This window comes from Capsicum annuum, chromosome 5 (assembly GCF_002878395.1).
Source record: "Capsicum annuum cultivar UCD-10X-F1 chromosome 5, UCD10Xv1.1, whole genome shotgun sequence".
Classification (NCBI taxonomy): domain Eukaryota; kingdom Viridiplantae; phylum Streptophyta; class Magnoliopsida; order Solanales; family Solanaceae; genus Capsicum; species Capsicum annuum.
Window position 1 is genome coordinate 69,342,868 of NC_061115.1, and position 70,665 is coordinate 69,413,532.

General features: G+C 35.1%; 2 protein-coding genes across 7 annotated transcripts in view; both read right to left on the bottom strand.

Annotated features, from left to right (window-relative positions):
* Positions 1–43,625: 43,625 nt before the first annotated feature.
* On the bottom strand, positions 43,626–53,097 carry LOC107870688. Its single transcript, XM_047412149.1, has 7 exons — positions 53,086–53,097; positions 48,707–48,736; positions 46,882–47,011; positions 46,622–46,799; positions 46,206–46,312; positions 45,432–45,589; positions 43,626–43,954 (listed from the first exon to the last, which is right to left on the bottom strand). The coding sequence occupies exons 1-7, from the start codon at positions 53,095–53,097 to the stop codon at positions 43,847–43,849; spliced, it is 723 nt and encodes a 240-aa protein (XP_047268105.1). The 3' UTR covers positions 43,626–43,846.
* A 4,959-nt stretch (positions 53,098–58,056) lies between these two features.
* LOC107870685 (alpha-ketoglutarate-dependent dioxygenase alkB) overlaps positions 58,057–70,665 on the bottom strand; it is a 21,930-nt gene continuing 9,321 nt past the window's right edge. For 2 of the 6 annotated variants that reach the window (XM_016717286.2, XM_047413048.1), the window contains one exon: positions 58,057–58,307. In XM_016717286.2, coding sequence (XP_016572772.1) covers positions 58,168–58,307 — 140 coding nt within the window. In that variant the 3' untranslated portion in view covers positions 58,057–58,167. The other 4 variants (XR_007055764.1, XM_047413050.1, XM_047413049.1 and 1 more) reach the window with 4 other exon arrangements.

Sequence of the window (70,665 nt, forward strand, 5' to 3'; positions counted from 1 at the left end):
ACTATTAAGTCATAAAAGCATGGATTCTATCATTCTTGGCATTTTATCAAACACCTTACATGCACAACTTTGGGCATAGGTGTACTTATCAATTTGACATTCTTAATCGATCCAAAATTCATGGGTTTTAACTAACCTACTCACATGCTTTATGAAAAACACATCAAGATACAACCTTGAATCCAAACAACAATCATCAAATGAATATAGTCAAAACACAACAAGGAAATCATAATATATAATTTAAAACATGATTCTTGAGCTCCATGGATGAAAGGGATCCCTGGATGAACACTACGCATACCTTAGAAATGAAACTTTGATGAGTTGCTGGAGATTTCTTGGATTGGGAAACTTAATTCTTGATTATCTTGGAAAAAGGGGTTAAATCCTTCTTTTGGGAGATGATTTTAATAAAAATCCTAATCTTATTGTTGAAAGTGTAAGAAGGGGTTTTTGAGATGTTTAACTAAAGAAAAATAGGATAAAGTTACTTCCCTTGAGGGTTTAAGTCGTGGGAGGTCAAGGAGAAGACCAAAATACCCTTACAAAACCACTTCCCAATTGCTGAAAATCTTAGTTGACGACCAAGGCTAAAATGTCATCAGATTTGTGATAAGTCGTCACAAATGTCATTACTTGGGATCTGGTTTCTGCCTAAGGTTGATGACATTCATGATAAGTCATCACACGTGTGATAACTTATTAGAAATGTCATCACCGGGGGCTGGATTCTGCCTAAGGCTGACGACGGTTGTGATAAGTCGTCACACTTATGATAAGTTATCACGAATGTCGTCACTCAGTTTTCTAGGCTGACATGCTAAAGTAAAATGGGTATAACTTTTTGCTCCGGTATCAGATTTTAGCAAAATTGATATCATTGGAAAGATAATTCAAAGATATTTCATTAGACATATAGTAGGTCCTTTAATTATATATATACAAGGAGTTATGGTGGATTGAAGTTGACCTAAGTTTTGACGGTCACTAAAACTTGAACGATAGGAAAGCTTTCAACTTTTCCTTGAGTTAGGGGACCTCTATGATCTTAATTCATGCTCAAAATGATTCATAGACTACATAATTGATTAACACACTAAATTTACATAGGATTCGAAGCTTTTGGAACATCTACACATATGAATAATGGATTTTCATTTTAGTCCAATATGTGGGGTGTTACATTATCTCCCCCTTAGAATCATTCGTCCTCAAATGTCAATTGGTAAGTTATGAGTACTGATCAAATGAACTTACTTAAGGGATATGAATATCTAAAACATGACTATAAGACAAAAATTACTGACATATTAAATTTTCCACTAGAGTATGTATGCATAGCTGATGGATAGGATACCCGGATGAGACATTGATAAGCTAAATCCTCATGACAGACTTGCATATCTGATGCATGGATACTTGACTGAGTTCTTCCCATAAACATATGACTGAATACACTGATAATCTAAAAATTTTCTACTGAACATGCATATCTAATGCATGGAGGTCTGCCTGAACTTACTCTTGAAAGCATGACTTACTGTGCAATGATAACTGATGCTAGCTCATAATAGGAATCTATGTATGAAACTGAATGGGTTTACCGAATTGATAACTTCAGGGATTTATAGAGCATCTCCCCTTTGGGACACTATGTCCCTTTAAAAACACTTACATCAGTTGAATACTTGAGGACTACTGAGGTGGTGCACAAGGCATCTATGAATTGGATCATATCTAAACATCTGAGAGCTGAAGATAAGGCATGATGCATGAACTAAGTTATAATCGCAACTACTAAGTTACTCTGTCTTGGAATAGTTACCTTACTGAGATTTCTGATAGTTTGACTAGATGGAAAGATGTGAAAACAAACCATACGAATCTGATTGTTCGACTGCTAAACTAAACTGTTGTTTTTACTGACTAACTCATGCTGAAAACTTAAGCTTAAATGAAGCACTGCTTCTGCATTACTTCAACTAAACCTTCCACCTTAGCCTCAAGTCATCATCATAAGTCTGGGAGCACTTCACTAAACTCTGAACTGAACTACAATCAATCTACTCTAGGGTTTGTAATACAATAATGTGCCTAAGTGATAACTCATCCTGCAAGACTGCTCCTAAAAGTATAAAGCTCACTGCTAATACTATCCTTTAGGGTACAACACTTAACTTCCTTTAGTCTCCATAATCATCAAACTTAAATTCTTACATGCACTGTTCAAGCGTACTAAAATCCCTAGAAAATGTCTATCCACTAATACATAAACAAAACACCCGCTACAGTCATGGGCTACTAATATCACATCTTTTAACTTACATCCACACCTTCATACTTAGTCTAAAATCCACAAACTTAAATTCTTCAAAGATTCAAGCTTAGTCTCTAAATCATAATGTGAATATCCATAATTCTTTAATAAATATGCTACTCTCATCCTAGCCTTCAAATATTACCTCTCTAAAACTTATATTTTCCCCATACCATGAGGATTACCGCTATGCTCACATCAACGACACATATAAATCCGGATCACTAAACTTAAACTCTTGCATACATTGTTTCAAGCCTACCGATTCACCTTTTATACAACTAACTGCCATTAAACATACTCTGCCCAACTTTAGATAACACTATCCCAAACTATTTGTGAGGACAGTCTGAGAAAGCTCTATCTGTAGGACTCTGGGCCTCACTACTTCTGCTACCTTAAGAGAAAGGTAAATCTGACATTAATGGAACATAATGAGAATCCACATAAGTTTCTTAGAGAACCCTTTTATAGCACGATCTGAGAGATGAAAGAAAGAAAACTTTTCCTAAAACATCTTATAGCCTCCTTCACAAAAATATGGCATGCAACAAACCCATGTACAAGACTCTACTAGATGCGGCTTTCAGACTTCCTAGGACACTAACCTTAGGCTCTGATACCAAGTTTGTAACACCCTAATTTTTTTAAACTAGAATGCTACACAGTGCTTATGACCCCAAGGGATCACAAGCTAACTCATGACTGATATCTGTACCTATACATTGCATAATATATGAATATAAATATGGAAACATGAACTGAAAAACCATAGGGTTAAATACTGAACATAATCTGAATAATAACAATGTTTGAATAAAGTGGTATCACAGTACTAAAATAAAACCAAAATACTGAAGTCTGAATCTTGTTTGTAATCTAGTCTGCATTTAGTCTGAAAGCCTCTACTGTTGGAATAATCTGAATAAGGAGATGATGGGACATGTCCCCAACTAACTCTTACTAATGAACTAATCAATAAGAAGATAGAGAAATAATCATGTCCTCAAAGGATGAGGACTCACTTCTAACTTTGACTGTTGAAATCTACAATTCTATTACTGCTCTGGAACTCATGCCTCTGAACCTATGGCATAAAATAAAACACCATAGCATGAATGCATCAGTACGTCTGAATGTACTGAGTATAAAAGTGAGGTAGGCTAAATGCAAAGGATTTATATGCATGAACAATGATGACTGATATGAACGTGAGAATACATACATGCATAAGTAACTATAACTAAACTCGTGATGATACTAACTACGGACAACATGAGTTTACTAATACTGAGATCTGAATAGATAAATGACTATGCCTGACAATTCAAATTATAAAGAACTGGTCTGATTAACTATGTCTAACAGTCCCAAACTGAATACTGATAACGTAAGCTATGACGACTGATATAACTGATATATCTATGATGACCGGCCTAATCAATGTAACTAATACGGAGTAACTATATCTGACAGTCTAAATCTTCTAATAATGATTAAGAGTGACTAAGCTTGAGATCAGGCCTAACTAATGGGTTATCTCTAGAACTAACATTGAGAATACTCAACTGAATCTGAGACTGAGATCAAGCCTATCTGATGGGTGACCTCTGTAAGTACTGATAATTAATAACTTTATGTTAGACCTATCCTATCTAGCGGGTGGTCTATGAATCTGTGGAACTATCTCAGTTCCTTACTGAGATTGATGACTGTATCTGATAGTCTTGATTTCTGAGTTCTCCTCTGAAGACTGGTACTAAAACTGTAACTGTGGGAGTTCTCACTTAACTGACATGCCTCGATTCTGAACTAGTAGGTTCCAACCTGTAACCCCAGCTGAAAGGGTGTTAATACCATGCCATGGTTAAATACCTCTCTGGTCAAGCCTATCTGACGGGTGACCCTTGTAGGAAGTCAAGCCTAAGGCAGAATAATAGTCAAGCCTCTCTGACGGGTGACAAGCCTTTTTGTGACGGGTGACTCCTACATCCTGTGCTGGCTACGCAGTTCTGGAGTTTAGGGATTGCTCCTAATAACTCTGCCTCTCTGATGGGGAGCTTCCATCCCTGTACTTGCTCGGTGCTACCTCCTACTCCCAACTTAAAGACTCTAAACTGATTCTTAGAACTTGTACTTGATTTGAACTGAAGCTGTTACTGAGTTTCTACTTGACTGAGCGAGCTGAGTTTACTTAGTTCTATTATCTGATGGAATACTATTGAATTTATTATCTGACTGAATAATACTAAGTTTTGAATTGATTTCTTGAATACTACTGAGATCTGAGCTGAGTACTGAACTGAAGCTGGAATAATAATGATACTTAGATTACTGAGATTTCTTAAGTTCAACAACTGTCTGAGAGTTCTGAATTTTGTAATTGACTGAGTTTTACTGATCATAGCAAGACTGAGATTATCTTGAGACTGACTCAGCTCTAGGCACATAATTATATTTTTCGGGTACAAGTACCCCCAGGACTCGATAGAAGGAAACTGACACACATGATACTTCTTTATCATTGGAATAACATCCACAATTCATAATACCATAAGTAGGGGATTTCATACTACACATGGTTCTCAACACCTTATACATAAAAAGGAATACATAGAACATGGGTGTACTTGGATACCTCAATATCATGGACATTCCATAGCACAACAACATTTCATTGCAACAACAGATATAAATAATATGGAATTCATGTGGAAACATAAGGAATAGAACATGGACTTGTCATTTAAGCACTATTAAGTCATAAAAGCATGGATTCTATCATTCTTGGCATTTTATTAAATACCTTACATGCACAACTTTGGGCACAGGTGTGCTTATTAATTCGACAATGTTAATCCATCCAAAATTCATGGGTTTCAACTAACGTACTCACACGCTTCATGAAAAACACATCAAGATACAACCTTGAATCCAAACAACAATCATCAACATGAATATAGTCATAACACAATAAGGAAATCATAATTTATAATTTAAAATATGATTCTTGAGCTCCATGGATGAAAGGGATCCATGGATGAACACTACGCATACTTTAGAAATGAAACTTTGATGAGTTGTTGGAGATTTCTTGGATTGGGAAACTTAATTCTTGATTATCTTGGAAAAAGGTCTTGAATCCTTCTTTTGGGAGATGATTTTAATAAAAACCCTAATCTTATGGTTGAAAGCATAAGAAAGGGTTTTAAAGATGTTTAACTAAAGAAAAATAGGAGAAAGTTACGTCCCTTGAGGGTTTAAAGTCGTGGGAGGTCAAGGAGAAGACCAAAATACCCTTACAAAATCACTTCCCAATTGCTGAAAATCTTAGCTAACGACCAAGGCTAAAATATCATCAGATTTGTGATAAGTCATCACAAATATCGTCACTTGGGAGTTGGTTTTTGCCTAAGGTTGACGACGTTGGTGATAAGTCATCACACTTGTGATAACTTATCAGAAATGTCATCACCGGGGGCTGGATTCTGCCTAAGGATGATGATGGTTGTGATAAGTCATCACACTTATGATAAGTTATCACGAATGTCGTCACTCAGTTTTTCAAGCTGACATGCTGCAGTAAAATGGGTATAAATTTTTTCTCCGGTATTGGATTTTGGCAAAAATTAGTTTCATTGGACAGATAATTCAAAGATATTTCATTAGACATATAGTAGGTCCTCTAATTATATATATAAAAGGAGTTATGGTGGATTGAAGTTGACCTAAGTTTTGACGGTCACTAAAACTTGAACGATAGGAAAGCTTTCAACTTGTCCTTGAGTTAGGGGACCTCTATGATCTTAATTCATGCTCAAATAGATTCGCAGACTACATAATTAATTAACACACTAAATTTACATAGGATTTGAAGATTTTGGGACATCTACGAATATGAATAGTGGATTTTCATTTTAGTCCGATATGTAGGGTGTTACATATTTCCTACCCAAAGCCATCTTGTGATAAACATTTTCAAAATAATGATAACTATAGTGCATAGGGTGCCTAATCTCAGGCTAGTTGGGCCCAATCAGCTCCATCATATCCTCCCTATAGATTTTGTGGTCGATTGCATCGGGCTTACTATGATGAAGAAAAGGACAATTGAAAAATAAAACGACAAGTCAAAGGCAATAAAATATGAAAAATATATTTATTTTTCATAGTGCTTCAACTGTAGTCAGCTAGGGCATATGGTTAAAAGCTGTCATGTCTGTAAGATTGCCTCTGGGGAAAACAAGGTTCCTATTGCATCTTCCTCAGCTCTATCACCAAGGGGTGCCCCATCTAGTTTTAGCACTATTCGAAACTGACTCTATTCTCTTACTACTTGTCAGGAGTCTGAGGCATCGCCTGATATCGTTAATAAAATGTTGAAACTATTTTCCCGTGATATGTACTATTTACTTAATTTGGGGTCCGCTATTTCTTATGTGACCCCATTTGTGGCTGCATATTTTGATTTAGGTCCTAAGTGTATTCCAGACCCTTTTACTATTTCTACCCTGGTGGGTGGCTCTGTAGTTGCCAGGAGTGTCTATAGGGGTTGTATGGTATCTATGGGTGGTTGGGAGACCTTGGTAGATCTATTTGAATTAGACATAGATGGATTGGCTCTACTCATGCTTTTCTTCAATAGACTGTCGAACCCATAAGGCCATCATTAAATTCCCTAATGTTTCGGTTATTGAATGGGAGAGTGGTTCCCTAGCTCCTAAGAAAAGGTTCATGTCATATCTTAGAGCTCAGAAATTAATCTCCAAGGGGTGTATGTATCATCTGGTCCTGGTTAATGATTCTAACTCAGAGGGTCCTTCTTTACATTCTGTCTCGGTGGTGGACGTATTCCCTGAGGTTAGTGTTCCTCCCAATAGGGAGATTGATTTTGGGATTGATCTTGTTCTGGACACTCGTCCTATCTCTATTCCCCCATATAGAATGGCTCCGACTAAGTTGAAAGAGCTTAATGAGCAGCGAAAGGATCTTTTAGACAAGGTTTTCATCCATCCTAGTATGTCTCCATATGGTGCACTAGTTTTATTCATGCATAAGAAGGATGGTGTATTGATTACTGACAATTGAATAAGGTGATGGTAACGAATAAGTACCCTCTTCCAAGGATCTATGATTTGTTTGATCAACTTCAGGGTGCTAGGTTTTTCTACAAGATTGATCTTTAGTCTGGGTGACAGCACCCAAGCGCACACGCAAGTGTAGGTGGTCTACCAAGTAATATTGTGGCCTTCAAGAAAGCCGAATATTGATCCCATAGGGACTAGTTCCAACAACTATTCAATTCTAGTTTAACTTTTAAGATTAATTTGATGCAAAGTAACCAAAAAGAGTTTTGATCAGTAACTAAAATAATGTAAAAAGTATATAAAATAAAGGCTTTGAACAATCAATAGAGGAAAACCCAGGGTTAAAGCACTTTGAACAATCATACTACCTAAGAACCTCATTCGTTAACTCGCTTATCTTGGTTGTTGATTTGTAGGGTTTATCACATGACCATGGTCTCCCGACCTCTAATCATTTACATAACTTGAATGCTACAACTACATCATTGAGCCGGGATGTAATAATCCTATTAGGTGCTTAAAGATATCATCCTATATGTGAATCAAGTAAGGCTTCTAGGTACATCACTATCCCAGGGGTTTAGCTTGTATTTCATCAATATATCACCATAATAAACAAGAGCTAAGACTAGGCTAGACCACATCAATCTTCAACTTATTGTTCTGACTCTTGACTTAATACAATAGAACTTATCCCATTAAAAACAATTTTTTCCACATATAATTATACATTTAAACCACTAAAAATTCATTCAATACATTAGAATCCATCACAATAGACTAGAACAACACCTAGCTCAAGCTAGTCAAACTAGTTTTCTCGATTGAACTCTAAATGACTCAATTAAGCACAAAATTATTTGGAAACACCTTTAAACATTGTAATACATACTTGAAAACTTATATGATCATTTATATCATCATGAACACATAAAGTACACGAATTGTCCTCAAAACAAAGCTAAATAGGCTAGGATAACAACACTAGAGTGCATAAATACACCCAACATCACCACCCCACAGTTAAAGCCTTGTTCGTCCTCGAACAACTCTTTACTCTAAGAATCATAAGATGTAGAGTATCTAAACTTTTACTACATGATAGACACCCAAGCTAGTACTATAATGACTACACAGACTTCATGTTTCTACACGAAGCATATTATGTAGATAGTTGATAGTTCAAGAACCCTACTTCAACACATCCTATCCTCAAGAATTGACTCACTAAGTTGTCAAACTCATGCGTATTTCTTTAATACAAGAAATCATCCAAATAACCCACATTCATCAAATATGTGCCTTTACTACAAGAGAGTTACCCATAATCTCTCACATAAAAGTATTTTATAATATAACGGGTACAAGAATCAAATTTTGCTCACTCTCACAAGGAATTCACAAGTTCCACATAATGAACCATAACCTTTCCCTTAGTGTAGTATTCCACTAATATTAGAATGCTAAACTTAGGATCAAATAGGTCTTTTCGGGTTGTAATGCAGGCTAAGGGATGGGTAGGAACTATTTTGGAAATAATGACTATCTTCCCTAAGCGCTTTAATACACTACATTATGCAGTTAAATCAAATCTCCAACAACCAAATTACACCACTTTTGCCTACCCTATTTATTTTTCACCCTATCTTATTAAGCTCATTCCCAATACTATGGTGGGAGTATTCTATGCACAACTCAATTTTACCCTTCTTCACACCCATTTTATGTTATGCACCCCTATGACAGCCACCTTTAACTTAAGAATTTGCCTTAGTTGAGGTGCACATTGTCTAAGTAGGACCAGGGACAAAATAGGTTCATTGTAACACAATTGGGCTAAAAATGGGAATTTTTCAAGCATAAATTTCTCTAACTCCCCACCACAACACAACAATTTTTTTTACACACCAGTAGCCATCATTTTGAGACTTCACTTTACCTTTTTATTCTTTAATTTTACACTTCTTAACACACTAATTTTCCACTAAAGCTCTTAGGAGCTTTGGATCAAATGAAGGTCTATCAAGAAAGGTGATTAGGCTACATATCAAGCTGCCAAAGAAAAATCTAAAGGTTTAACGGGGATTAACTAGGATTATGCACAAGGGTAGGTCAAAACGAAGGTATAAAACAAGTTTATCAAAGAAATACCTATATCATCTCCAAAACCCACACTCTTTATTTCACTTTGCGCACATAACAGGAAAGTTCTAGATATCACATGCAACAAAGAATACACAAATACCTCACACACACATGGCACATGCTCAACTTCAAGTAGGATCCTCATAGACTCTCAAAAAAACAATCACATGAATTCAACTTTAAGCCAATAGGTACAATAGTCATAATCCTGAGCCTAGGAGTCTAAAAAGTAGTAATTCACACAATCAACATGCTTTTACAGCCAAAAAACTTGCATTATGCAATCAAATATAGAACCAAGAAGAATATCTCACTTATTTCTAGCATAAAAAATTTAAATTTACCTTAAATATGGGAATTTCCCCACCCCACACTTAAAAATCTACTTTTTCCCTAAAGTATACTTAAAAGTAGAGCTAGAAATAATCCCTGAGGCCTCTAGGCATATCTTGTAGCATTTTTATATATCAAGAGGGTCTAGGGAGCCCACACTTAGTCTTCACCATGCTCCTTAGCTCAGGTTTTCTGGTACTCATACTTCTCATAAACCTGTGACTCAACAAAAACAAAAAATATGTGAAGTAAGAACTACAAAAAAACTAAAAATAAAACATACCTACTTCACATAGGTTACCTCCCAAGCAGTTCTTGATTTAGTGTCATGGCATGAACCATGATTAACTAAATTCCTTTATCCTTTTCCTCACACTTGGAGGCCATCTTCTTATTCATTTCTGACCTCTTGAGTGTGAACTCTCATGTCAGGCTTAGGTGGTTGTGGCTTAGGGTGCTCAATAAGGGTTTCTGAAGAGGTCTTTGTGGAACATCCTCCACTACCCCACACTTATGCCCTTCATCACAGTAATTATGCACAAATATTTATAGTGGGATAATGTTTCAAGCGGTTTGTATACTTTAAAAATTGCCTCTTCATCCTCTAACCTTATTGTTAGTGTACCCTCTCTCATATCAGTTTAAGCTCCTCCCTTTGCTAAAAATGGATATCCCAAGCAAACTAGTACCTATTTTTATAATTGAAAATCTAAAATAATAAAGTCAGTAGGAATAATAACTTTACCAGCCTTTATGAGAACATCCTTTGTCACTCCTTCAGGATGGCCTATGGTCCCATTTGCCAGCTGCAGTAGTACAGAGCTCGGTCTAGGATTTCCCAAGCCTAATGTGTTAAACAAAGATAGGGGAATCAAGTTGATACTTGCCCCTAAATCACTAAGTTCCTGAACTACCTCATTGTTGCTAATTTGAATGGAGAGAGTGAACTTCCTAGGATCCTTAAGCTTTTTAGGCATCTTTTGAGTCACCACAGGCTATACTCCTCAATGAGTGTTATTGCCTCCACATCCTGTGGCTTAACTTTATTAGCAACCACATCTCTCAAGTACTTAGCGTACTTGGGCATTCCTTGCAAAATATCTAAAAGAGGTAAATTAATGTGTAGCTCTCTGAACGTGTCAAAGAACTTCTTAAAGAACACATCCTCCTTTGCCTTTATATTCTTTTATGGGAAAGGTAGTTATGGGATTTTCTTCACTTTTTCAGCAACTTTTTCTTTTGAGTACTCAGGCTTCCTCGACTTTTCTGTAACTTTTCCATTTACCTATTCAGGACTCGAATCAACATCTACCTCCTTAGTTTCTTTGGAGGTTCTCTATGAAGATATTTACTACTCCTTAAAGTGATTGAGATAACTTATTTTAGATTTTTAGTATCTCCTGGAAAACCACCTTGAGGCTTGGTAATTAGTGTCTACTGTAACTGCCCCAAATGGAACTCTAAGCTTTTCGTGGTCGCTTGCTGGTTCTTTATATCTGTATCCAACTGTGTTTGATTAGTTAGAATCTGTATCATCATCTCTTCTAAGTTTCTAGTTGTCTGATTTCCTTGTGCTTGTGGTAGCTGAATTTGCTGCTGTTGGGCCTTCCATGACTGATACAATGGTTGAGTCTGCCACTTCATATTATAGGCGTTCCCATAATTCTGCCTTTGAGCATTTCCCACATATATCACAAACTCAAAATTGGCAGCACACATAGCTACTGAATGGTCACTGTTACCACAAACTTCACACCAACCTGCAGTTTATTAGATTACATTAGCTGTGGCTACAAGCTATGAAACTCCTAACTTTATACTACTGAGCTGTGTAGTCAACTAATTTTGTAATGCAACAATCTGGGAAGATGTTGTGGTAAATTGGTCCACCTTCAAAAAACCAACAACCTTCTTTGTACTATTGCTTGAGTCTGAATGCCACTCAATATTACCTTGTGCAATTTAGTTCAACAAAGTATACAAATCATCATACGTCATCTCAAGAGTTTGACCACCTGTAACTGAATTTAACAAAATCTTTGTGTTATGGTCAAGTTCTTCCACAAAAGTATGAGCTAATACCTCATTGGAATATTGATGGTATAAACAGTCCCTTAGAAGAGCCTTGAAATGTTCCCAATCATTATATATATTTTTTCTAGCTTCTGCTTGAAGCACACAACCTTACTGCAAAGTCTCATAGTCTTGCCGTATGGGAAAAATTGGATGATGAATCTCTGTGCTAAGTCATCCCATGATGTGATTGAATTTGTTGGCATAACATTCGACCACTTCTTTGCTTCCCCAACAATGAAAAAGTAAATAGTGTTGGCCTCACATAATCAACACTCACACCCATAGGGATGAATGTGTTACTTATTTCTAGAAAGTTTTGCAAGTGGACTTATGGATCATCATGTGAAAGCTCAATAAACTATCCACTGATAATCAAAAGTGGCACCATATTTTGTTTAAGTTCAAAATTACCTCCAACAGCTGATTTTTGAAAAGGGGAGGTCAAATTTGTTGAAAGTGGGATTGCCACTTCTCTAACTGTCTTGCGAGCTGCTTGTTCATCAGTTATAAAAGTAGAATAATCTTGATCTTCTTTGATTTCCAGAATATGGGGAAAATGATTGCTTCTCTGCTTTGTTGATGGAAGAATTGCTCAGGTTCGGGGCTTGGTTTAGCCAATTCCCGAACCCTTTCCAGCTTACTACTTTACAAACCTATTTCCTGCAAATACAAAACCAAGACCAAGTGTAAAACACCAAATAAATCTAAAAAGCAAAACTAAAGATAAAACAGTTGCCAAATTACAAGTCCCCAGCTACGGTACCAAAAAATTGACAATGCCCAAGCGCACATACAAATGTACATGGCCTACTAAGTAATGTAGTGACCTTCAAGAAAGCCAAATATTGATCCTACAGGGACTAGTTCTAACAGCTATTCAATTCTAGTTTAACATCTAAGATTAACTTAATGCAAACTAACCAAAATGATTGGTAACTAAAAATAAAGTAAAAAGTACGTAAAATAAAGGCTTGGAATAATTGATAGAGGAAAACCCAGGGTTAAAGCAATTCGAACAATCATACTACTCTATTGAACCTCATTCGTTAGCTCTCTTATCTTGGTTGTTGATTCGTTGGGTATATCACATTACCATGCTCTCCCGACCTCTAATTGTTTACCTAAGTTGAACATTACAACTACATCATTGAGCAGGAATGTAATAATTCAATTAGGTGCTTAAAAATATCATCCTACATGTGAATCAAGTAAGGCTTCTAGGTACGTCCCTATCCTAGATGCTAGTTCAAATTCCTTATTTCATAAAAGAATACAAACCTTCCTTTATTTATCCCCATGTTCTATCTTTCTATTTTCCCTCCCGAGATCACAAGGTCGACAATTGATATATTTAAGGGTGATCAATCCTTAAAATAATAAAAAACAAGGATGAACATGTAACCAAATATAATAATCAAATCAAAAGAAATCAATTCAAAATGATAGTAATCATGGTCTTGGATTTAACCCCCAAAAGGGAGTTTTTAGCCACTAATAGTCATAATCATCATTCAAATAATTGTATGAATGATAAAAAACATAAAGAAGCTAAATTTACCAATGTAAAACCTAAAAATAAAGGTACAACAGCCTCCAATGTTGTCCAAGACGTTACAACCCCTGTAATAACAAGTACAATGTTATATTTATAGTAGAAGTCATCCAAGCCATGTAGGGATTAACCACCGCATCGCCTTTCATTTCTCATGGACTAACCAATACGGTGCCTTGTATTTATCATGGCAAAACCAATGCGTCATGGGGAAAATCTCATGGCTAGACCAATGTGTCATGGAGAAAATCTCGTGGCAAGAGTGATGCATCGCGGGGTAACTGTGTAGGCTTCTTGGAATTATTGCTCTAAAATTTGGCTAAGTCTTTTGCTTTCCTCTTCTATACTGTAACGCCTCGAGTCCGTACCCCAGACGTAACATGGTGCTCATAATCTCGAAGGACCACAAGCTAACCCATGACTGGTACCTACTGTAATAACTGAATACTACTATATCATAGAGAAATTAGGCCAAAACTTACCATAAGGTTCAAAGCTGTTAATAAACGATGAGTACTAAAAACTAAATACTGACACATCTGTCTGAAATACACTAGTCTGATAAGCCTCTACTGTCTGAACAAGAAGTTAATGGGATAAGTCCCCATCTAACTCTGATTACTGAAATCAACTGAGTACTAAAATACTATAATAATAAATCTATCATCAAACAATAAGGACATACCAATAGTCTGCTGCTGATGGATCGGGCTAGTAAGTATGATCGGGTGCCCATGCATCTGAACCTATGATATAAAACATCATAGCATAAAAGAAAGGCATGCATCAATACTTTGAATGTACTGGTATGCTAAGTGAGGTGGGATAAAATGCATGGGTTCATATGTATGAACAATACAGACTAAATGACATGAGTATAATTGAATAAGAGTACATGCATGAACACATACACTGTAACTGAGGTCGTGATAACAATGGATACTAAGTTTTGAATCACAGATTTACCAATATCTGAGTTTACTGATACTATAATACTGTTAACTGAATGACTGTATCTAGAAGTCCTGATTCTGTGCAACTGTGTTGAGTTCCGTACTGAACTAAGTGGTTGTATCTGACATTCCTAATTCTATAAAACTGAATTGAGTTCTATTTTAAAGACTAAAACTGAGATTGTGGTAGTTAATCATCTAGCCGACATGCCTCTCTTTGAATTCATTGGGGTCCAACCTGTAACCCCAGTTGGAAGGGTGTCAGTACCGTTCTATGGATAAAGATTAACTGAGTCACCCTCATCTGGCAGGTGCTCTGAGTGAGAACGGTGGTACCTCAGCTGTCAAGTTAAAATACCTCATCAACCCTCAATTGGAAGGTTGATGTCTCAACCTATGCTGACTACATAGTTCTGGAATACAAGGACCACTTCTAAGGATCACACCCTTTACTGGCAGGTGAGTCCCCATCATTGGGTTCACTTGGCGCTGAATCCAACTCCAAACTAAATAAACATTGGACTAAATTCTAAACCATTCTAGGTTGGACTGAACTATTACTGACCATACTATATAATTAAACTAAACTGAGTTTACTGGGTTCCATGGATTGACAGAATACTACTGAATTCTATTAACTGACTAAGTACTACTAGGCTTTCCTGAGTTCTGTAACTGACTGAATTTTACTGATCGTGACATGACTAATACTATTTCGTGACTAACCATGGCTCTAGGTATTCATCTAAATTGTAGGGTATTAAATACCCCAGGACTTGATAGCATAAATTCTAAGACATAGCACAATCTTGAAACAAGATAGCTAATTACTTGATCACTATTCCTTCATTGGGAAATTCTAGCAAACACTTGCATGACATGAACTTGAATACATGCTAACATGATATAATTTCACTATTAAAATCATATGAGCAATTCAACAAACACTTGGAGGACATAGTATGTGCACATAATACTAAACAACATGCGAGCATCATTATTTCAAATACCAAATTCAAATTTGGAGGGTTTTAGCATGAATTAACACAGTACAACACACATAACAAATAATTTTGTATGCATCTCGCAATTTAATCATAAGATAGAAACCCCATTAATACGTTAGTCATGAACACATTCAAATTCAATCATGAAATTCAGTAAACTCATTAACTTGTAGTAAAAAAAAGGTGCTTGAACTCAAAGGGTGGAAGGAAACCCTTGGACGAACTCTTGACATACCTTGGTTGCTAAATACTTGAAGAATGATGGTGAAATCTTAAGCCTTGAGTTTGAAATTTGATCTCATAGGGTTTTTGTTCTTGAGTAATTTCTAAATAGAGAATGAATTTTGCCTCTAAAGGAGCTTAATTTCATATTTTGGGGCTGATAAACGTGAGTAAAATACCTAAATACCTATGAGGAATGTGGATTTTAATTATTGAAAACTGAACTAATAATGCGCAGATCGATGCATCGCGTCGATGGGGTTGATGCTATGACCAATGACCACATCGAGTTCATGTCGATTCACTAAAATTTGTACTAAGAAGTTGGAGGAAAATATTCATCGATGGGATAGACGATGTTGCGCATAGAGATCGCATTGATCCACTGGTTTGGACTTCCAGACGTACATCAAACGAAGTTTGAAAAATTTGGAACTTATCTGAGGACACCTACTGACACTCCTGATAATAATTCAACCTAAATATTGACATTTTAAGGTTATAGAGGTCATAAAAAAGAGTTTCCAACTTATGAAAGTTAAAATGAAACTATGTCTGAGTACTAAACTAAAATTTCCTAAGTATGGGACCCCTTAACATGCTTTAAAGGAATGAGTTAAGCTTAGGATTTTGCAGGGTCTTACAATATCTCTCCCTTGGGAACATTCATCCTTAAATGAGACAGACTAAGCTGAGAATACTAATAGACTAAATTTAGATACGAGACATGTACAACTGAAGCATGATTTCATGATTGAAATTACTGACAAACTAAAATTTCATACTGAACATGCATATCTGATGTTTATATTGTTGCCACAAGTCCAACAAGTCCCATACTCTTTTACTCTTCGTTATCCAAGAGTATAAGAAGGAGATCATCAAATGGCTTAATACAAGAGTTATATATCCCATTTATAATAGTAAGTGGGTAAGCCCTGTTCAATGTGTGCCCAAGAAGGGGGACATGACTGTTGTAGCAAACAGGAAAAATAAGTTGATTTCACTCAGGACGGTGACTGGGTGGAGAGTTTGTATGAAGTATTGCAAGCTTAACTCATGGAATTTGAAGGAAATCTTCCCGATGCTTTTTATGGATCAGATGCTTGATCGATTTGCAAGAAGAGGTTGCTTTTGTTTTTTGGATGGGTATTCTAGATATAACCAGATTTCTATTGCCCTGGAGGATCAGGAAAAGATGATATTCACTTGCCCTTATGGTACTTTTGCGTTTAAGCAGATGTCTTTTGGATTGTGTAATAGACCCGCTACCTTTCAACGGTGCATGATGTCTATATTTTCTTATATGGTTGAAGATACCTTGGAGGTGTTTATGGATGACTTTTCAGTGGTTGGTGACTCATTTGAGCTTTTTTTGGTAAATTTGAGTAGGGCCTTACAGCGGTGTGAGGAGTTTAATCTTGTGCTTAAGTGGGAGAAATGCCACTTCATGGTGAAGGAGGGTATTGTCCTCGGGCATAAAATTTTAGCCAAGGGGATCGAGGTTGACCAAGCTAAGGTTGAGATTATTGAGAAGCTACCACCTCCCATTTCAGTAAAAGGGGTATGTAGTTTCCTTGGTCACGCAAGCTTCTATCGAAGATTTATAAAGGACTTCTCAAAAGTTGCAAATCCACATTGCAAACTTTTAGAGAAGGAGGCTAAGTTCAATTTTGATGATGAATGCATGAAGGCATTTGAATTCCTTATAGGGAAATTATTGATGCTCCTATTATTGTTGCGCCAGATTGGTCAAAACCATTTGAGATTATGTGTGATGCAAGTGGTGTTGCACTTGGGGATGTACTTAGCCAAAAGAGGAATAAGCTATTTCATCCCATTTATTATGCAAGCAAGGCCTTAAATGGCGCTCAAAAGAACTACACTGTTAGTGAACAAGAACTCCTTGTAGTTGTCTATACTTTTGAGAAGTTCTGGGCTTACCTATTGGGCATAAAGGTGGTGGTGCACATAGACCATTCCGCCTTGAGATATTTGATGGCAAGAAGGATGCAAAGCTGAGATTAATCAGATGGGTATTGCTTCTCCATGAATTTGATTTTGACATCAAAGATAGGAAGGGATGTGAGAATAAAGTTGCATACCAATTGTCCAGACTAGAGGGAGGTCAATCACTTGAGGATGAGCTAGAAATTGATGATGTGTTTCTAGATGAGGAAATCTTGGCTGCTGTGTTAGAAAGAGTGTCGTGGTATGCAAACTTTACAGACTATGTGGTGAGTGAAGTTATTCCGAAGAACCTTTTATTCCATCAAAGAAAGAAGTTTCTTCATGATATGACACATTACTTCTGGGATGAGCCATACTTGTTTCGGTGCTGTGCAGATAATATTATAAGGAGGTGTGTCCCAGAAGTAGACATGCTGAACATTTTGGAAGCTTGCCATGCCTCTCTGGTTGGAGGTCACCATGTAGGTGACCGGACTACTAGGAAAGTGTTGCATAGTGGCTACTACTGGCTGACTTTATTCAAAGATGCTTTTGAATTTGTACGGAGATGCAACCACAGCTAACGTCAAGGGTCTATTTCCAAGCACCATGACATGCCTTTAACTAAAATGATGGAAGTGAAGTTGTTTGACGTCTGGGGCATTGAATTCATAGGACCATTCGTGAGCTCATATTTGATGAAATACATTATAGTTGCTATTGATTATGTATCAAAATGGGTTAAGGCCATCACTTTGGCTAATAACGAAGGGAAGAAAGTGGTTGCATTCCTTAAAAGGATCATTTTCTCTCGATTTGGGGTACCACGCACCAATACAAGTGATGGTGGATCTCACTTTTGCAACCTAGTGTTTCGAGCTACCTTAGAAAAGTATGGCGTTAAGCAACACAAGGTAGCAACTCCACACCACCCACAAACTAGTGGGAAAGTGGAGATTTCGAATAGTGAGATCAAAGCCATACTTTCTAAAACAGTGAATGCTAGTAGACAAGACTGGTCTAGGAAGCTTGATGATGCCTTATAGGCATACAGAATGGCTTTCAATACACTCATTGTCATTTACTAATTGAATTGGAGCATAAGTCACTATAGGCACTTAGGAGGCTGAGTTTGAATTGGAGTGAGGTAGCACAGTTGAAATTAGGACAGCTGAATGAGATGGATGAGTTCTATCTCAGTATATATGAATGGGCAGATCTTTACAAAGAGAAGATAAAAAAGTACCACTACCAGAGGATTGAAAAAAAGGTTTTTCAAAAGGGCGATTGGGTGCTTCTCTTCAACTCCAGACTGAAGCTGTTCCCAGGTAAGCTTAAATCAAAATAGTCAGGCCCATTCCAAGTTAACCAAGTCTACTCATCTGGAGTAGTTGAACTTACAAATGAGGAAGAAAGTGTCTTCAAGGTGAATGGGCAACGACTGAAGTTGTATATCGGTCCAATGGACTCGATAAAGTGCATCGCTGCTATCTATCTCGATGAAGTCGAAAGAACTTCTTTCACAATTTATGCCTTTCTATTTTTATGACCAGAAATTGTTTCTTGATTTTTATCCAAAATTGTTCTTTGGTGAGTAATCGAGATAACTGAGTCGTGCTACGACATTAAATCAGGTGCTAGCAGGAGGCAACCCACCAAGTGTTGTTGTAGTCATAATTAGAATTTATTTGTTCTCTTGTGCAATCTGATGTGTTTGTGAAGTGTGCAGGACTAAAAATGCAGAAAGAAAGGAGTTCTACAGTTGAAAAGGGAGTTAACAAGAGAACTGATGGACCGTCACTACACCCATCAACCAGATACTGAAAATGAAGTTCACTAGAATGAGTTGACCAACAAGTTGACAGACCATTGAATGAACGACGAACCATCAACTAAGCCGTCACAGTAAAGCAGAATTGTATTGTATCTGGTAAGCTGTGATGGCCAACCTGGCTGACCATCGCAAACCTGATGGACCATCAGCTAAACCATCAATGTAACCCTAGTTCTGGGTTGGGTCGGGTTCTATCTGAATTTTATTTAAACCACCCGTACTTGACCCAAATGCTTTTAAAGAGATAAAATAGGGCGGTTACATACGTTGTAACATCTTCAAATTCTAAAACTAATTAACTCCCTCTTAATTCAAAGAATTTGAAGGCAGTTATTTCCTCTAGTACTCTCTCTCTTCTTTCTTTTATCCTATTTAAACAACAACTCATCTTTCTTTTTCTATCACGACAAAAGTTAGAAATCACTTACAAAGTCTTTTAATTTCTATCACTTCTGCATTTACAAGAGAGAAGAGTGAAGTTATTGTACTACCAAGGTTTGATCATAACTTTTTTCTTACTTCTTTGAATTGTAAAGTATGAAGTAAAGAAATTGTTGGTTGATAGAAGGACTTAGTTTCATTTTATTTTGCCTTTTTGTTGATGATTTGATTATTGAACCCTAGTATACTCTATTCTGGGTGAAGTCTGAGTAACCCATATTCTTATAGTAGAAAATTTATTCTTAAATATGAAATTGATGTCACAGTGATGTTGAAAATCGAATAATGTATAATAGGTGTTCAAAAAATGCCAAAGTGAAGTCTTAAACTAAAAAAGGGTACTGACGGTAAACTTGACGGACCGTCAGACTTGCGATAGATTGCCAGGTGAACCATCGCAAAGACCACCAAAATATTCTCATTGGATAAGGCGTGATGGACAACTTGGTGGACCGTCAGTAACCCAACGGACTACCAATTCGACCATTGTAAGCCTATGAGATAAGCAACTTATTGGTTAAGGTTGACGGTCAAACTGACGAACCATCATAGAATCGATGAGCTATCGAGATGACCGTCAATTTAATTTTTCAACTGTTTTCCATCTATTTGATTTACCAACTGATTCTTTGTACCTTTTTTAGGCATTATGGCATGTAATCTTCCATTGACTAGAGGTGGTGGCCGAGCATGAGAAAGAGCCAAACTTTCCAGGAGTGAGGAGGTACTAGCCTTCAACACTCGCCAAAGAGATATGACACTTCCTACACTCTCCCAGATTGAAGAGGAGAGTGAGGGCAGCACCAGTATTACTAGTTCGAGACCCAATAAGAAAAGGGTTAATACATCTCATCCCAAGCTAGTTGAGGCTGAAACTGAGGCTACTAATGTGGAGGTACAACATGAAGCGGCTGAAGTGGACACTGAACTTGAGGACGCCAATGTAGTTAAGCATAAGGATCCTTAAATAAGAGAGACAATCAGATGGCAACTTGAGGAAGGAAGAGACAAGTTCTATGATGCACTGGCACCAACAAAAAATAGAGCAATCAAAAGACCATTTTCTGAGGAGTACTAAATAGTGACAACTGAGCTAAATGATTATCCCAAACTAGAGCGCTAGTTCAATGAGTATGAGTTGGCCTGGATGTGCAAGCCACCTAGTTTATATCAGCCGAATTTGGTAAGAGAATTCTTTGATAATTATTTGGTCCTGATAGAGAAGGATTTTCCTAAGGGGATGAAGCTTTCATACTTTAAAAAAAGGGAGTCAGTCCCAGTACAAGGAGTTAACATTGACATCTCAGCCCGAACTCTCAATAGGATGCTGTTTTGACCTGACTATGAAGCTTCACCTGCTGTACCTGATCTTGAATACCAGCCAACCTCCACATCTATTTAGAGACCTTGGTTGGCTGGGTTGTTGACTGATGATACTAATCCTCTCATGGACGACAATACTACGTGAGCACATAGAGAAGTCTTCCCTTAGCTTCAGAGCTAAGTTTTGGTGGACTGTGGTTCGATTAAGGTTGATACCAATAGGAAGTGACGCAAAATTAGATAGTCACAAGGCTATGCTTGTTTCTATTTTGATCTTAGGGTTGAAAATTGATTTCGGCTAGATTATTTTTGATGAAATATTTGTGAGGGACCATAAAGAAGCAAGTGCACTACCATTCCTTTGTTTGATCACAGAGTTACATAGGCAGGAAGGTGTGCCTTTGATTCGGGGGGTTGATAATGTAGTTTAGGCCATGCATAGACAGGACATTGAGAAATCAAAAGATGACTCATAGTTTGAGATGAGGGTCACTAAGCCTCTAGCCTACCAGACTCAGTCCGTACCAACCCCGAATACCTCAAAAATACCTTCAGGTATGCCATTGCCCATCACTACATATATGCCACCTGAGTATGTGCTACCAAGTACCTCTGTAGGGTCAGGGTTTGCAGCACCTATGGGTGGGGTATAGTTCACAGGATATAGGCTAACGTAGGAAAATTTCGCAAAGTAGATAAAATAATAGATGAAGTTTCAAAAATAGCTGGACACATGGGCTTTGCAGTTTAAGTCGTTTGTTGATCAAATTATTGTAGAAGAAATCTGTCCATTCCAAAATATTTAGTTGAGGATGGAACACATGGGGAACGTATCAACAAAAGGCTAGATACAATGTCCATTCCCAACTTGGCCTAGTTCATGGTGGAGTTTAAACACGCACAAGCTGACATAGCAGAGTTGAAGAACAGGCAATCTTAGTAGCTTATTTTTAACCCAGCCATGGTGATGAGTGATGATGATGAAGGGATCGTTGATTTAATGGGAAAACCATTTTAAGATAAAAAAAACAAATAAGTTGATGAGAGAACAGAAAGAAAAGTGGCTAGAAGAAGAAAAAGAGAAGAAATGACACCAGAAGAAAGAGAGCTGTATGACATGAAGAAAGCTGCACAAAAGTCAAGGAGAGATGATAAAAGAAGAAGGAAAAAATTAGAAGATGAAGCTGCTGGTGTATCTACTAGTTCCACCCAGCTAAAGGGGTTAGTTCAAACCCTGTTCGGGATGTGATCCCTCCGATTTTGGAGGATGAGTTTATGAGTACCCCCACCACCATGGGGGTTAACATTGCAACACGTGAGGACACTGGAGCCTTACCACATTTCATAGATACCTCAGATGATTAAGAGGCATTACAAGTATTTCCCATACTCTATACTTTAATTTTATGCATTTAAGGACAAATCATGTATTTTTCTATAGGGAGGTGTACTCGTACCACATGGTTTTTTTGTTGCCGATGTTCTTTTTCTTCCGTGTACTATTTAGGAGAATCGATATGTTTAGGATTGCATTTTCTTTTCTTAGGCTGTGATGTAAATAGCTGTTTGTTAATGTTTATTTATAAAAGTGCCCTTTATTTTAGCACCTTGTTATGTATATGGATGATAAATGATGTTGGCATAAGCTATGGAAAATGTTTATGACTATTTACTTCTATTTTCTAGCATATGTGAGCAACCTTTAGTGAATCTGTAATTGACATTAACATGTAAGATATGCATGAAATGTGATGGAAATCTTAAAAGCAGTAGAATGAGTTTGACTCAGTTGCCTTTGTGTGTGAGTATTTGTGTTAGTTCTTGCATAGTGTAGTACCTAGAACTTGCCTGGTTTATTGATGCTATTTTGTGGTTGATGAAACAAGAAGTGATAGAAGGCTGTCTTGCACTTTTAGTCCACTTAGCCAAATAACCCCACCAAAAAGATTTTTCCATTTTTTGAACCCTTCTTTGAGCTTGTATTATTTTTTATTCATTACCAATAATTCTAATTAACTCTCTTTAGGTTGTTAACACCTAAGTCTATCCCTGGTCTGATATTGGAAATTGTGTACCTAAACTTAGGAAACACCTAAGTTGAGGGTGGCTATTGTTTGTATGTTAGCTGCCTAATGAAAAGTTGGTTTAAAGCTTAGTTTAAAGAATCTGGCCCTAGTCTATCCAAGACATTGTGAACCTTGAATGACTGCATCAACATAATTTGAGGGTGGATGATGCTTGTATCTTTGTAAAAAGAAAGAGAAAAAAAAGAAAAAAGGGCGGATTATGGTAAAGTGTAAATAAATGAGACGGCCTCTAAGAAGGTCCAAGTGGCGGACCGTCTAGCCTCCGACGGACCACCAACTTGGATGTCAGGATAATATAAAACCTGGAGATCTTGAGGATTAAGTGACGGTCTATGCGATGGGCCGCTAGACCAGCATCGAACCATCGAGCAGGCCATCAAAACCTAATAGAATATGACATCATAGGATGCTCAGCGATGGTCCACTCGATGGATCGTCAGTTATCGATGTGCCGTCGATGTGACCGTTAACTTAGACACAGCTTTTTCCTAGTTTAAATTTTAAATACTCTGTAAATGGGAACATATAAATACCCAGTTTAGGTTTTATTTGATTATCTTTTATCATTTTTTCCAACTTTTGAACATCATTATAAGCAGTATTCTCTGAGGAACAGCTAGAATTGTGGATCTAAACATGTTACTCATACTTTCTTCTGAAGATTCAAGAACAAATCTTTGAGTCCTTGTAATTATTTTCTAAATCTATTTATGAGAAATACAATGACTCTTTCTTATTCTTCTATGGAGATGTGTGGCTGAGCTCCCATACGTAGGGTTATGGAAGCCTTGATGTGAATAACTGATTTGGGTTGTGAATGTACTTGAGTTCTGTGGGTTATTGATCTTGCATTAAACCTTCTTCACTTTAATGACTTTTCTTGGTTACAAACTTGAAAGGTGAGCCCAAGAACATCACTTGTTTGAATAGAAAAGTATTTGTTGGGAAAATAAAGGGTTTACATGGAATCTAGAGGTTTTAACCTTTGGATTAAAGGCAGATGCCTTAACGGGATTGACCTATATGAGAAAATAGTTGAATAATCAATACATTCTTTAAGTTTGAGAGAATTAAAGGATAAAACTATCCATTCAGTTGAGAAACTAATGGGTAAACAATAGGATTCAACTACTCTTGCAATTGAAGTTATTAATTGGAACTCAAAGATGATTCACAACCAGCTATTTAAGCATCTTGGTAACCATAAATCTAGTTTGTTTAATCTCATTGAATTACCATTTACAAATGAATCACTAGTTGGAACAACTCTGGTATAGTTATTTAGATATAATTTGTAAATAAAAACCCCCTTTTCTCTGGAATCTTCGATCAATAGTCTGATAACAACTGCAATACTTAGTGAACACGGTATTTCCTCTGGGATTCGACACCCAACCTAGTTGGGTTCTATATTTGACAGCGCCTGCTTACTCTCTCCTAAAAGAGGGGTAATTTGGGCGTATCAGATGTCGCCTTACTAACCTTTATCTTGATCCCAATTAACTATTACCTTTTGAGACTCTAGTTTTTATATAACAGATAACAGTCATTCACTATAATCCATTATGAGCAATAGATCGACAATTAACTTCAAATTACTATTGTGATCTTTTTTTCCTAGTCACTACTCCTCTTTTAGAGTAAGTAGCAATAATCTCAGCGGGATCTTAACGTTGGCAACCCGTTAAGAAATCTATAAGAATGAAGAAAACCTAATACATGTAAGAATTTTTATCTGGAATGACTTGGAATTTCCTTTACTTCGTTAATCTGCCAAGGTTCAAACAACCCTAGATAAGGGAATTATCCGTTTATAGTTATGAGATCAATGATGGAATCCACAGACAAAATTAAAAGATAAATCTCACAATAGTAAGAGTAGAAATCGCGAAGTCTTAAATTGAATAACAAACCAAGAACAAACCTAGAATAAGAGTATGTCAAAGCCCCCAAGGTCTTCTCCCTCAATAGGTCAATTGATAAATTGAAGGAATGGTACTTATAGGTAGAGTTCAAATTTTAATTAAAATAGGAAAAATTAATTATCCATATATAACAGGACTTAAAATCATCATAGGAGTGTTATTGGGACATATAGAAACCCTAGGAAATAATTTTGGGATGATCCAGAAACATCAATGTCGGTGGCCACTTACTCTATGTACCCACGGTCTAGCATAGGGAGCAGGTAGTACCTGAACTCCTAACATTATGCGCAAGTACAAGGTATAGGTATAAGTCCTGTAGCCTAACTCTTGTGATTTTGACCTATGGCACCTGCCTTGCCCATCTACGATCTGTAGGTCCCTTATACGGTCCATAGGTTGACTTGATAGGTGTCGGGAGCCATCTTTTCAGCTCTTCTTTAATTCTCGAACATGCTTTGATCAAGAACAAGCTGGAAATTGTACCAAACATCCTTAATTGCACAAAATAGTAGCCAAACATACATTTTTCCTCCTTTTCACGAAATTAGCATCCAAAACATGATTTGAACACAATTTGGACGAGCTGACAGATTTCACCCTTTACCTTTTTATTATCAGGATGTTGCCTTTCTAACCCTTATCTTGATCCCAATTAACTATTACCTTTTTAGTTTTTAGTTATTATATGACAATCAACGGTCATTCACGATGTTCTATTATGAGCAATGGATCAACAATTAACTTCAAATTACTGTTGTGATCTTCTTTTCGTAGTCACTACTCCTCTTTTGAAGTAAGTAGTAATAATCTAGGAGGGATCTTAAAGTTGACCACCCGTTAAGAAATAAATAAGAATAAAGAAAACCCAATACATGCAAGAATCTTTATCTAGAATGACTTGGCACTTTCTCTACTTTGTTAATCCGCTAGGGATCCCATAACTCTAGCTAAGAGAATTAGCCGCTCATAGTTATGATATCAATCATGGAATCCACAGACAAAATTACAAGATAAATCTCACAATAATAAGAGAATAAATCCAAATTCTTAAATTGAATGACAAACCAAGAATAAGAGTATGGGATATCCCCGAAGGGCTTCTCCCTCAATAGGTCAATTGATGAATTGAATGAATAACTAAACAAAGCCTAAAGGGTATTTATAGTTTACAAGAAACACTAGAGTTTAAATCCTAATTAAAATAGGAAAAATTAATTACCCATACATAATAGGACTTAAAAAAATCATAGGAGTGTTATTGGGACTCATAGAAACCCTAGGAAATAATTTTGGGCGGCTCCGAAAAATCACTGTCGGTGGCCACCTACTCTTTGTACCTGTAGTCCGGCATAGGGCGCAAGTAGTACCTATGGTCCTGACACTGGGCGTACGTATAGGGCATGGGTACAAGTCCTACAGCCTAACTCTCAGGATTTCACCCTCTGGCCCCTGGTTTGCCGACCTGCGGTTCGTGGGTCCCATATACGGTTCGTAGGTTGACTTGGTAGGTGCCAGGAGTCATCTTCTTAGCTCTTTTTCAATCCTCAAATATGTTTTGATCACAAAAGATATGTAAATAGTCCCAAACATCCTTAATTACCCCAAAATGTAGCCAAACACACCCTTTATCCTCCTTTTTACGAAATTAATATCCAAAACACAATTTCCTGCAAAACATTACAAAAATGCCTCAAATCCAACAAAATAGCCTTAAGTACATGCATATTCTCATAGTTTTAAGCATCACAAGTGATTTATTTCTATAGCACATCAACACCCTCAACTATGAATGTTGCATGTCCTTAGGCAACAAAATATAATAGAACAATATGACGATGCTTAACCAAGAGAAACGCCAGTCATCAAATTTAAGCTCAAGATCATTAACCTCTCTAAGATTAATACTTTAAAACCCAATTGTGTGTATTAATGAAGAACCTTAAATGTGACACAAAGAAATCAAGCTATGGCATTACATTATCAACAAACTACCATGCATATCTACAAGTTACATTACCCAAACAAGTAAGCATCTTGCAATACAACCTATGTTCCCTCACATTGAAAAAGTCCCACTCACTCATATATGTAATCAATAATGTCAATGCAGGAACAATCAAGAGACACTCACACTCACAAAATAAGTCCCAATCAATGCATGTCAAATACCATAGGCATGCCATTATTTTCTTTATCTTAGTTTTCAGTTAGTCACTTGAGGATCACTATAGGACTTTATTCGGATTGTAATGTAGGCTTGGGGGATGGTATAATACATATGGATATATCAAGTAACTAAGCCTTCTTGGCGCTACACTAGCTTTGGGGTCTCACTTACTAGCCAATTTCCTTTTATCCCACCCTTATTTCTCCCTTTTATTCTTTTATGCACATTCAGGCTAGGTGTGGTTTCACAAGCCAAGGAGGAACACACTTAATATATTACCAAGCATCAAAATGATCAATCAAGGGTATGTATCCCTACAAAATAAAAGTTACTTGGTTATTCATGAGACCTTGACAAAGGAAAAACACAAAAGAACAATGGTAATTAGTCAACCACATATGAAAAACCATATTGGTTCTATGTTTTAACAAGCACAAAACCCCTTTTAAGTCAACAGTCACATGATAATTCCCAAAGCTAAGTGCAATGTCATGAAAAAGTTCATTCCATGTTAAGACTCCACTCAATGCACTATGTTTAAGAATGGAATTGCTCCAAATTAATCACCGGGTCAAATACAAAAGTATTCCCCACACAAGTCAATAAACAAATTGCATTTGAGCTCACAATGCAATCAAGTAATTGATGTGTGAACTAATGCTAACACATTTGAGGCTTTTAACTAAGAATAATTGCGAAGTCTTAAGAAAATTTTGTTGTTTTTGATTGTTTTATGTTTGATTTTGCAAAAGAAGCTAATATGTTAGAGAACCAACAAGAATGGAAGCAAATGAGCTAAAATCTGAAGTAAATAGAGGCAAAGTATGGCTAACGACATTTGTGATAAGTCGTCAACCCTGTAATAAGCTATCAGCTTCATCGTCAGCCATAGACAGAGAATTAGCCTAAGTTGAAAGCTGTGATGATATTTTGTGATAGGTCATCAAAGAGCTGATAAGCCGTCAAGAATGCCGTCAGCCTAAGGCATCACATAAGAACTGAAGCAGAGATTTGACAACATTTGTGATAAGTCGTCAATGAGCTGATAGAGCGTCACCATTTGTCATCAGCATTAGGCAACAAGTGTCCAAAGAAAAGAGGAAGCTGACGACATTTGTGATAAGTTGTCAGCCTCTTAATAGGCTATCACAAATGGCGTCACCTAATCCTAGTTTTACGTTTATTTTTTGTTTTTGTTTATTTGTAGAATCTTTATAGTGTATGCCAAGAACCAGAAGTTTCAGAGAACTATTATTACCACCTAATCCAAAACCTCAACGAATTGAAAGAATGGCAGAACAGCAAGAGGCTGACAGATTGGCAACCTTAGCTAGAGCTCAGGTGAATGTACAAAATGTTGGTAAACAAGCACGACATCCAAATCCTGAGGATGAAGATTTGGGAGATGAGGAGCAGCTAAATCCTGGTAACCCAAGTCGTGCAGAGCAAAAAGATACACCAGTAAGGTGTAATATTAACAGGAATCGTCTATTTTGAGAAAGGCAAGAGTACCAGCCAATCCAATATGATCTCAATGATGATGATAATGGAATGGATGGAGAAGATGCAATGGGTGCAATTATTCCTCTACCGTTAGCACCTGGGGGAAAATTCAACATTACGAGTACTATGATTCAACTCTTAAATCTGAAGGGGTTGTTTGGTGGCCTTCCTAGGGATGACCCGAACTTGCATCTATTGAATTTTATCACCATCTTCAAATCTGTTGATAACCCAGAAGTGGGCCAGAATGTTATTCGATTGATATTATTTTTGTTGTATCTGTCTGAGAAGGCAACATTATGGCTAAATGAGCTGACACCTGATTCTATAACTAACTGGATGCGGTTGAAATGATCTTTTCTAGAAAGGTTTTTTCCGTATTCCAGGAGGGTACAGTTAAGAGACAAGATTAGCAACTTTAGGCAGCTCCCAACTGAAACCTTGTATGAAACCTGGGAAAGATTAAAGAAAAAGCTGACACAATGTCTGAACCACAACATAACGGACATACATTTGATGGACACTTTGTACAGGGCTCTTAACTCTATTACAAAGCTAATTGTAGAAAATATTGCTGGTTGTTTGTTTGTTGATCTTACATTCCCAGAGGCTTCAGAGATGCTGGATAAAATGACCAAACAGAGTCGGGCATAGCATACCAGAGACTCTGTGGTGGCCAGCCCCACTGCTTCTATAGGTATTACTTTGGAACAACACAAAAGAGAAGAGGAGCATGACCAAGACATGGCTCACCTTAAAACACAGATGGACTTACTAACCAAGCACTTGTTATTAGGTAAGATTGAAAAGGTGAAAGTTGTGGGATCTCAGGATAGAAGTGAGGTTGATGCAGATGAAGAGGCTAACTATATTAATAATCAGGGGGGTTTTGAGGCAATAGTAAAGGGAATCAAGGTCGGACTTACTATGATAAGCCTGGTTATAAAGATAGGGAGCAAGGAAATTGGAGGAATAACAATGACAGGAGCGGGTTATATATTCCTCCTGGAAATCGTGAGGCTGCTTCAACAATTTCTAAAAAAATATCCATGGAGGACATGATGGCTAAGTAGTTAAAGGGAGTGGAAGCTATCAACTCTGGTGTGACCACTATGAAGATCAATCTGACATCCATCAGTCAGTTGGTGCACTCACACTCCACCGCAATTAAACAGTTAGAGCAACAGATGAGCCAACTCTCCACATCATTCAACCAGAGGAAGAGAAGAATGTTACCAAGTGATACGGTCCAAAATCCATGAAATAATGGCTCATGCATGGCTATTACCACTAGAAGTGGTAAGATATTACCTGGCCCTTCTGTGGGCAAACTTGTAGTTAATGAGGTAGTTGATGTTGAACCGGAAGAAAGTGGCCCAGTGGAGTCTGAGAAGCTGGATAATTCTGATGATGCTCCAGATAAAGACAAAGAGAAGGAGAAGGAGGTAGTGCTGAAAACTATCCCAAGACCACCACCTCTATTTCCTTAGCGATTGAAGAAAAAGGTTGATGATGCAAAATTCAGCAAATTCATGGCAATGCTCAAGCAATTAACAATAAATTTGCCTTTGGTTGAGGCACTTGAGCAAATTCCAGAATACACAAAGTTCATGAAAGACCTTGTGACTAAGAAACGGAAGGTTAGCCATAAGCTAGAGGACAATTTCTTTCATTGTGGCACTATCTCTACAAGGTTTTTAGTGTAGAAAAAGGTAGATCCAGGAGCATTTACTATCCCGTATACTATTGGGTCCCTCAATTTCACAAAAGCACTATGCGATTTGGGAGCCAGTATAAACCTAATATCACTCGTTGTGTACAAAAAACTTGGTTTGGGGGATCCTACCCCTATGAACATGCATTTGGTAATGGTAGATAGGTCTATAAAGTGGCCAGTGGGTATATTACACGATGTATTGGTAAAGGTGGCTGACTTCATTCTGCCTTTTAATTTTGTAGTCCTGGACTGTGAGGTGGATTTCAAAGTGCCCATCATTTTGGGTTGACCATTCCTTACAACTGGGAGAGTGATAGTGGATATGGAATTGAATAAGCTGAAGTTCAGTTTTAATGACAAAAAAGCAAGATTCAAAATACACTCATCCATAACACTGGCAAAGGAGATGGGTTTTTTCTCAATCGTGGACGTATTCTATGAAGATGGTAAAGGGGTATCAACAGGTTGTCTTGGTAAAGTCTGAGTAGTCAAGATAACCAAGTCACGCCACGACAGTAAATTAGGCGTTATTGGGAGGCAACCCAAAATTTTTATATTCCAGCAAATTATTTATTTTGGTAGTTAGGTTTTAGATCAAAGAATGTGGTATCGATATATCCATCCAAGGGCTCCTAATAACATTTTTTATGGGCTGTCACAATTGTGATAAGCTGTCAACTTTGTCGTCAGAAATAGCAGCTCTGGGGCAATTTCTACTAAGGCTGACGACTTTTGTGATAAGCTATCAAAATTGTGATGGCTTATCAGAAATGTCATCACAAAAATTCCAACATTAGCTGAAAATGTGGGCCAAATTAAAAAGACCCAACCCGGCCCACAGCTTGGCCTTTCCACATTCTCGCTTAGTGTTTATTACCTTTAAGTTATTCTCTTTCTATCTTTGGTTTATTTTCTTCCCTTTTCAAAGTCTCTCCAACTAAAACAAAAGAAAGCTTCCTTGTATGTGTAGGTTTGCAATCAAAATTAAGAACCTCTCTTTATTTCCTCTTGCTCGTGTAACAACATTGAAGGCTCCCATCAGGTATGCTCAAAACCTAGCCTTTCTTTTCAAGTGGTAAGTCATAAACTGATGAAAATCCAAGTTCCCAAGAAGTTTGAACCAAGTTCCACTTGTATAAATGGCTAAAAATCAGAGCTAGGGTTTGCTATGTAAGCTTAAGGTTTAAAAGTTTAGATCAAAAATAAAAATCAAGTGGATTTTAAGAAAAAATATGGGACCAAAATTGAGTTAAAATTAAGTTGGGGTTCTGTTTATAGCTGACGACATTCGTGATAAGCTATCACAACTATGATGGCTTATTAGAAATGTCGTCAGAAGTCGATAAGAATTTTGTGGGTTCTATTTAGGGCTGATGACATTCATGATAAGCTATCACAACTGTGATGGCTTATCAGAAATATCGTCACACCTAGGACCTGAAGAATTACTAAACCCTTTCAAGTGGTGTAGAATTTCAATGATCAATGTGTTTGTGTTTATACTCTTGAGGATCAACTAATGGGCTTTCGCTGACTACAGGTCTTAAAATGGTAGCCAAAGAAAAGAACTCAAAATCCATAAAGAAAGTGACCAAGGGAAGTGTACCTCAGAGACTCTTCAATGAAGAGTCTGATTATGAAGAGGAAGAGCCTATGATCAGGAAGCAAAAGAAGAAGCAAATCACTAAAAAGACTTTACCACCCTCACCAGTTGAAGTGGAGGACAGTGAAGAAACTGATAATGAGCCAACAACATTCGAGCATACAACTTCTGAGTAGACGAGCTCTGAGCAACAAGATAATGAACATGTTGAATCTGAAGAGCATGATTCAGATCATCCTAATTCTGAGGGGCATGAGTCTGAGGGACCATCAACTGAGTCCCATTTTACTGAGCCACAAGATGATGAAGACTCTCCGATTTGGGGAACTATGGTTAAATGTAAAAATCTTGAAGTTCGAGATGGCACTAGATAAAAGATTCCCAAAGCTCAGAAAATCTTCTTTGATGGGCTTCGCAGAACTAACAGAAGAGCTATCAAGAGGCCAATCTTTGAGGAGATGAGAATCATCACTAAGGGGTTGAGCAGGTACCTGAAGCTAGAGCAAAAATTTCATGGCTATAATTTGGGATGGACTACATGAGGAGGAAATTCATTTTGCCCTACACTAGTTAGGGAGTTCTATGCAAACTACCAAGCTCTCTTGGAAAACATGTGTAGAGAAGGAGAGAAAGAAGTTGACCAACCTTTGTTAGATAAAGTTTTTGTACGAGGTGTAATGGTGGATGTTTCTGAAGCAACAATCAACAGGTTCCTTTATGGACCGAACTTCACTCCTCAGGCTACTTCACATACTTTTTATGTCCGGTTGAAGCATCGAGAAAATCAATGCTATTGGTTAGCCACAACATAGCCGATGGAGAACCGGAATGGCTAGCAAATCCGAGTGAAAAGATCTTCAAGGCCTCCCTGACTTCAGAGGCAATATTTTGGTGGGGTATTGTACGTACGTGGTTGATGACCATAGATGGTGATAATATCCTCGGGGATGACAGAGCAATATTAATCACAAGTTTTGTGGCTAACCTTAAATTGAATTTTGGAGAGATTATCATTGAAGAGATAAAAATTTAGGTACCAAGGTCTGATACAGCATATCCCTTCCCTTATTTAATTACAAGGTTGTGTAGGGCAGCAAATGTGCCAAAAATTGTAAGGTTAGAAGAAGAACTCTTTGCCAGGAAGACCCATAATCCGATCTGAAAAGAGGGACGCAGAGATTCCAACTGATCCACCGGTTACAGGTACTAGTTCAGCACCTAATGCAGAGGTGCCTGATTCTAAAGTTGTACCTTCAACATCCACAACAATGGCAGAATCATTAGTGCCCAGAACTGAGACAATTCCTCTAGCTGTAGTGCCTACAATAGAATTTACCTTCAACACTATGAATTTCAGGAGAGTGGCAAAGCATTCCAAGTGGTCCGAGGCTCATCTTAAACTCTTTACCAAGCAATTCGCAGTTACAGTTGACAAAAGAGTTAAGGCTGCACTTGAGCCTTACAAGGCTCTGTCGGGTCGGATTGATGAATTGGAGAATTGCTTCAATGAGCAGTCGAGAGAGAGGTCAGATCTAGAGATGGCATTATTCAGATTAGACCTAGACAAAGTAAAGGCGGAGGTTGGAAAGCTACAGAAGCCAGTAAATTAAAAAAAAGGTGTGAATAAAGGAAAAGGAAAGAGATAGAGGCCCAATAATAATGAAGAAAAAAAAGTAGAAAAGATGGCAAGAAGGAAGTCTAAAAAGGAGAAGATGAAAAAGGCAAGAATTGAGTCCTTAGTGGATAATGAGAGATGGGAGGCAGCCATCCGAGAGAGAGCCATAGGTGCCTCTACTAGTAGGCCTATAGAGACTGATAGACCAGCTATACCAGAACAGAGAGACGCTCCTGATGGAGATGCGGCAGGGTCAGTAACCCATGACCTCTGGGATTAATCTATTCCAGGTATACTCTAACCCTTAGTTTAGATTTTCTTTGATTTTAAGTTGAGGGTGTAGGGTAAAGTTGTTGTAAAATTTTGTAGTCAACTAGGAGAAATACTTGTACTTGAGGCATTTGAATCGTTTTTGTAATTTCTTGTACACCTCTTCAAGTGGTCTACTACTTTAAACTGAGTGATTTGTATTTAAGTGTGACCACCGTGCATCTTTGTATGGCATTAGTTCTAGTAACATAATAATCATTGGTAAACAGTTGCACGAACTAAATGAGTAGTCGAGTGTGATATACCTGTGCTCCAAGTATGTGTGTGAGATGTTACTCAATTCTCTCTGTATGCTGAAGCCAGAACTTTCCCAGTTAGTCTTACCTAGGTTGAAGGATATGGGTTAGGAAAGGATCATATGCCATTGTAATATTAGCTCACTTTAGCCTAAATGACCTTCCCTATGTGTATCATATCCCTTGATCCCTGTTTTGAGTTGAATTAGCCTATTTCTTTGTATGACACCTGTCACCTTCTCATTTAGATCATAATGAACCTATTTTGGCCCTGGTCCTCCTTGGATACTATGCACCTTGACTTAGGAAAATGGCCTAAGTTGAGGGTGGCTATCATAGGGGTGCAAGATATAGAATGAGTATGAAGAAAGGTATCATAAAAAAGAATAAAAAGTTGGGTGCAGAAGAAAAGAGCAAGAAAAAGAAAAAAATTGTGAAAAAGAATAAGTAATTGAGAAAAAACTGCACCCATCCTAAATAATTATGATCAAGAAAAGAGAAGAGTGGAAAAGGCTAATAAGTGGAACCCCAAAAATCTAGTATAGTGTAAAGGAGGCTTAGTCACTTTAAATACCATCGAGCATCATACCAGCCCCTAGCCTACATTACAAGCCTAAGAAAAATCCTATAGTGATCCTAGCTGACCTATCTGAAGATCTGGGTAATGAAAATAAGGGCAAGCCTATGGTACTTCGCATACACTAATTGGAACTTTATTTTGAGAGTGAGTGTTTTGATTGTCCCCATGGTTATATATATAATTCCTGATATGAGATAAGGGAGATTTCTTTGCTGTGAGGGTACACTGGTTACATTGCTAGTTACTAACTTGTTCGGATAGTGTAATACTAGTCTATGCATGGTTGTTATAGCTGAATTGATGCCATATCTTGATTCCTGTGTGTTGCATTAGTGTTCTTCATTGTACTTGAATTGACTGAATTTAGAGATGGTGAAAGTGTTTTGAGATGATATTGATGATTGACTGTCAAATGTGCTTTGTATTCTCTTAGTTGAGCTGAGTTGCTTGAGGACAAGCAATTATTTTAAGTTGAGGGTGTTGATGTGTGAGATAATTCTAACACATTTAAGGCTTTTAACTAAGAATAATTGCAAAGTCTTAAGCAAATTTTGTCATTTTTAATTGCTTTATGTTTGATTTTGTAGAAAAAGCTGGTATGTTAGAGAACCAACAAGAATGGAAGCAAATGAGTTGAAATCTGAAGTAAATAGAGGCAAAGTGTAGCTAACGACATTTGTGATAAATCATCATCCCTGTGATAATCTATCAGCTTCATTGTCAGCCATAGACAGAGAATTGGCCTAAGTTGAAAGTTGTGACGACATTTTTTGATAGGTCGTCAAGGAGCTGATAAGCCGTCAAGAATGCCATCAACCTAAGGTAGCACATGAGAACTGAAGCAGAGACTTGACGACATTTGTGATAAGTCATCAAGTAGCTGATAGGGCATCACCGTTTATCGTCAGCATTAGGCAGCAAGTGTCCAAAGCAAAGAGGAAGCTGACGACATTTGTGATAAGTTATCAGCCTCCTGATAGGCTATCACAAATGGCGTCACCTAATTCGAAGAATTTTTGAATTTTATTATTTTGTTTCCATAATTAGGGTAAACTATTTAAAGCCTTGTTTAGGGTTTTCTTAAGAATTCTGAACCTTGATTTTTGAGACACGATACTTGGATATTTTCTCTCTCTAACTTCTTGGCTTAAAAAAGCAATTATTTTGAAGAGAATTTAATCATTATTTTAGGATTTTCTGTTGTGATCTAATCTGAGATTCACTAGTTATTATTCATCTTGTGGTAAGTTTATCTTTCAAAGCATGAATTCATCTAGTTACTTCGATTATTAAGTCATGAGCAGCTAAATTCTTTTAACCTAAATTGTGAGATCTAGGGGTAGGTTTTGATAAGGTACTGAGTGTTCAAGATTCGAAAGGTGGTAGGACTCCTTGATAATTCTGATGTTTTAATTATTGTCTGTTGGTTGCAAATGATAGATAACACCTTCTTTGATTTGCTTGAGAAAGAAATCAAATATAGTGGGAAGTGAATTATTAACGGGTACTTAGAAATACTAAACTTTCGTTTAATAATTAGCGTTGTAACAAGGTTGGTTAACCTGAGGTAAATTCCAGGCAGTGAATATAAATTCCCTAAGTTCAAGAAGATTAGGTAATTAAATGCTTAAGTAGGTCGAGAGACATTTAAGCATAACTTCAATAAAGATAACTTGTTGTCCTACATACCGTGAGAATCTTGAACCACTAGTAGCATCTGTCAAGTACCAAAATCCCTAGTGAACATAATTCTGGTTTTTCATAAACTTTTGATTACGAACATTGATTAAAGTAATTAACAATTACTTGTTCAACTAAAAACCCCCATTTCAGGAAACATCAACTATCAGTTGATTAAATCGCAAACGACTTTAGTTCACACCATATTCCCTGTGAGATTCGACCCCAACCTAGTTGGGTTTTATATTGACAACGATCGCTTACATTCTCGTTGAGAGGTGTAGTTTGAGCGTCATCAGTAATAACACCAAGCAATTACCACATAAAGGAAAGGAAGTGTTACTACTATGTTCACCAAACAAAAATATGACCACGAATAAGCATGTAAGTGTCAACATCCTTAATCAAATTCCTCTTGTCATCTTGACCAAGCACCAAGATAGGTGTATTAAAATCACCACTCTCCAAATGGTCACTAGGGTCAGATAGAAGAAGTTTCATGAACATGGGAAATATCCATTTCCCTAAGGGTGCCAATATCATAAGAAAATATGCTCTCCACATAATCACAGGCAATATCATAAGCATATAGAGAGTATAGAAAGGTGTCTCGCAAATTTATTTCATCTAAAATGTCCTCAATCGCATGGACACTACTATGCTCAAGAACATTACCAAGAGTATGCTCAAGAATTGGAACACTCAAAGAAGAAGAAATAATTGAAAAATAAAAATCACCTTCCATTTCTTCACAGTTTTTCCCCAAAAAAGGTACTCTCATCTTCCAAGAAGAGATTAAAATCTTTAGGAGGAATATTGTCACACAATACATATATACCCTGCATATGCATTTACTGAAATACATATCTGACCCATATGTATATATAAACATACAGAACACAAAATTTCTATAACAAAAATGACAACTATATACATATACATATAAGTAATCAAAATACTGAAAATGTATTGTATGAATGCGATCATTTTTGAAGTATTATATGTAAATAATAATACACATCTGGGTAAACGAATGATCAGAAAAAGATATAATTACATTACAAATAACTAATACATGTACAATTACGTATATGTACTTGCTAAAAATTCTATGTAAATATATATGTATTTGATTTCAATAAAAAAAATGTATTTTCATATGTGTTATGAAAGATATATGTATAGATTTACATAAAATACATATACAAAGCTAAAAAATATGAAAAATACATATAACGATCAACGAACACTACAAAAAAAACTGCGTTTAGCAACGGATTTTTAGCAACAAGGACATTTTCGTCGCTCATTAATGACGAAATTGTAACAAAATAGAACTTTTGTCACTAAATAAATGAAATTAAAATTAGTAGCCTAATTAGTGACGGATTAGCGACAGAAAATAAAATTTGTTGCTATATTTTGACGGTAAATATTGGCGCCTTTATTTTGGTGACAAAATTAGCGACAGAAAAGGTGAGAATTTTTTTTGACATGGTGGAGACGGAAATAGCAACGAAATTGTTGTCACTGAAATTATTTTACCATTTTAAAAAAATATATATTAGTTATATTTTTAATAAATAATTAACAAATCTGTTGCTGAATCTGTTACCCTACCAACTAAATATTAGGGCAAAGTATTTTATTTCACTTTGTTCTCAAAATATAGTATCATCCGCCTCTCTCTAAAAACAAACTCTCTTTTCTCTTTTCTCTCAATTGAGAAAAGAAAATCGCTCAATATCAATCAAAAACGGAGTCAATCGCTCAATTTTGAATCTAAATTAGAGTTACTATTCTAAATCTCATAATGTGAGTTATTTTTCCTCTTTCAATTTCTTAATTTCTATGTTGGAAGTCACTTGTAAATGGTAGGGTTAGGGTTGTTTGAGCTCTTTCACTTAGGTTTTTCTTACTACTGTTGATATTATATGTTTTTATGGTTAATTGGTGGACAATAGCATGTACCATATTTTCTCGCTTAGTTGTCTCAGTGTAGTATAAAAAAATTTCCATATCTGCTTAGATTTCTTGTTTTGGATTTAAAAGTTGTTTGCGGACTTTGTTTTGACTTATTTCTAGTAATTGAGTATTATTAATGAGATTAAAAGTCCATATTTGAAAAAACTAGAGAAAAAAATTGCTTCTCAAAACCCAGAGGGGTGGTTCGCAGAGATGGAGACTACCATCAAGTTGTTCATCTGTTGATATTTGCTTAGAGTACATAAGAACTACTTCTCCAAGGACGTGTTTGCAAGGATTCCTGGGTTGGTCAGTGGGATATCTCAAGTGTCGGTCATATACTCCTTTACGATCTACAACTTGCTAATTTTATAAGTGTTTGGCATTATATTCTCTAAGTTGCTCCTGAAAAAGTTGTGTTTGGATTTGTTAAACAGAAAATCTTTCTCTGACCTCGTCAAGTTATTTTTTAGCACTATTTTTTATATAGTTGTGAAACTTCACTGCATTATATTTTCTTTATTTCATTGCAAATGAATGAAGGATGGGAATGACCTCATATGAGAAAATTTAGTAAATTGAAAATGTTGTTTGTAAGTTGGACAAATGCTTTAATTTCTGACTTTTATGTTGCAAGTGTATATCTGTGGAAGAAGTTTAATGACGAATAATGTTATGAGAGGCTTGGCTATTGCATACTCTTTATAGATAGTTATATTATGGCTATCTACTTCCCGTTCCTATCATGGATAAGTACACAGTTACCTGAAAAACCATTTGGAAGTTGAACAAATACTTTATTTTCTGACGTCTATGTTTTATGTGTATATCTGTGGAAGAAGATCAATTACAAATGCAATGCAATATTCAGCAAATGAAGCTAGCTAGTTTTTCTACCATTTTATACTAAATATGAACTCTTTTATTTTGTTTTTTAGCAGGGTAAGAATCTTGTTATTGGTAATTAATATTGGGGACTCTAGAGTTGTGTTGGCTACGAAAGGTGAGGATGATTCTCTCACTGCAGTGAAATTGAAAGTAGACCTTAAGCCGAATTTACCAGGTGCATACATGTCTATATCTTTCTGCCTGTACTGTGACATTTTTTATTTTTTTCAAAATTGTGTTGATCAACAAAATTACCACTTAATTTCTGTTCAACTCTAATCTCGGACTAGCCGAGGTTGTGTATTCAAATTCTTTGTATCATATATGTCTCTTTGATGAATCATGAGCAGATTTTTCAAGTTTATATGACTTTAATACGAATCAATTAGCATTTTGGTTTCTAAAATATTATTATAGACATATTTTTGGGTCCTTCAGTTTCTGTTAAAGAATAATAATAATGAATCTTAATTTTTATATGACCACCACCATATTTACTTATTTTCACTTAATGAAACTTTAGTATTAACTGATCGTCATTAAACAAATCAGTAATTATATAACTGATCGTCATTAAACAAAGCAGTAATTATACTTAGTGTGGTTGGAAATATCCCACTTAATTATCAACTTATTTGGATTACCCCACTAGACAATACTTTCAAATATGAATTGAACATACAGGAGACCATAGTATATGTATCAGAAAATAGTCATGTCGTTTTAGTTAAAGTTGCAAAATGTTAGTACCAATTTTCTCGTATATGTAAGAGCTTTGAAGGATATAGTCTTGTTTAGTTGTTCGTTTCCTGTTTGATACGCCCATGAAGTTTTTAATCTTTGGTGTACATATAACACGTTAAGGAAATTTCAATTGGCAAAGCATGAAAAAAAGATTAAGTATATATAAAATCCAAAAATCTTGGCTCCACCTCTGCGTAGACATATATATTCTGTGTGGCATCCTACGTGATAAATTCATGTCTTATATGACATTTATTATATCACATATCCTCTGTATTATCTACCCTACTGATAAAATTTCACACTTTACAATGATCATCTACAACTTGTTTATTTCTTTTATTTCAGTAGTGGTCAGCTGTTACAATTTTGGAGTGATATGATCATTCAAGTATCAATAATTTCATCTGGTTTCAGCTGTCCTACTAAAACATAAACTACAACTTCTAAACTTCTGTAATTAGCTATAAATATTTAAATATATTATTTCTTGAATACAATTTTCTTATGTAAAGAGAGTTTGACTAACACAAGGATTATTGTTTGTATGTGAAATTTTACACCCCCTTGAAATGTTGAATGTTCTCTCCCATGTGATTGTATACACACATGGTCATGATGGAAAATCTTTCGTTGATGAACGTTCCCGAATCGTCCATGTAAGACTAAATCTTAATGTAGTAGTTTACTTAATTCTTATTTTTGTAGTTTAAAGTAGTTTTTGACATCTAATCATTTTTAAGTACAATCCGTTATAATTTCACTTCCTCTATTACAGGAAAGATTTGAAGAAATACTACGAGAAAAAACATTATCAGAATTTGATATTGATCAAATTGAAGCATATTACCAAGCTGTCGGAGGAGAAAAGAAATAAAGAGTATTTGGTCTTGGATTTGAAGCAAAAGGCTACTACGGGCAAACTCTTTATGTTTCTTGTGGAAAGACTTCATCTTCAGCTTCTCATGAATTGTGTTTAGCTTTTGCTATCTTTGGTATTGCGGATGATGTGGATTGTTTTAAGGATAGCTGGTTGATGTTTGGTACTATGGATGTTTTGGACATAATTATGTGTTTAGATGTTGCGCGCTATGTTTGGTATTGTGGATGTTTGATTTTGCTATCTATATATGTGGGTTCTTTTGTATGAATGTTGGATATTTTAAGAAGATTTTGTTATCTATATATGTGGGTTCTTTTATGTGAATGTTAGATATTTTAAGAATTTTAAAAAATTAGGGACTAAATAATAAAAATTTTAGTGACGGACTAGCAATGAAATATTTGGTCACGAAATAATCAAAATGACGAAATACAACATGAAATTAGTAACGACATTTATAAATATAACAACGATATATTCGTTGCTACAAAATGGCAACGGATATAGGTCGTCTCTATGACGTTGCAAAATTGGCAACGGATTTTATTTTTTCCATTGTTAAATGGTTAGCAACGCGCAATATAGCAACGACACATATTCCGTCGTTGATCCGTCTCTAAATTACTTTAGCGACGAATATATATGTTGATTAGCAACGTTATCGGTCTGTTGCTAAACGCGATTTTTTTTGTAGTGAAATACATATGAAGACCTGTAAAATACATATGCTGAACAGAAAAATACATATGCAGAAATTGAAAAATACAGTTAAAATACATATGCAAACATGTAAATATACAAACATAATCAAACGCAAACAATATATACAAATAAAAATCAATAGATTACAATTTCACTATTCTGAATATACAAACAGATTAATCGACTATACAATTCGATGAAATTTGAAAAAAAAATTATTACTATTTAACGTATTAAAATCGAGTTTGACTAAATAATAACTCGATCAATGCAATTTTCATCTAATTCGACAAAATAGTACAGTCGTCTTTATTTTTTAAAATTCATATACGAAATATTCAAAAAGCTATTATTGAAAAAAAAGTGACAAAAGAAAATGATTAAACACATAAAAACAATATCAAACAACATTAAATCGTTTTAAGTTGTTGAAATTGATATACGAAAATAAATTTTTGATTCAATGCCTATAACATCAATGATGATTTATTTTAAATTTTGAAGCTCATGAAGATAAAAATCTTCAGTTGATTTGATTTTAATTTTAGTTGTTGAAACTACACTGTAAAACGTTTTTTTGAGGGAATGAAGTAAAGGAGTGAAAATAGGAGAGCGGTAAAGTAATGGAGTGAAAATAGGATTGAGATAAAGTAATGGAGTTAAAATAAAAGAGATGTAAAGTAATGGAGTGAAAATAGGAGAGGGGGAGTGAAACACGCCTATTTCAAATTTATGAGCAAAAAAATGTTATTTTTGCTACAAAGTATAATTTTGTGAGAGTGTTGTTATTTATTGTAATTATGGTCTTAAATTTGTCGCTTCTTATAATTTTCCCTTAAAAATATAAGCACAACCCAAATAGAGCAAATAAAAAACAATAAAGGCAGAGTGTTATATATATCTTAGTTTATAATTATAAATTTCAATTTTTATGAAAGCTTACGTATAAATGTATTTATATAGTATGATAAAAATTCTTTACATTGACCATTTAATGTACTTCAATCTTTTTTAAAAAAATTATCTTTTAAATATCTATTTTGCGAGTTGGAATGCATATCAATTGTAATTACACCAACAATCCATACGTGAATACAAAAATTGTGCATATGTAATTCTTTTTCATTTCTAGTAAATATTTATACACTGATTTAATAATATTTTTTATAAAATTATTTAATAATGAACAAAAAATCTTTAAATTGGTTAAGAACTTTAAATTTTGACCCATAAAGTTCATACGTGATAGTATTTTTTGGACAAAAAATTAAATATTAAACGCTTGAAATATTGCAAATTTTGGCGGAGACACATTTATCACATAAAAAAAAAAAAATTAATTCTATATATAGATTTCATGAAGGTTATTCAGATTATTAATTTAAATTTATTTCAAATATTACTTCGCAAGTAACGTAATATAGTTGAATAAGTTGAGACTTGTAAGTAAAAATGTTGTTAGCTAAGTGATGAATCCACTTAAAAAATGTAGACACATAAGCTAGGAAAAAAAAATAGTTAATGAAATTCTTTGTTAACATGACTGTTGACTAATGATTGTACCATATAAATGTAAAATGACAAATATATCCTTGATCGTCCTCCAACTCACTCTTCTATATAACTAGATAAGTATGCCCGTTAATTTCAATTTATAGTTCTTATGTTTGTCTCAAACAATAAAATTAAAAAAAAAAACATGAATCTAAATAATAATATGATAAAATGATGGATTATATTGAATACGGCGTTAGTTTGAACAAAATAAGCATTTATTTATGAACCGACTATTATTTGACTATTATTACTATCATCATGAAGAATGCCGAACAAGGGTATGGGTTTGACAGGACACAATAGCCTTAATTCAAATCCTGGATATGTAGCTAAAACAATAGTATATGTACATACAAAAGACAATGTCAGAATGCAATATCGAATGGTCACTTTTAAGTGGCCTGTGTAAATCGAATGGTCACTGTTTAGTGGCTTTTATTTCCAAAAGTAATACTCCAAAGCTAAAGATGTCCGACTTGATCGAGAATTTCCCTCCCTGTTGCATATTCTGGTGCATTATATCCCACTGTAATACCAATAAAAGAATTACAAAACCTTCTAATAAGCTAAGCTTTGTGTCATCTTACATTTTATTCATCTGCTCACAACATACAGAGAAAGAAAGAGGCTACAGATTCAGTTCTGGGGCTCGTGATCCAACTACTGGATTCGAATAGACTTAATAAGTTGTCAAAATAGGTAGTGACATGATGCACAATAACTCAGAGCTATATATAAACGATCAAAATGAACTTTGCCAATAAATATAAGGCATCAGAGAAGTTTGGTTTGGCATGGTCTTCTTTCGATGTTACCTCTGTTGCATTTCTTTTGCTTTTGTTTTAGGCAAAACATGCTTTAAACTGAGGTGAAGACAACTCTGTTAGACCGTGATCTAGGTTGAGACCATACAGAAAAGTGCATAATTATAAATTTTCTGAGAACATATTACATCTTTCTATACAAGACATATTATAATTCATATGTCCAAAAAAAAAAACAGAAGGTAAATAATAGAAGAAACATAGAACTAAAAATTGTTCTAGAAGTCCAATTAAGCCGTATCTCAAACACGAAACACAAATATACAAATGGAAACTACCAGAAATTTCGATCGGTGGGGAAATCAAGTTTTTCACTTAGAGGTTCAAAATGTAAAGAAATAAACACACAAAGAAACCAGGGGAATTGATTTATCTACATAGTGTAATTTTACGACGAAGAGGTGTTAATTGAGGATTGATTTATCTACATAGTGTAATTTTACGATGAAGAGGTGTTAATGGACTCCTTTTGAACAAGGGTGGCCCCACCAATTAGGCAAATATTAAATTTCAAAAGTACACTGTTCAACTATTAGTGTTTAAAAGGTGTAATCATCAAGTTTAAATCTTGAATCCGTTTCTATACATTACTTATTGTTACGTGCATAATTCTTTCAACCCGAGCTCTCTTGTCATTCTCAAAGCCCATGAGTGGTATGAGCAATAGTGAGGTATCTATATAGCAAATAGAGATGGTAAATGAACTAATGGAGAGCCCACTTGTGACCAACAATAAATGAAGTAGTTCTTTTTGGAAAACCATTCTTCTCTTCTCCTAGAGGCCAGAGTAGAGAAGATGAAGAGTCTCAAATGGCATCTTTTATCTCTGTATGGTGTCTATTTTACGTACATATGTAGCAAAGAACAATTTGCATGGTATATCTCAAATATCTTTAACAGAATTGTACAGATTTTTGATAACTTAATAGAGTGACACAGAGGAATATAAATAAATACAAACTTCCAAATATGTCAAATGAAAGCAAGCATAAGAGAATATACATTTCAAAAAGTAGTAATAGATAATCATGAATACCTGAGACATATCATTTTTCGTTGGTATATTATTTTGTTTTGTATCTATTAATTTAGATAACAGTTTTCAGAACTTGTACAGTAGAAGGAAGGAGGAAGAAAATGCACAGTAGAGAGTTTACAGGATACGATAAAAGTAGTTACCTGGGGACCAACATCTGTTCTAGCTAACAACTGAAGCACCGAACCATTTTTTTTGTCTTGCTGCGTACAAAGTGATTGCAGTGTGAGCAGGCGAGCAAGTAAAATGATTGGGGCTTCATCTTCAATAGGTGCAAGACTCAGTGAGGAAGGTGATGCCACTGAGCTTCGTAAAGTGTAAACTAAATAGTATTATCAGTTATTTCAACAAATTTAGATGCTCTAAATAATATTCTTATGCAATAAGTGAAGAAGGTCCGGAATATATTTATGACATTTAACAAACCACAGTTTTTCAATCATTTGTAGCATTTAACACACCACATTACAACACTATATGATCATTCAAGCTTCTTTTCTCTCTACATACTAAAATTAATGTGCTTCAGCTGTCAAATTAGATAAGAAAAATATTTACATGTGCCAAGAAGAAGTAGATCATCTTTACGTTTTAAACTTTTAGTTAGAATCTAGACTTTGTCTAAACCTTTGGCTAGAATTATTCAATCAAAGCTAAGAAAAATTTTTACTGACCTTGAAAATTCTTCATATGCATATATGACCAGTAAGTTATGAGCATATAGTCTTGAGCCCGAGGTCTATCGGAAACAGCCCCTCTACCTCTTTAGAGGTAGTGGTATGGACTGCGTACACTCTACCCTCCCCAGACCCCACGATGTGGGAATTTACTGGGTTTGTTGTTGTTGTTGTAAGTTCTGAGCATATAATGTTTGTAAATGCAGAAATGTGAGCGGCAAACAATATTAACACACTAACCTGTTTCTATGAGAGGAGATGAGGCTTGGTCTCTGCTCGCACGACTCTCTATTAAATTGGTAGGATGTAGGAGTGGAGGAATTTTAAGATATCCTTGTCGTATGTGCCTAAACAACAATAGGCCCATTTCAATCCAACAATAGAATTTTGCGCTCCACATACATTGTAAATGGACAATAGTGAAATGGAATAAAGTACCATAATAATTATTTAACAAAGTTTACTCTATTCTCACTTATTTGTGAGAGTACTTTTATGCCTCTCATCAATAGTTACACTACTACAAAGGAAATATAATTTTTTTCATTTACAGTTGAAAGAACATTAAGGGACTGGAACCCAAAGATGTGTCACCAATAAAAGAAGTGTGATAGGTAGATTGTGGAATTTGTCTCATATTATAACCAAACAATTACCGCACAATTGACTTAGTCCCAACATGATTGCAGTTATCATGTTGCAAATAAAATATACCCCTAATGAAGTTGTCGTTCTTTACAAGTAGGTTTGAATTTTTTTTAGACGCAAAAGATTTTGCATCTTGTTCACCATGAGCAAATGATCCCACACATGTTTTTGCTTCAAGTACAATACCTACAGAAAATTTAAATGGTGAATTTCGAGATCAAGAATATCTTTTCAAATGATTTTCATATGCAAGTTCAAGTTACCCTACCTTTAAAGATGTTTACTGTCAATAGTCCCAAAAGGGAGTGTGAACTTTTCTGATGCAAAATTTCCCTGGAACTCAAAAGGCAGTGTGAACTTTTTTGATGCAAAATTTCCCTGGAACTGAATTTCCTAAGCTAAAAAAATTAGCAAGCAAGAGACACAAAATAAAATAAATCAGAGCTGAACACAATTTTTAGTTGAGACAAAATATTTGATCTTCATGTTGAGGTTCAGCCAAGCAATCATCTTAAAAGGTAAGTCTTCATATACATGATTTTAGTATATCTAAGGAAAGGTAGATATGAAAAACAGAATCAAATGCAGAGATATGAAAAACAGAATCAAATGCAGAGTCGGGTCTGGCATATAGCCATAGGTGCTCGGCTACGTATAATCTCATCTACACATAGACGATCTAAAACAAATTTTAAAAATCGAAGCCTAATGAGATTAATAGACTATGCTTAACTAATTGCACTACAAAGTGTAGATCCACAATTTTAATAGTAATTCATTGGTTGTAATATGTACAAATCATGTCATAGTATCAGTATGTAACACAGATAGAAAGAAGACACATCACAAATAATAATCAGTAATAATTACTCTTGCCACACATTTGGGAAGGTAATTATCAAGCTTTTCACGATTTGATAAATTTGAAATAGCAGCACCAAAAATAGTAAGACTCAATGCAGAAAAGATTTTTTAATTTTAGGCTAGTTGCAAGCACCTACTTCAATCAAAATGAGAAGAAGCGAGCTAAACTTGAGCTTGAGGAAACGACCTTCTATCAGACAAAGCCGCTACTTAAAAAGAAGCCTTTATTGATTCGAACATTCTTTATCTAAGTGCAATTTCCCTTATACTAGACATCCAGGTGAAAGCTCCCTAATATCTTTTACCTGAATTGAAAACTAGAATTTGATATCTTTCATCAGTTTAATTTTTGTTTTTGTTGAGAATTTTGACACTTTTATGTCCAAAAGCAGCTTTAGAAGGAGTTTTTCTAATCAATGTCAAGTTTGATTCCTTAGAAGGATATTTCGAAGGCACATATGCTCTAGTAAGTACATTATGCTGCTACATATCATAGTAAGGATTCAAACATATTTGTATCACATGTGCAAACAAAGGCAGGAGGATACTGCAGTATCTACACCAACTCTGAAATATCCTCCCCTTCTTTGCTTTTGCTAAAGCCTGCATTAGACCTTTGTCTAAAGAATTTTCTGTTAAGAGATTTCCTGAAGCTGGCTCTAAAGGATTCAACGTTGCCTTGACAAATTTTAAATTCAACTTCTCAATTTTAATCTTCATGATGAGGTATATGTATATCCGATATTTCTGAATAAACCCATGTCGAGAAAGGCCAAGAGATATACACCCCATACAATGAAATAGCAGGCAGTTGCATAATCAATAAACTTTCGAAGTTCAAATGAAGAACAAGTTTGACAAGAATGGTTAGCAGCAGAATTTTCAGAGACGAAGCCTTGACACAGAATGTTCTATTCGACGTCGTTTTAAAAGTGTTGCCTTTTTTCAGCTAGCATTTTTTTCTGTAAGCGACATGGCATCTAAATATTTTTTGATGAAAAACATAAATGTCTGCTTGACTGCTCAATTTGGATTGCGCCCATCTTTTTTTGACATCTGATTGTCAAATCTTTCATAAAATCCTTTTATTAAATTCGATTTTTTGTAATCTTAATGTTTTATTTGTTCTTAAAGCACACATGTATTATTTAGAATATTATGGAATAATAAGGCACTACTATTTGGTGTTATAACTGAACACAGAGAGCCAAAAAAGGTCGAGAACTTACCAGTAGGAGCCAAAAGTATTTTTCAGATTTCTACGACACGACCACAAAAGCTTGTGAAATCCAAAATGACCACCATTATATTTCAACAGAATAAACTATGAATGATTAGTAATGTTATGAATTGAAATTCTACAAGGTTGATTTATAAATTTCACATTACAGAGGTGAAAATAAAATCATCATAATATACTAAATTAGAATGAGGAGAGAATAAAATTAAAGGAAACACAAAATCAGATAGAATCTTGAAAATCATTGACATGCATTTACAAAAAATTCAGCCACAAATTAGCGGTTGAAGATGCAGATATTATTTCAAAAGAGGAGAAACAAGGATAAAATTATCAAATTTCAAATTATCAAATTAAATTCAACAATTTCTCACAAGCCATAACCACCGCATACAACAGACAGAGCAACCCAACAAAATTAGTGTAGATTAAATTAGAAAACATAACTTTCAAACACAGCATAATTACTCAATGTCAATATTCAGCTCTGACCTTCAAAACTTTCAATTGTCTTCTGCTCCAGATGTATCTGAAATAAGAGTCCAATTAAATTCTTAAACCCCAATCTCAAAGCTTAAGTGAAAAGACGATGATGACGATGTTGAAACAGAAGAAGAAGTTGACAGATCGATTGATTAAAGAAAAGGAAAAACGTAGATGAGAGTCGAATTGTCGGTTTGATTTTGTGATGAGTATTGGTAAATATCAGCCGGACATAAGGACTATTTTGCCCTCAATAATGTGTATATTTACATTCTTGCCCTTGTTTGTCCTTGCTTCACCTTTCTATAAAATAAAAATATATAACTAGATAATGAAGGGCTCATTTACGGCCCAATATTATAATTTTAAATATATTTATAGCTATTTAATTAATTTTTTAAAAAAAAATGATTATTAATATTTTTGAATAAACACAATGGGAGATTTAAGTAGAAATCACACTATATAGTAAAATATAACTTCTTATTTTTATAAAATCAAATAATAGCTTACAACTTATTTAACTTTTCAGAATTAATATTAAAATATCATATACTTTTATGCTTATTTTAACATCAGGTCAAACACATTCTCTTAAATTAAACACTAATTTTAATATTTTTTTTCTAATTTATTTAAAAATTATACAAGAGAATGGATTAAAATTATAAATATCTATTTATTAACATTTTTTATAAAATCAAACGAAGCAATAAATGATACTCATCCCTACATAAATGATTTTAAATACATTTAATTCGTTTTATGGGTGTTTAACAAAAGAAAATAAGGACCTAATGTCGTTTTAGTGAATCATAATGTTAAAGGATTGTCTTCATGTCTTATCCAATATACGTTAAAAATAGGAGATCAATTTAATATAGTAAGCAAGAAATTTCTTTTAAGGTGATTTGTCTACCTGATGAGAAAATTTACTATCTCAAATAAAGAGAATCAAAAGAATTAACAAAAGTTAACCTGATATATATTATAGTAATTTAATATGAGGTAGTTAATATTACATTTCAAATAAGTTGTTTAAAATTATTTTAATAGGTAATTAGTAATTAAGTATGTTTTCATAGATTATATGTATTGTAAATCTTTGTAATGATATGTATTATGTGAAGTTTTGAAATTATGGAGGAATCACTTATATCTGTTTTGAAGTTATATCGTATAAATTAATGTTTTTAATTTTTTATGAAATGACAATTTTGCCCTTGATCGTCCTCCAACTCACTCTTCTATAATATACTAGATAGGGTATGGCCCATGGGCCCAACATTTAATGCTGTTTTTGACAAAAAAAAAATACTAAAAATTACACAAATACACAATTTATGTTTTCAATATTACAAAAAATCTCAATTCCCTAAACATATTACAAAAATCTCACATATACACACAGAATGCTATGTATATGTCGGTTATGTTATGTATATTAATAGAGAGAGAGTAAAGTAATTAAAAAAGTGGGAGAGAGTGCAATTACTTTTAAAGGTTGATATTTATGTTATACGATGACATAAGGATGGCAGTGTATATAAAGCAAAATAAAATAAAGCACACTTAATTTTGTGACAACAGATTCAATTGCAAGGTTGAAATGCATCTTTGGGAGTGTGCTTAAGTGAGCAAAAAGTAGAGGAACTACATCAACATCCTTAGCATCTTAATGAAAGCACAACAAGTTTCACAAATCTCAAGCAACAACCAACAAAACAATCCTTGCTAGACTTATCATATTTTCTCCTGATAATAAACTCAAGATTGTCTAAACTAATCCTCCTTTTGAGTTCATCCCAAGATGTTATTGTTTCGTTATGTGCACGGTCTTCTTGCTGGACCTATATCCATGCTATAACCTTTGAGAGTTTTAGCCATATAAGTCTCCTCATGTTAGTGGTAATTAAACAATGACTTAAAGAGTTCATGACATCTTATCAACTCATCTTTAAGCACATTCTGTAGACCTTGAAGTGAATCCTTCAATAACATCAATCATGAAGAGAACCTTATACACCTTCTCCACCTAGCAAAAGTTGGGTGTTTCTGTTATCTGTTAATAAAGAAGTCAAACATAGCTATTAAACTTAAGTATAAAATGCATTATATAAATTATAAATTATAATGCAAGACTCTTGAGCACCAGAACCTTATTTACAAGATAGAAATCATATTTAAAGAAACATATCTAGTCAATGATCGATAAGAAGCATATATAGATTTTTTTTTAAAAAAAAAGAAAATCATTATAATGTAACAACAATTTTTCCTGATACCACGAAACCTACACATTTCTCCAAATAACGATTGATTAAAACAAATTCGTATCGGATCCTATAGAGGACAACAGTAATGCTAACAATATAATCAGTAATATTTTGAAGGAATATCATAGGAATAGTTGGTACTCAATCTTATTATGGTTTCTCTAGGACATTAAGTAAATCAAATTATAGTTATGAACTGTCTAATCTTCCATATATATTTTTTCACTGTCCTTGTAGTACAAATCAAAATATCGCAGGCTTTTTAAAAATTAGTGGGGATGACCCGGTTCATACCTACTCCATAGGTGTCGGGGAGGGGGACCACTCCGGGCCTGACCTACGCGCCCTCACCCCAGCTTCGCTGGAGGGGCGTTTCGAACCCCCGACCCTGGCACACCACGGTAAGCAAGCTTACCACTGAGCCAAGGCCATCCCTCTCTTTTAAAATTAGTATTATACCAAAAATAGAAGCCATAGGAGCATAAATACTTCAAGTCAATAATTGCTACAACAATAATATTATATCCAATTTATTCTCACAAAATGGGACTGAACATGGGAGGAACAGCAAGTGAGATATCTTTTTGGTGTCCTTGGTCATTCCTTTCTTCCACCTCAATTCTACAATTTTAGAAGGAAAAGAGCATCAAGAAAGACAAACTTAAAAGTGACCAAATTGGAAAGTAAATCTAAAAATAAATTTAAATTGCAAATTAACCTGCTTTGCAAGTGCCACTGATTCTGGGAGCTATACAACTCTCGTAGGAGGATATATGTGTTTAAATTATTCAAAAATATGATTAACACTTGAAAAAATAAATATGAATTATAAACTCAAGTCATGGTAAAATAAGAACTCTAAAATTCAATTATTCTTAAATATAGAAAGATAATTTTTTTTGAACAAACTAAAGAGGAAGGAGTTAGATGAAATGAGACAAAGGGAATAGAAAATTTGTAAATTTGTTGTTTTTATTGAGATTTAAGAAAAGCTTACAGGGTGTTTCCAACTTTGAATTGTCTTATTTTAAGTGCTTTTGAGTTTTAAGTTTTTTAATTAAAAAAAAATCATTATGTGGCGTTTGGGTTTCCAATTTATGAATTTTAGCTATTAGCTTACAAGTTATTTTTAAAAAGTCAATTCAAACACTCTCTTTTTTTTAGAATAGTAGCAGAGGTGAATCCAAACACCCTCTTAAAGTGATGTTTCATTGCTTCATCATAACTTATAGTGTTTGATTAATTCATTATAGGATTCATGAATACTAAAAAGAATAACTTTGAAAATATTAGATGTTAAGCAAAGAAAAATAAATTAGATTGATCATACACTCAATTTATCAAGAAAACCATCATAGTTTCCTCTATTGAAAGCCTACATGCTTTCTTTTCTAGATTTCTCATTGATGTTAATAAGGTGACTTTAAGGCAAAGGTTTCATCAATATAGAACGAAAAAAATAATTCACAAGAAATTCATTTAGCTCCCCATCAAGAAGAATAGAAAAACATATTATTCAAGATCAACATCATAAAGTTTTTTCAAATAATTCCTATTCCTCTGAAGATGGAGATGACATAACTGAGATTTAACTTGTGTGATTGTGTACCTGCTCTTCCATGATAAAGTATCACTCGCAAGCAAATATTCAAGATGGTTCAATATCTTTTTCACCTAAGTAGATATAAAAAACTCATGTATGAAAAAATTAAGTATGATAAGAGAAAGTGTCTCTTAGAATGAATCACAGAGTCTCCCTCATGGCCTATGGAGCAAATGCACTAAAAATTGAACCAATAGTATGTCCAAAGTAGAAACAACCGCCACATTTATTTGGATCTTTAATTTTTTTGTTTTGTTCTCAACTTATGCTAACTTTACAAACAAGGAGAACGAGTTTTACTTTATAGGAGCTTCAATAAAATAAGTGATCCAAGAATTATATGCTAAAAACATTAAAAAGAAAATTGTCTTTTAGCTCATCTCTCTGTTAATGCCCTTTAAAGAGAACAAATAAAATAATTATGGTAGTAAGTTTGTATATTACACGATTTTAGTGCAGTCTTTCTCATCCTCAATTCTCCACCTTAAATTAGATTTGCTTACATGCTAGTATGAGAATAAATTAAGTTCTGAATGGAGATTTTGAAGATGTGTTCTCCTTCAATGTGTGTATTTGATTGAGCCATAACGCTTCCAAACAAAGCCATTTCGATATTTTGCCAAATTTGTCATGACCTCCACACACCAACACATGGATGTGTAAAATTTTACAGCATTAAATAAGTTGGTTGTAAAATCACTATATTGTCAAAACTCGCCATTACATAGTTACATATCATGCTAAATATACAAGTAACATGACATCTACCAGTTTTGTATGGTGGGTTCTTAACACAAGCATGCCATTGAAGTTTTAGATACCATTCATATTCTCTACACAACCATAAGAAAGTAAAAGAGAGAATTAAAATAAGAAAATCATACCAAATCATCTTAATACATGAATTATCTATTCATGCAATGTTAAACCTAGGAAATTTAGTCAACTTCACGAAATTAGTACTTATACTACTATTAGGTTATTAAGAATGCTTCCAAAAAACACTAAGTGTATCTAATATGAACACTCTAAATTTACATTACAGAATAACTCACTTGAAACTAAATTGACAATCCATGAGCTCCCTTCAGCTTCCCATTGGTAAGCATTGACAGAGATGTGGATTAAGGATAGTGAAATCTCCGAACTCCGAGTTAAATGACTTAAGTTTTGACAATTCACCATCATCACTTATCTATCATACCGTCAAAAGTTTCTAAAAATAGTTCTTCTTTTAAAAAATGTTAGGTTTATCGAATATAACTGTCATTGACAAAAGATACGTGCATTTTTCACGACATAAAGCAAACGTGAGATAAAAAAAAAGTCCAATGACGCTAGAGAAACGAAAAGAGAGACAAAAAAAATAAAGCTTGAACAAATAGAACATGAATTGTGAAATAAGAAACAAATAAGAGTCATCAACTAATGTACCTGGTTATTGAGAAATTAAAAGACGGTCGGCATTGAATTAGAAAAAAAAAAAAAACAAATTAAGGAAAATCAAAGGAAGAAGATATGGTTAGAAAAAAGTTTACCATTACTTACAGTGTAGAGATTTAAATTGCTTAATTTCTAACCAAAAAGTCATATTAGACTCTAGAAAGAACTCTAAAGCTCAGATGAGAGAATATGCACACCGACAAATAAAGAGTTGCTACAAAATATCAGAAAGAGTAAAAGTAAAAACAAATGATTACTTGTTCCTGTTCTTGAAAAATGACCTCTCTTGATATCATGCCTAAGATAGTTCCAGCACAACCCTCAATACTTTTCAAATCACAACAATCATTTTAACTTAATACATCTTGACCAAACCAAGAATGAATCTGAAAGAAATAGGATTCAAATTGACCAAAATCAAGTAAGAATAAGTTAAGGATAGCAAAGAAGAAAAATTAAGAGTAAAGATGACATTACAATAGAGCAACAGTAAATAGTAGATTACATTTACTCAGCTACTAAGTAGAAATTCTTAGAAATTCAGAGAAAATAACACCTATAGCTAGCAGCGTGCTCTCATTTAGTCATAGTCCTATGGTACTACATATAAAGTAGTTCTACGTAGAGCAACAAATTTGAGTAGTATCATCTTTAGACTCAACAATCATACCATGTTGAACTTCTTCATATTCTCCACAATAGCTGTCACAACATATTATAAATAAGCATTTATATTCTGTAAGAACTCTTAAAAGAAGCAAACTTTACTCCGTTTAAAGTTACTGAATTAACCCAAATTTAAAAATTTTAACTACTCATACATGCCTGCAGGTCGATAGAAATAGGAGTTGAACTTTTTCTCTTGCTAGCTAAGTAAAACCTTGGTTGATAGTGATAGTTTCTTTTTCCCCTTTTCAAGCAGAATTTGTCATTGGTTATTACACAACTTATAGATGATTTACTTTGTAGCTAGCCGATCTAATTTAACTTCTTTCTTTGAAATCTTTGATATAGAATTATGGCTATTAATCTAACACTCATTGTAGACTCTGTGCTAAAGACTGAGGAGTAAGACTATTCGTTGACTACATATTATTACTTTTTTTCAAGCAAATTACAATAGAGAAAAGTTATATATAGAAATAATAAAAGGAACCGTCAAAATGGAGGCTCTAAACTTGCTCATGGAAGATTCATGTTGCTCAAAAAACACTTTGATTCAAAAAAGTATACATATAAAAGTATCTTTTCAGCCCTCATAGCAATGTAGCTTAGTTACTTGAGGAATGCATGCAAAAACTTACATACTTGGTTTGGAGGGGGGATCAAAAATATAATTTACCACATCAATCATAAAATCCGAAAGTAAGAAGACAATTAGATGAACTCAAACGTTTCTTGGGCTTCAAAGACAGAAGTTTGTGAATAATGTTCAAAACAGACTTCTTTTAGCGTATAGTTGAAGCATTTTAGTGCAAGTATGTCATATTCAGCAAGAGCATAACAAGAAGGAAATGAGTCTTGTTGCCAATCATAATGAACCATCTAATTGTTGGCTAAACTGCTCGGACTCTTCAAAGATGTCTACAAATATGTGTCGGATCCTTCAAAAATAGTGTATTTCTGAAGGATCCGACACGGGTGCGGCAATATTTTTGGAGAGTCCGAACAACTTAGATTGTTAGTAATCTAACCACAATAACTATACAAAGTCATTGCCGTTGAAACATTAACCCTATTACAAGATCACACATGCTAGGCGTACGTGTCTGAATACTATATCGATGGCCTTTTCTGAAGAACAAAAGGAAGTAGGAAGGGAAATGGACTAAAAACTTCAAAGAAAATTTGTTTATCCATAGTTCACAATCTAATACCTCACAGAAACAAATACCATAGCCTTCAGGATACTTTGTGTTTATGCATTGTTTCAATGGTCAAGTAATTCAATTTTCTGTCTCACCGCTTCTTTGTGTCAAAGCTTATACATACACATAAATATTTCTTATTCACGCCGATTGTAAGATTCTTCAAGTCACTAATTTGCCCCTAGGAAGAAATAAAGAACGAAAAACAATACTGAGATTGGGGCCCTATAGTATATAAAACAGTGTTTGGGATGGACGATTTTGATGTGATGCTAAAGCATTGGACAATATCAAACTCAACCTCTAAAAGTTAGCTCATAAAGTGAGAGTTTTTCAAGACTATAAATCCAAACTCCCTTTCCATACATAATCATGAAAAAGAGAAACGACAGTAAAATTAATTCGAAGAGGCACAAACCTGTAGTTTCAATACCAGAAAGTAGTTCAAGATCCATAAAGTCAGAAAAAATTCAAAAATTCAATCAGTAGAATGAGGCCGGGGAAAAAATTTCAATAACGGTTGGTTTAAAAGAGAACGTAGACATTACAAAAAATAATAATAGTAATATTTCATGATATAATATTGAAAAAGAAGGGAAAAATAGAGAGGGGAAGAATTAAGGGAACAGATAAGCTTTATTGAGCTTCATACCATCACCAATCAAAGATCGAAAATCTACAACAGTGGAAGAATGAAATTGACGAACATACAGAATTGATGTATGGTTTGAAGGGTAAAAAGAGGGCGAACTAATGAGCAGGCGCTATTGCGACAGACATATATATAGCAGTCCAAAATAAATTTCGGCTTAATTTCATAATACAAGTTACAATAATTTGAAAACAGAGGGTAACAATTTGCGAAAGAGAAACAGTGAAGCATAAATTTAACAAACCCAGAATTTTTTTTCTTTACATGTAATTAAGTTTACCTTTTTCGTTGAAAATAAATAAAAAAAACAGATCTTTACATGATTTTTGAACATGAAGATGGAAAAAATTTCTTTCATGAAGTATCTTTGAAGTGCACGATTGAAGTCCAGAAATATGAAATAACCATATAAAAATTTAAGGTGGAGAGAACAAAAATACGAAAGAACCAAAATAAAATTGAAGTTCAGAGATTCAGATCCGCAGGAAAAAATAAATCAAAACTGTACAAGATAAAGGAAAAGCATGGAATTTCTACGCCAGAAGAGATATTGCAACTTTTTTCCTAATTTGGACGCAAGGGCAGAGAAACAAATAGGAGAAGATGAGGGAAGTACCATTAAATTTTTCAATGGCATAGCTGAAGCTCGTAATAGCTGTTCGATTCTCAATGATCAAGTCTCCACGGTGTAGCTGAAGCTGAGAAAACCTGACCAAGTCTCCACGATGTAGCTGTTGATGAATATCTTCTAGAGAAAAGAAATATATCTGAAGAGTGAAGGTTGAATGAGGATCGGTTATGGAGATGATAGAGAGTTCTGGAACTTTTTCAAGGTTGAATGAGGATCGGCTATGGAGATGATGGAGAGTTCTGTAACTTTTTGACCAAAGGGCAAAATGACTATTTTGCCCTTGGTCGTCCCTTGATTGACTCTTCTATATAGTAGAATATATATAAAAATAAATAATATAAATATAATAAATAAAATAATCAAAATAAAAATTTGGATGTTACTGGTACGGAGGAAAACTGTTTTTTCCAATTTTCTCATGTTTACCCAATTTATGCAAAATGATGTTTACTTCGTATTACATCTCCACAAAACATTCAAGGAGAAAACAGAATCTAGAATACTTGTCTGATATTGATATTGATTCTAGAAGTCCTAATGTACTCCAAGAAAGCAGAATGCTCTTCATCAGAAAACTTCAATTCAAGGGAGGATATCTCAGCATGTTCTCTATCAGTGAAGATCCTAGGTACCCCTGCAAGGCACAAAGTTAACTTAGTGCATTTCAAAAATGTATAAAGGGCCTTGGGAATTTTTTTTCCTCATTTCCAGCACAACTCCAGACGAACTTAAACAATATGGCTTCTTATAATGGTCAAATGAGAAAATGAAAAACATACAACCCTGACAATGTTTTCAAAAGCCAAAAGATTCAAAGAACCAACTGAATCACTTTGTACGTCATTTTTTGGAGTCCACTCGTGGCTTCACCCGACACCCATGAAGCAATTCTCACTTGGAAAATTGAAAATCGCCCTCTCGTTTTAAACGACGAGATGACAATTTTTAGCAACACTGAGCATTGAGAACATCAAGTAAGCAATTATAGTACTCATAAAAATCATATTGCCTACTTGCGACATCCAATAGAATAATCTATAACATTAACTTTAGACATTTCACCCCCCTTGATGAACTCAAAAAGCACACTGCTAGGATTTTCAGGAGTTTTAACAGAGAAAGTCTTCAGCAAAAATACAGAGATTGAAAGGAGGTTGTAGAAATGAATCTTCAAGGAAATAAGATGTAACTGATATTTTAAAACGGTACTTCTCACTACCACGGTGTATGAAAGACCTTATGATAGAACACTTTTTGATGACCATGCCATCAGCATATTGATATTGGCTCTTTTTTTTTTTCCTTTCCAATGTCGAGCCATAAAAAAATTAAAATTTCTGAAATATTATTTTACCTTTTCGACAAGCAGGTAGAAAGTTCAATGTTCTGGAAAAATATTGATTTTTTGACAGCATGGTCATCAGAAAGTGTTACATTTCGGAAAAATGTTTTGTACTTCTAACGTAGTCTCTCAGAGTCCTTTCTAGAAATTCTTGCCTTGTTTGACGGCTGTTTGTCGACAATCTGAAAATTACAGTGTCACTGTAAACTTGAGGAAACAAGAACATAACCAAAGCACATACAGCAATCTACCAAATTTCTAATAAACACAATTTAAATTCCAAACATCCACCAAACACAACCCCAAGCAAGTAAGGGCCTATTTATCAATACATATTTCGTCATTTCACTTTTAACTTAATAGGGATTTTTACATAAACTGGCTTATAAGAAATGTAAATAACACATTTTAGACCCCAGATTTAAGCAATTACCAAAAAGAGCAAATGGACCAAAGTCGTTTAGCCCCAGTTTATGTAACTAAAAAAATAGCACATGGACCAAAGCTGTTTACGCATTGATATTTGGCTTGAATTTAATAACTATAGTACAGTAATTATCACCTCATATCTTGTGCATATTTGTGCTATTTACATCGTTATGGGGAATTTTGAGCTCCTTATATGTTTGATATGTAGGAAGCCCTTTGGATGAAAGCGGACTGAAAAGGGATTATTTAGCCCAAGTCGAGTAAAGAAAACTAAGAGCTGAAAACTGCTGAGGATGATGCCCCACCTGTTCATGTTGCGATGCAGGAAAACAAGCCAGGGGAGTTGGCCAATTTCAAAGCACTGAATCAAGGGGTATCGCGCTCCATCGGGACCAGACCTGAAAATTTGACGAGGAGGCCCGTCAATCCTCCTCATGCCTCGAGCTCCCTCGGTGAGCATTTCTGATTTTCATATCCAAGTTTGGATTGGCATGAGCAGCCTCCTACACACCTTAGGCCATATAAACCCCAAGAAATGTCTTTTAAAGGGACAGTATTTTGAAGGCAAGAACCACACGAGCAGAAAGGGATAATGAGAGCTTTCCTGTTTCTTCCATTATTTCTTGTTGGTTATGAATTTTAGTATTGCATTTTTGAGTAAAATTATGAGTAGCTAAATTTCTCATCTAGGATATTTATAGAACTAACTGTCGGATGAATTCTTGACAGTGTTTAAATATAATTGTGTCGATTATCATTATCTAGTTGCTCAACTACGTTTTGCTTGTTGCTAATTGAAAGGCCCTCAGATAACGTTGTTGCTATATCTTGTATTACTTGTAAAAGATTACAGAATGAGGTTTGTTTGCTGAACGTCATTTTTAAGCAGAGAAGAATTAAATCTTTTAGATTTAAAAGCGGAATTAGAAACAATTTCTAATTTGTTAGTTTTACAATTTTACGACAAGAATCAAAAGTGTTATAACTCAAAAAAGTTGGTTAAACTAATTTTCTTTGTGATAGTGAGAGTTGTGACTGAAAATAGTTCTTTGTGGATTTCATGCCAGACTCTTGAACCGGATAAATTTGCAGTTCCCGCTTATCTTTTAGGACTAGAGTTGGGTGTGATCATATATCATAGCCCACCCCAGGGTATCAACCATCCCTATCATTTCCCTAGGTTATACAAAACCCTAGCTGGCTGACAAACTCCACACCTACACATACACCCACCCACCCAAAAAAAAAAAAAAAAAAACTGGCAGCATTCTCCTCGTACAAGTAGACACCTACTGTCTCTCATCTCAAACCACCCTTTCCAAGTCTTCATTCCCTCTCTCAAAACCCCAAATCCTGATTGAATCAGCTCTCTCAAAACCACTGGCGGGAGAGCTGCAACTGCAGAACCCTTATATAATGATCCTGCAATTCTATATCTAAAAATAATGTTCGCAAAATATCATTGATTGTCAAAAAAAACTTTCGTTTTGTTTTCAGAATGACTCCGGTTAGTGCGCTGGAGATAGGGGAGAAGGTGGCGGGGATGGAGGCGTGGAAGTGTAGGGGTGACGTGGATAGTATGTGGGATAGGGCTGCCTGTTGCATCAAGGAGACAGCTAGAGAGGTGTTGGGTGTCTCGAGGGGCGGTATGGCCAGCATCGGGGGGACTAGTGGTAGAATGGAGAAATTAAAAAGAAGGTGCAGACAAAGAAGGCGGCTTTCGCTAAATTGGTTGAGAGTAAGGATGAAGAGGAGAAGCGGGTGATCAGGGAAGAGTACACTTTAGCTAGGAAGGAGGCTGAGTTAGCAGTTACGACTGCTAAGACAACAGCGTTTGAAAGCTTGTATGCAGGATTAGCAGAGAGAAAAGAAGTTGTATAGGCTTGCTAAGGCCACAAAGCAAGGGCCGTGACCTTGACCAAGTGAAGTGCATTAAGGGGAGGATGGCAGAGTATTGGTGGAGGACGTTCACATTAAGAGAAGATGGCAGTCGTATTTTCATAGACTCTTGAATGACGAGGGAGACAGAAACATTTTTTTAGGGGAGTTGAACACTCAGAGAACTGTCGTGATTTCGGTTATTGTCGATGTTTTAAGGTTGAAGAGGTCAGAGAGGCTATTCATAGGATGCGGAGGGGTAAGGCGACGGGGCCTGACGAGATTCCGATGGATTTTTGAAAGTATACTGACGGGGCAGATTTAAGGTGGCTGACCGAATTATTTAACGACATTTTCAAGACTGCGAAGATGTCCGAGGCGTGGAGAAGGAGTACGATGATTCCATTATATAAGAACAAGGGTGACATCCAGAGTTACAACAACTACTGAGGTATTAAGTTGTTGAGTCATATGATGAAGATTTGAGAGAGGGTGATTGAGCGGAGGTTGAGGAGGATCGGTGCCTATTTCTGAGAATCAATTTGAATTTATGCATGGTTGCTCGACGACAAAGGCAATTCACCTTGTGCGGAGACTGGTGGAGCAGTATAGAAAAAGGAAGAGGGACTTACACATGGTGTTTATCGACCTGAAAAAGACGTAAGACAAAGTCCCTAGGGAGGTTCTTTGGAGATGCTTGGAGGCGAGAGGGGTCCCGTGGCGTACATCATATCGATTACGGACATATATGATGGAGCAAAGATGCGGGTGAAGACGGTGAGAGGAGATTCAGAGCATTTCCCTGTCAAAGACAGGGTTACGCCAAGGTTCAACTCTTAGCCCGTTTTTATTCGCCTTGGTGATGGATGTGTTGACGCGACGTATCCAAGGAAAGGTACCTTGGTGTATGCTATTTGCGGATGATATAGTTTTGATTGATGAGACGCGGGGGGTGTTAATGATAAATTAGAGGTTTGAAGACAAACTCTGGAGTCTAAAAGGTTCAGGTTGAGTAGAACCAAGACGGAGTACTTGGAATACAAGTTTAATGACTCGAGGCAGGAGGACGAGGTGGTAGTGGAGATGAATTCACAGGTTGTTTGTAAAAGGGATAGTTTTAAGTACTTTCAGTCTATGATTCAAGGAAATTGAGAGATTGACGAGGATGTCTTCCACCGTATTGGGGCAGGATGGATGAAATGGAGGCTCACCTCGGGAGTTTTGTGTGATAAGAAGGTGCCTCCCAAGCTTAAAAGCAAATTCTATAGAGTTGCAGTTCGTTCGGCCATGCTGTATAGAGCGGAGTGTTGGTCAGTCAAGAACTCTCACATTCAAAAGTTGAAAAGTTGAAGATGGCGAAAATGGGTAACAGAGTTGGGAATAAAACTATTCAAGAGAAGGTGGGAGCGCCGTTGGTGGAGGACAAGATGCGGGAAGTGAGGTTGAGATGGTTTGGGCAAGTGATGAAAAGGGGCACTGATGACCTAATTCGTAGGTGTGAGAGGTTGGCTTTGGATAATTTCAGACGAGGTAGGGATAGGTCGAAGAAATACTAGAGAAAGGTGATTAGACGTGACATGGAGCAGTTACAGCTTACTGAGGATATGACCCTAGATAGAAAGGTATGAAAGATTCAAATTAGAATAGAGGGCTAGTGCGTGTGGGTGAGTCGTAGTCAGTAGTTAGGAGGGCTTTGGAGTTGGAGCTTCTAATTAGGAGGGTTGGGGGAGGTGTGTGCCTTTGGTTTGCTAGTGTATACTATTACTTGGTGGGTGTCGTATCTCTATTATTTCATCTTGTTTTCATGTTTTATTATGACCTTGTTTACTTTCCTTTTGTCCTGAGTCGGGGGCCTATCGAAAATAGTCTCTCTACTTCTTCGGAGGTAGTGGTATGGACTGCATACATTTTACCCTTTCCAGACCCCACTATGTGGGAATATACTAGGTTTGTTGTTGTTTTTGTTATGGTGGTAGTGGAGATAACGGATGATGGTGCTGACGATTTCTTTCACTGGTAATGAAGAATATACACTCAGTTTATATCCCGTGTATGCTCCATGTATATTTAATGTATAACTTGGGGTAGTTTGGTTCATAGGATAAGGTGGGATATCCAAGGATTCAGTTTGGGAAAAAACTTATATTTTATTTGGTTGAAGCGGGATAAATTTATACCTTCAATCAAACAAAACATAAATTTTATCCCAAACTTGATCTTAGTTCAAGGATATCCAATCTTACCCATCTAACTTGGGTATTATTTTGTCCCTAAATTAGTCCAGAGATTAGGAGAATTTAGTCCGCAAACCAAATGACCCCTTAAAGGTAGTTTGGTGTAAGGTATTAAAACAAATAGTCTCGGGATAAAATAATAGTCCAAGGATAAAAATTTTGGAATCTTATTGGTTGTCAAGTTTGGGATAACTTATTCCAAGAATAACAAATAGTACCAAGATAAGTTATCCCATCCTTTTGGTGGTATAATAATCCTAACATAATTTATCTTGGGATAAAACCATAAAATGACAAAATTAACCTCCAAGCTCTTTGTATTATTTTTGCAATTAATCAACTATTTCATTCTTCTCATTCTTCCAGTTGCATTGTGCAAGTCTCCAACGTAATCTCAATGAACTCATGTAGTGACTTTGCATATGTACCTTATTTTTCAAAAAGTATGGTCAATTATCTAATTTTGTTAACCATAGATTTGATGATTTAAACAAACTGGAGCAATTTTACATGCTAATATGATATGGTGAGAATGCACACATAAAATAATTAAAGCTAAATAAGGTAGAGGTTTTGTTTTTAAGAATGAATAACTAAAGCTAAAAAGAATACATACAAAAAGCTAAATAATGTAGAGGGTATTTTTGTAAACAAACAACTTATTCTTAGGAAGGATGCAATGTATATTATTTCTAGTACAACAAACCAAACAGTCAATAAGAGATAATACCACAATAACTAATTCTAGAATAACTAATCCCAACATAACTTATCCCAATATAACTAATCCCGGCATAACTTATATTCAAACCAACCGACCCCTTAGTGTTACTACATGCTCCATGTATAATAAGTTATGCTCCGCAAATATATTAGGTCGGTGAGGGAGTAGAGATGTTTGTTCGGTTTGTGGAGATGGTCGACAATGGAAGACAAGCGGCCAATAGTACTGACTTTTGGTGATGTATCCCTCGTCTTATGTTTCTCCTCCTACGACAAGGGAATTTTTCAAATCATAATCAACTCTTTCATACACCGGAGTTTCCAAGAATTTAGAGTAAATCCCACTGACCCCCTTAACCTTTTGGATTTGGAAAAACAAAACCCCTTTTACTTAATGATGGGCAAGTAAACCCCCTTAATCTCAATCTAACAGTCAAGATGAATTGGCAAAATTAATGTGTTTTTAAAAGGTCATTATTACGATATAGTTTACTGTACATATTTTCTAAAATATGAAAAATTATCAAAGGATACCCAATAATAATAGAAGAGGCAGCCCAGTGCACTTAAATTAATAAACTCATCTAACTTCTCTAACATTTTTATGCAAGTAAATATTTATTTTAGGAAGTTTTTAGGCAAGTAAATATTACCTAATGCTCCTTTGTCAAAAAACAAAAACTCCATTTGATTTAACAATTTACTGGTTTTTGAAAATTTTAAAATATATGATCACCTGTAAACAACATTTAAGATTCAAACTGTAATTTTTTTGTTATTATGTTTACAAGTGAAATGTTTTAAAGAATATAAACTTTTTAAACATGTAAAAATGACATGAAATGTCATACACTATACACAAATTAGCGATAATACAAGTAACGTAATGGGGTAAGACATATTTAGAATTTCAACACTACATAAAAATATTCAACAAAACAAAATCGGATACAGAAAATCAAAGAAAAGTAAATAGAAAAATAGATAGTTGAAATATTAATTTTTTAATAGTGAAACTTTAATTTACATGTAATTATTATAAATTACTTTTCTTATATAAATTGTAAAAATTCATGTTAGAATCCTACTAATTAAGGGTCATTTATGACCGTTTAAAAATACAAAAAAATTGTCAATTCATCCTACCGTTAAATTAAAGCTAAGTTGCTCGGATTCGGGTGCAGGTATCCGAGACGGGTGCAGATCCGAGAGTCGGATTCGTCAAAATATAAATTTTAAGATTCGGGGGTGCGAATTCGAATATGGATACGGGTGCGGGGATTCGGCTAAAGAAATCAAATATTATAAATATATAGTTATAAAGATATCCTAGAAATACTTTATTAAACAAAAATAAGAAAATATTAATATATTTATTTTAAATCAATTTAATTTTTCTTGACACATAGGGATTATGATTTATTTATTTTAGTTAGTTTAATATTTTTAGTTACTTTTGTCTTTGATTTTACTTTTCAATTAGTAGTATTAATGTTAGGAACTTTTTCCCAAAATTTTAACTTACATTTATTTACCAAATATTGATATAAATTATTTTTATATCATAAAAAGGTTAAAATTAAAAAACACAAGAACTAACACATGCAGTAAACTTTTGTTGCTCAACATGTGTAAACCAACATAACACATAATTGTAGTGAATTTTTATTAAAAACACAATATAAAACCACATGTGTATTAAATATTTTTATTAAAAGCAAAACTGTTGTATATTAGTTGTTTTTATTTTAAAAAAAAAATTAGATATAACACAATTAAATAAAACTGGTTAGTGAATCGACATAATGACCAAGGGCAAAAAATACATACTCCAACGCCGTCGCCGTCGCTAAGAAACAGTAACTTTTTCTTCCTACCCAGTCGTCGTCGTCGATCATCAGCACGTCGACAAGTCTGTAACTTAACAGTTCGCCGGTGTAGTCGTTGGTTGGAATTTTTTTCAGGTAAGTCGTCGGCCTATCCAATGTTTCCCCTCAAATTTCTTCTTAAATTTGGTCAACGAGTCCGAAATTGTTTGACCGAATCAAAGACGGTGGAAGCGTCGCACCCACGCCAGTCTCGTGTCGAGACAGGTTCGGCGGAAAAACCGCAGAGTCCGAGCAACATAGAATTTAAGATCAAGGGAGTTTATCGTCCCAAAAGGTGTTGGTGTTTTTTTTTCCCAAAACCAAAAGGTTAAGGGTGTTTAGTGAAATTTACTCAAAAAAAATTTTCCAACAACTTCCTCCAACTTCTACCAGTGGGAAATCAAACCAATAACTACCCAAATACCCCTTTATCATCAAAATATGCTCTAAGCCTAGTCTCGGAATAGCATAAATCACTAAATATGTGAGCCTTTTCTTTTGTATATGAACTTGAAAATAATGACATACCCGGTGTAACCCCACGAGTGGGGGTTGGAGAGGGTAGAGTGTACATAGACCGTAACCCTACCTCGTGGAGGTAGAGGTTGTTTCTAAAAGACCTCGGCTCTAGTGCAGCAAATCAAAGTAGTGATGAAAAAAGAAAGTATGATAGTGAAGAGAACGTGTCAAATGATAAGGAAAGCAATACAAAGCATATAGAAAGGGGATCGTAAAAATGGGCAAAATTGATACAAGTAGAGTTTTTTCGCTTAAAAAATTCGTCCTAAAAATAAAATCCAAAATTTTTTTGTTTTGATTTTCTAGCTTTTGACATTAGATTCTTGTTCTTTAGTCTAATTCTGAAATTTCAAGTCATTTGGAGTTGTAGGTAAGAACTTGTCATGGAAGGGTTTCGGAGGTGTGAAACTTTAAAGATTTTGAAAGTGGGTCTTTCGATTGAGGTTGACTTGGAGCTTAAAATTTAGAGGGGTGTGTTCTATAGGTCGAGGGGAAGCTAATCCAAAAATTTGAGTCAATTTCAAGTTGATGTAACGGGCGTTGAAATTTCAAAGTATTCTTGCTATCATTCATGTTTCTTGAGGGAGTAAAAATGATACATTGGATTCAAATCAAACCCTAGCTGAAAGTTGTCCAAAAATTCTATGCGGTCCCAAAGGAATAAAAAAAGAAATCGAAAAATTTGGAAAAACAAAAAGAAAGTTCTGCAGTATTTTCGTGGACAATCAGTAGCAGATACCTAGCCTGGGTCCCGCATGCGTCAGCAACACGTCATTTTATGTGTTGTCAGATCAGCTCCAGATCCTTTGAGCCGCATTGTCACGCGGCTTCCGCCCTTCCAGCCATCTCCAAGCCCTCCAGCGAATGGCTCTAGCTCTTTTTGGCCAGTCAGATTCATTTTAAAGGCTTTTTCTCAAGCTTTTCTCCACTTTTGGAGCCATTTTCTCCCTGAAATTCAACCCAATGTCTTCCCAAATTATTTCCTTCGTCCAAATCTCGATAAATTAGTTTCTTTTTCATTAATTTTATCTTTCTTTGGTTTCATAATTTGATTTTAATTAGTACATTTCCCCATTAAATATTATCAAATTCTTCGAGTCTGCTTTTTTTTCTTTCGTGCTAATTTATTTTTGTGCTTTACTCGTTTTATTTTCATTGTTAACTTTCTATATTCAAACCTGTTAGATTTTATTGAGTCGTCCATTCTTCAACTAAGAAATATTTATTCTACTCTTAAGGTTAGTTTGTGACTCTTGGCAAGTGATTGATCGAATTGAATAGCCACTTTGGCGGGATCCTTGAGTGGTAAAAGGCTAGAGTGAGTGAGTACATTTGTGTGGTGCTAGCCAAACACAAAAGAGTGCAAATACGAGTGAAAGTGAGGAACTTTTTTATTACTAATCTTGTTTGCTTGTTTTGTAGGTACAAAGAAGTCAGAAGAAAATACAAATGTTTCAAGAAAACGTTGACCCAAGGAGGGAATTCCTTGAAATAAAAGTGGATATTTGTGAGTCTTTGAGATTCTCTCTTATCCTTGATGATCAATGTTATGCAAACCACATTCCTCCCTAGTCCCCATTAAGATATAAGAGGCAAAAGCCGAGCGGAACGAGAACTCAAACTACATTCCTCCTCACTAACCTACTACCCTAAATTGGGGTCTCCATACCCTCCTAGGCTCTTACTAAGATCATGTCCTCGATAAGCTGAAACTATGTCATGCCTTGTATAACCACATCTCCCCAATACTTTTCCGACCTACCTCTTCCTTTACACACCCATAATATCCAACCTCCTACACCTTATCGAGGAGTTCGGGCATCTCCACTGCACATGCCCAAACCATCTTAGTCTTACTATCCTTCATCTTGTCCACCTCTGAGGTCATTACCACCTTGTCATGGATATCTTTATTTCTATTCTTGACTCTCCTAGTATATCAATACATCCATCTTAGCATCCATAACTTGCATCTTCTGAACATGAGAGTGCTTGACTGGCCCCAATACAATTAAGTCAATCCAACCAACACCCTGTAGGACTTACCTTCCAATCTTGGCGGGACATTTTTACCACACAAGACTCCAAATACGAACCTCCATTTCATCCACCCTATAATAATACAAGGTGTGACATCATCATTGATCTCCATATTTACTTGAAATAAAGACTCAAGATACTTGAAACTTACTCTCTTGGGTATGACTTGTGTATAAGTCTCACTTCCACACCAACCTCACTTGGGGCATCACTAAACTTGCACTCCAAATATTCTTTCTTGATTCTACTCAACCTGAACCCTTTAAAATTTAGGGTTTGTCTCTAAACCCCCAACCTAGCATTAACTCCACTACGAATCTCATCAATTAGTATTATGCCATCTACAAATAACATATACACCAAGGCACCTCATCTTGAATATGACGCGTCCATCCATCACGAAGGCAAATAAATAGGGCTAAGAGTTTATTTGTGGTGAAATTATCTTGAGGGAAATAATCTAAGTGCTTGTTTGGATGGTGGTTTGCTATGATTTCATAATGTACGGTATTATATGGTATGGTATTGTACAGTACAATACACTGTTTGGATGGATTGTATCGTTCACTGTTGTTCAATAACAGTTTATTGTTTGATTTGACGGTATAGTATTGTATAGTAACTGGTAAGTTCACTAAAATACCTTTAATTATTATAAATGTTAATTTATCAATAATTATTAATAAAATATTTTTCTTCTTGCTAATTTGTCACAAATTCTAAAGTTGTTAAAGTTCATGTAAACTCTAACAAAATCAATAAAAAAAGTAGATCAATCTAAATGTAATCGAATTCATTTTTTATAATAACAAATTTCATTTTCTTTTGGTGTTCTGAGACGTGACCATCGATGACAAGTACAAAATTGGAATGCATATTTTGTGTATGCTACGGGTGTGTTTGATATGAAATCCCAAAAAAAAATTAGGAAAATAAATTATTTCTTACTTATTTTCTTGTCTTCGTTACACAAACAGAAAAATATTTTCTGAAAACATTTGTATATATTTAACACAAAACAATGAGAACGAATAGGATAAGGGGGCGGGGTAAGAAAAATTATCATTTTTTTAAAAAATATTTTGATGGTGGGGGTAGTAAAGTGGGGGAAGGGGGCGAGGTCGGGGTACGGAATGACTAAGAAAAAAATTTCTTTTTAAAAATACATTAAAAAAATTGTGGGGAAGGGGGGACTGATAAGGATTAAGGGTGGAGTAATAAAAAATTTTTAAAGATTTTTAAAAAAATAAGAAAACTGGTGTTGGTAGGGAGGGAGGGGGCCGAGGTTGGGGTAAGAAAAAGTTTTGAATTTTTTTTAAAAATAAATTTTTAAAAAATGGGTTGAGGGTAGTGGGGTCAGAGTAAAGGTAGGATAAGAATAAATTTTAAAATTTTCTAGAAAAAATTTTATTTTAAAAGTATTTTTTGGGTGGTGGAGGTAGGGCTGGGAGGGGGTCGAGGTAGGAGGTGGAGCTAAATAATATAGGGTAAAGGATAAAATAATATTAAATAATAGTAAGGGCATAATTGGAAAAAATATGAAAACTACGGGAAACCTCCAAATCGGTGGTTACATAAAGCGAGGCATGATTATCAAACCATGAAATTAAACCATACCATACCATACATTTTAAGAAACAATCAAAAAAAACATGATTGTCCTAGTAACCATACCAACAACAACAACAGCAAAAAACCTAGTGTATTCCCACATAGTGGGGTCTGGGGGGTAAGATGTACGCAGTCCATACCATTACTTCAAGAGAAGTAGAAAGGCTATTTCCGATAGACCCCCGGCTCAAGACAAGGAATAATAGACAAATACTTAATAAAGCATGGAACAAGATGTCAAGACAAAAATATGCCACCCACAAGGGATAATAAACAAAGAATAGTAAACACATTCATAATAAAGCATACAACAAAGTGTCCTAGCAAGAATAATACATCTACCAAGTA

Coding starts and splice junctions, on each gene's coding strand:
- LOC107870688 (XM_047412149.1), bottom strand. Junction 45,590..46,205: donor ATCTCCTCTCATAGAAACAG/GTTAGTGTGTTA, acceptor TACGAAGCTCAG/TGGCATCACCTTCCTCACTG. Junction 43,955..45,431: donor GAACAGATGTTGGTCCCCAG/GTAACTACTTTT, acceptor TTGGTATTACAG/TGGGATATAATGCACCAGAA.